This window comes from Phoenix dactylifera, chromosome 2 (genome assembly GCF_009389715.1).
Source record: "Phoenix dactylifera cultivar Barhee BC4 chromosome 2, palm_55x_up_171113_PBpolish2nd_filt_p, whole genome shotgun sequence".
Lineage (NCBI taxonomy): Eukaryota > Viridiplantae > Streptophyta > Magnoliopsida > Arecales > Arecaceae > Phoenix > Phoenix dactylifera.
The window spans coordinates 24,458,885-24,530,973 of record NC_052393.1 but is presented as its reverse complement, the minus strand read 5'-3'; the positions used below and the strand labels follow the sequence as shown (position 1 = coordinate 24,530,973).

Here is a 72,089-nt window from a genome sequence, read left to right as displayed (position 1 = left end):
GATTTTATACCCAACAGGTCAATCGGGTCAGATTGAGGTGAAATGTTCAGGTTCAATCATGACCAAGTCAAGTCCAGTTTGCAGTCTGAGACAAGTATCTAGTCATTCTTTTATAGCTAGAATATAATAATTAAATATAAGTCCATTAAAAAATTCAAGTAAAACTAAAAAGAGCCATCTGAAACATTTTTCATTCAAAAACTTTTAATTTCATCCAAATAATTGATCATTTTTAAATTTACAAAGTATAATTGTAATATATATATATATATTGATATACCTGAGAGCGTTATAAGAATCCACCAAAACAAACAATGAAACATGAATGTTTAATATAATCAAGTGAAAATAGATAAAAAGAGATGTAATTGTTCAAATGAAAAAGAGGAATCATTTTATATAGAGTTCACTTAATGAATTGGGAAAGATATTTAGAATGAAGGAGGAGGAGGTTTATATGTGTTGCAACAAGTAATAATCAGAGTGATGTGGTACATAAGGATTTATCCAGCGCACGACTCATGCTTATCTCTGTACGTCCTAGGTGAAAGGTTTTAGCATGTTATAATGCGCAGCGGAAGCTAGGGATTTTAAAAATTTCTTAATAAAGTCCCTATGCATGAAACCCTTTTAAGCCTAGATCACCTTAATGATTACAATCAAATGATATAAAATAAATGCAGAATTAGTAGAATACCTCAAACGCTAATCCAAAGTGTACAATCTCCACGAGGCGTCCAAGTGTCCGCCCTCCAATGGTGATCCACACGAAAACTTGATCAAGACTTTAGCTCCAAAGACTTTTGATCCTTAATGCAGAATTCTTCTAAAGAACTCTAATGGCTTGCTTTCCTTCCTTTCTATTTTCCTTTAGCCTTCTAAAATCACTTCTAATCCTTTTTGTCCTAAAGAAGACCACCTTGTATTGGCTTAGGACACACTAGAAGCAATGCTAGAAAGAAAAAAACTAATGTAAGAAAAAAAGAAGAGAGGAGTGGGGTGGAATTGGAATGATGAAACCCATGGAGTGCTAACCTATTTATAATAGGTGTAGGGATGCATCTCCAAGGGATGCATCCCATCCACACATCCTTTCATGAAAGGGCATCATCTAAAGGGCCATATCAAATAAGAGGTGCAGATCAAGTGAGGAGGTGTATCAAATGATATGTCCTTTCATGTGGTGCCATATTTTGACCAAGTCAACATCACATGCTAATCACATGTCCATCACGCCTCACCTCTTGATCTTTCATGATGATGATCCAAGGGCTCCAATGCAAGGCGCCATTCACTTGACCCATTATGTCTTCATCCAATGGTGGGATTAAGATCCAATGGTCAATTATGGTAGCCATCCTCTAACCCAATCCAATTGGGTTAAACCAACTCTCCATTATGTCTTCATCCAACGGTAGATCAAGATCTAACGGTCTAGATTGAATGATTTATTAAATCTAATCCAATTAGACTCAAACCAAGCCAATTAGGTGCCAACTCTTGGCTAACCCATATTAGAATATGATCGAATCAGATTCGAATCCAATTCGAATCAGATTCGAATCCAATTCGAATCAGGAGCTAAGGTTTGCAACACCTGCTAGGATGTTTATCTTGCAAACATGATCTAATCCAATTAGACCCTTGATAAGTTTTCTTGTGTGTGACCCATTGGGTTCCATACTTAGCCAGCAATAGGTGTGAGTGCGAGTTGACCCAACTTGATTAGAACTCTTCTAATCGATTTAAGTCCAAACTGCGCGAACCCGAACTTAACAATTAGAATCCTTTCTAATTGGTGATCGAATTAAACTCTTTAATTTGATCAAACCTATAAAACAAGATTGACGTCTAGCAACGTGTCATGTCTACCCGGAAAATATGGAATTTGGTGGAAATACCAAAAATACCCTTCAGTGGCAAGTTACCATGCAATTCAATCCTTTAATCAAACTGCATCCCAAATATGTATATGAGTATGAATATATGTCAAACTCAATTTCATATTCATATTTTTCTCAATCTTTTAATGATAATTCAAATAATGAAACATTAGAAACTCTTTCTAATTTTCATTCTGCTTTGATCAAAGGCTTCCTGAATTATCATATGATTAGAATAAATAGGATGCTATCTTCTCTTACTAGAAGTGATTAATTCCTTGTTGACCTACTCATAATCTTCGTACACAATTCACCATATCCAGAAGACCTCGTACATAACTTATTGTCATGAATGAGTGTAAACCAAAATATGGGTTCATGTGCACAAGATACCATGGTGATCTCAGGTCATAGGATCAGTTGCACAACTCCCACTAAGAGAATCATCTTTTGACATGTAAGTAAGACTTCATAAGATTTCTCTTTGTAGGTCAATTCAGTGAACTCATTCCTCTAATGAGCACCCACATCTTTGTATTAGTGTCTCCACACAAATGATTGTGAGATCAATCATCCTCTGCATCGAGCATACATAAGACATGCCAGTCTTTCCGGTAATCATTGATCCCCGACTCAATGTACCAATGACTGGAAATATTTAAGATTAGAATTTTAAGATTTTAAGTCTCACTAGTATGATCTCATCATAGTCTTAAAACCATTGCCCTAATCTAAGGAGTTTATCATAAATATAATCAACAGCATATGATAAAACATAACGCCTTTATTCATATTTAAATGTCATGTACATGATTTGGACAAATCAAAAGAAAAAACCTTTCGCAATACATATTGCGATTGGCTTATAGGGCATCTACTCTTTCAATCTCCCACTTGCACTAAAGCCAATCGCTCTTATATTTTATCCCCATACAATCGAGGTGGCGATCGAACTGCTGTTGTGGTAGAGCTTTAGTGAACGGGTCTGCTAAGTTGTTCTTTGTGTCTACTCGTTCAATGACTATGTCTTGTCTCTCGACGATCTCTCGAACGAGGTGGAAGCGTCTTAGAATGTGCTTGGATTTGTGATGAGATCTTGGTTCCTTTGCTTGAGCAACAGCTCCAGTGTTGTCACAATAAACTGAAACTGGTCCAGCAATCTCAGGAACTACTCCCAACTCAGCGATGAACTTCTTCATCCAGACAGCTTCCTTAGCGGCTTCACTTACAGCGATGTATTCTGCCTCAGTAGTTGAGTCAGCTACAGTTTGCTGCTTGGAACTCTTCCAGCTCACTGCACCACCATTTAGGGTAAAGACATACCCTGAAGTGGACTTGCTATCATCTGGATCTGATTGAAAACTAGAATCAGAAAATCCTTCTAGTTTCAACTCAGATCCTCCATAAACTAGAAAAATATCTTTAGTCCTTCTTAAGTACTTAAGAATATTTTTCACAGCTATCCAATGATTTTCTCCTGGATCAGCCTGGAATCTGCTTGTTATGCCTAAGGCATAAGCAACATCAGGCCTAGTACATAGCATAGCATACATAATTGATCCTACTGCCGAAGCATAGGGAATAGAATTCATTCTATTCCTCTCTTCAGATGTCTTAGGAGACATCTTCTTAGAGAGACGTATGCCATGACTCATAGGTAAGTAACCTCTTTTACTTCCTTCCATGCTGAATCTTTTCAGCACACGATCTATGTACTTAGACTGGGACAAGCCTAGCATCCTTTTAGATCTATCCCTATAGATCTTTATACCAAGTATATAGGATGCTTCTCCCAAGTCTTTCATGGAAAAGCTTTTTGATAGCCAAGTCTTGACCGATTGTAACATTGGAATATCATTTCCAATGATTAGTATGTCATCTACATACAATATTAAGAAGACAACGGCACTCCCACTAGTCTTCTTGTACACACATGGTTCATCCACATTTTTGATAAAACCAAACTCTTTGACTGTTGTATCAAAACGGATGTTCCAACTCCTCGATGCTTGCTTTAATCCATAAATGGATCTCTTAAGCTTGCATACTTGATTTGCTCTCCCACTTGAGACAAATCCTTCTGGCTGTGTCATGGAAACCTCTTCCTCAAGATAACCATTAAGGAAGGCGGTTTTGACATCCATCTGCCAAATTTCATAATCATAGTATGCAGCTATTGCAAGCAAAATCCGAATAGATTTAAGCATGGCAACTGGTGAAAAAGTTTCATCATAGTCAATTCCTTGCTTTTGCCTGAAACCTTTTGCCACCAATCTAGCCTTGTAGGTTTCTACTTGGCCATCTGCTCCAATCTTCTTCTTATAGACCCATTTGCAACTATAGGGTTTACACCTTCTGGTGCATCAACCAAAGTCCATACTTGGTTGGTATACATAGAGTCTATTTCAGATTTCATAGCTTCTAACCATTTGTTAGAGTCATTACTCATGATAGCTTCCGAATAGGTCAGAGGATCATCATTTTCGACGATGTGGGCTTCATCATTCTCAATGATAAACCCATACCTCTTAGGTGCATTTCGCACTCTGACCTTTGGAGAGGAGATGTGTGTTGTGGTTGTACTTCATCAATGGGTACATCTGGTTGAAGAATTTCTTGTGTTTCTATTTGTAGGTCTTGAACTTCATTAAGTTCAATTCTTCTTTCACTGCCCTTTTCTAAGATAAACTCTTTTTCTAAGAAAGTGGCATGCCTACTAACAAATATCTTTTGTTCAGTAGGGTGATAGAAGAGATATCCAATACTTTTTTTGGAATAACCTATAAATGTACATTTATCTGATCTAGCACTTAGCTTATGTCCAAAATTTCTTTTGACATATGCTTGGCAGCCCCATATTTTAAAATATTTAAGATTGGGCTTTCTACCTCTCCATATCTCATATGGAGTACTAGATACAGATTTTGAAGGTATCCTGTTTAGCACATATGTAGCAGTTTCTAAGGCATAACCCCAGAAGGAAATAGGAAGATCTGTAAAGCACATCATGGACCTTACCATATCTAATAGAGTACGATTCCTCCGTTCAGCTACACCATTTAGTTGTAGTGTATACGGAGGTGTCCATTCAGAGAGAATGCCCTTTTCTTTAAGATGATTTAAAAATTCACTAGAAAGGTATTCACCTCCTCGATCAGATCGAAGGATTTTAATACACTTTCCGGTTTGTTTTTCAACCATACTTTGATACTCTTTAAACTTATCAAAGGCTTCGTATTTATGTTTCATAAGATACACAAATCCGAACCTTGATAAATCATCAGTGAATGTGATGAAGTAAGAGTATCCACCTCTAGCTGGAGTTGTCATAGGACCACATACATCTGTATGTATAAGTCCTAATAACTCACTTGCCCTTTCTCCATGTCCAGTGAATGGAGACTTGGTCATTTTTCCCATAAGACAAGATTCACAAGTTCCTAATGATTCATAATCATAAGGATCAAAGAACTCTTCTTTGTATAACTTGTTGATTCTTGATTCACTTATGTGACCAAGTCGGCAATGCCAAAAGAGGGTATTATTCACTTCCTCTCTCTTTCTTTTATTGCTTTTATTAATATGAAAGACATTGTCATTAAGTAATAAAACTAGAAGACCATTTTCCATAATGCCATTGCAAAGATGCTTATTAGAAAAATAAATAGAGCAACCATTGCCCTTTCCATTAATTTCAAAACCTTTCTTTAACAACAAAGGAATGGAAATTACATTTCTAATAATTTTGGGCATATAATAACAATCTTCTAATTGTAGGAGCTTTTCTGAAGGCAATTCCAAGTTGTAGGTTCCAACAGCTTCAGCCTGGATGGACTCTCCTCCAGCGCCATACAGCTCGAAGTCACCTTTCTTCAAAATTTTAATTTTCTGTAGTCCATGCAAAGATTTGCAAATGTGAAAACCACAGCCGGTATCCAATACCCATGAATTTGAATTTGAAGAACTTAATGACAAGTTGGCATGTAACATAAACATACCTTTTGATGCAACTCTTGCATCGGTCTTCATACTTGCAAGAAAACTCTTGCAATTCCTTTTCCAGTGGCCAGCTTTGCCGCAATGAAAATAGGTACTTGATCCGGAGTTTTTCTTTCCTTTTTTCTTTTTGATGCTACTCTTGGGGTTCAATCGTTTCTTAGAACCCTTATTTTCCGATTTCCTCATAGAGGTGCTATTTATAAGAAGGAGTGGACCTTTATCCTTCTTAATATGCCCTTCAGCTGTTTTGAGCATATTTAACAGCTCGGGCAGGGAGGTGTTCAGCTTGTTCATGTGAAAGTTCACAACAAACTGAGAGAATGAATCAGGCAGTGATTGCAAGATCAAATCCTGACTGAGCTCACTATCCATAGCAAAACCTAATTGATTTAATCTGGTGATCAAGTCTATAACCATAAGAACATGGTTTTGCACTGGAGTTCCTTCATTCATTCTAGCACGGAACAACTGCTTAGATATCTCATACCTAGCAGTCCTGCTTTGTTCTCCATACAACTCTTTTAAATTGAGAAGTATGGATTGAGTGTCCATGCCTTCATGTTGCCTCTGTAATTCATTGTTCATAGAGGCAAGTATGATACATTTGACAGTCACACTGTCATTTTTCCACATCTTATGTGTGGCAACCTCCTCTTCTGTAGCATCATCCCCTAGATCTCCAAGATCAGGGGTTTCAAGTATATAGAAAATTTTCTCCTGAGTGAGTACTATCTTTAAATTCCTCAACCAGTCCACATAGTTTGGTCCGGTCAACTTGTTGGCATCTAAGATGCCTCTTAGTGAAAGTGAAGAAGCCATTTAATAATTCTACATATGCAAGAACAAAACTAATATAAGCAGACCAATCATGATGACATGTTTGCAACTAGATAAGGACTTTAATCTAATTTGTCTCCTACTATTTTTATCGAATATCATAGCCCTCTCCTATGATAAACGTGAAAATATAATTTTTCTTAGTAGGGTTGAGATCCTAATTCATCATAAAAAGCCTTGTGTTTACACAACAAACTCTTATGAGTTCAGAGGTAGGAAACTCTTTCCAATTGCATCTCATGCAATTCTCAACTTTATCTTGTCCTCTTAAAATACTTATTGTCTTGTGTTAGCACAACAAAAAATAATATTTTTGTTAAGTCAAACCCTTCATTTCCATATAGTCATATTCGAATAATATTGCCCTTGTGGTTGCACAACAAGGCAATCTATTAAAATATGCCATAAGCATCTTAATGCACCAAGACAGTATAACATTAGTCCCCATTGCAAGTCTTGTGTTAGCACAACAAACTAGCATGGATCTTGACATAATAATATCGAGGCATGAAGGAAGGCTATCAATAGTGTTATATCAATATTAAGCTTATCCATAATAGGCAATCAAACAATTGGCCAGGTAAGCAGGTGGGAGGCTCCCCTTACTTAGAGAGTAAGGTCCTAATTAAGTAACCACCTTTAGTGCTTTCCTTAGACACCAATTAGATTAATTGTTCTAGAATGGGTTAGCTCAAAGTTTTTCAACACTATGACTTAATATAATTTTTATTGAGGGCTTACTAGTCTCTAGCACATTCTTTAATTGTAACATACATTTAACATGTCTAAAATAAACTATTATGTATCATGGCTATCTCATAGCATGTATAAATCATAAGCAATTAATTAACATGCTTCAACATATTTTCATATGGAAAATTTCATATCATGATATTTTATTACATAACATATCATATATTAATCATACATTTCAGCATTTCTCTAAGCATATGACATTACTATCTCATAGTAAATTAATAATCATACATCATACATAATTATTTGATTGAACCAATTAAGGATGGCTCTGATACCACTGAAAGGTTTTAGCATGTTATAATGCGCAGCGGAAGCTAGGGATTTTAAAAATTTCTTAATAAAGTCCCTATGCATGAAACCCTTTTAAGCCTAGATCACCTTAATGATTACAATCAAATGATATAAAATAAATGCAGAATTAGTAGAATACCTCAAACGCTAATCCAAAGTGTACAATCTCCACGAGGCGTCCAAGTGTCCGCCCTCCAATGGTGATCCACACGAAAACTTGATCAAGACTTTAGCTCCAAAGACTTTTGATCCTTAATGCAGAATTCTTCTAAAGAACTCTAATGGCTTGCTTTCCTTCCTTTCTATTTTCCTTTAGCCTTCTAAAATCACTTCTAATCCTTTTTGTCCTAAAGAAGACCACCTTGTCTTGGCTTAGGACACACTAGAAGCAATGCTAGAAAGAAAGAAACTAATGTAAGAAAAAAAGAAGAGAGGAGTGGGGTGGAATTGGAATGATGAAACCCATGGAGTGCTAACCTATTTATAATAGGTGTAGGGATGCATCTCCAAGGGATGCATCCCATCCACACATCCTTTCATGAAAGGGCATCATCTAAAGGGCCATATCAAATAAGAGGTGCAGATCAAGTGAGGAGGTGTATCAAATGATATGTCCTTTCATGTGGTGCCATATTTTGACCAAGTCAACATCACATGCTAATCACATGTCCATCACGCCTCACCTCTTGATCTTTCATGATGATGATCCAAGGGCTCCAATGCAAGGCGCCATTCACTTGACCCATTATGTCTTCATCCAATGGTGGGATTAAGATCCAATGGTCAATTATGGTAGCCATCCTCTAACCCAATCCAATTGGGTTAAACCAACTCTCCATTATGTCTTCATCCAACGGTAGATCAAGATCTAACGGTCTAGATTGAATGATTTATTAAATCTAATCCAATTAGACTCAAACCAAGCCAATTAGGTGCCAACTCTTGGCTAACCCATATTAGAATATGATCGAATCAGATTCGAATCCAATTCGAATCAGATTCGAATCCAATTCGAATCAGGAGCTAAGGTTTGCAACACCTGCTAGGATGTTTATCTTGCAAACATGATCTAATCCAATTAGACCCTTGATAAATTTTCTTGTGTGTGACCCATTGGGTTCCATACTTAGCCAGCAATAGGTGTGAGTGCGAGTTGACCCAACTTGATTAGAACTCTTCTAATCGATTTAAGTCCAAACTGCGCGAACCCGAACTTAACAATTAGAATCCTTTCTAATTGGTGATCGAATTAAACTTTTTAATTTGATCAAACCTATAAAACAAGATTGACGTCTAGCAACGTGTCATGTCTACCCGGAAAATATGGAATTTGGTAGAAATACCAAAAATACCCTTCAGTGGCAAGTTACCATGCAATTCAATCCTTTAATCAAACTGCATCCCAAATATGTATATGAGTATAAATATATGTCAAACTCAATTTCATATTCATATTTTTCTCAATCTTTTAATGATAATTCAAATAATGAAACATTAGAAACTCTTTCTAATTTTCATTCTGCTTTGATCAAAGGCTTCCTGAATTATCATATGATTAGAATAAATAGGATGCTATCTTCTCTTACTAGAAGTGATTAATTCCTTGTTGACCTACTCATAATCTTCGTACACAATTCACCATATCCAGAAGACCTCGTACATAACTTATTGTCATGAATGAGTGTAAACCAAAATATGGGTTCATGTGCACAAGATACCATGGTGATCTCAGGTCATAGGATCAGTTGCACAACTCCCACTAAGAGAATCATCTTTTGACATGTAAGTAAGACTTCATAAGATTTCTCTTTGTAGGTCAATTCAGTGAACTCATTCCTCTAATGAGCACCCACATCTTTGTATTAGTGTCTCCACACAAATGATTGTGAGATCAATCATCCTCTGCATCGAGCATACATAAGACATGCCAGTCTTTCCGGTAATCATTGATCCCCGACTCAATGTACCAATGACTGGGAATATTTAAGATTAGGATTTTAGGATTTTAAGTCTCACTAGTATGATCTCATCATAGTCTTAAAACCATTGCCCTAATCTAAGGAGTTTATCATAAATATAATCAACAGCATATGATAAAACATAACGCCTTTATTCATATTTAAATGTCATGTACATGATTTGGACAAATCAAAAGAAAAAACCTTTCGCAATACATATTGCGATTGGCTTGTAGGGCATCTACTCTTTCACTAGGTTCCTCCGGGGCATCTCAACCCAGTCGCCTTAGTCGAGCGCGGGGGAGCAAGTCGAGCTGAGCAGAAGCATTCAACTCTCCCAGCTCGGCTCTGCAACCTTGACCGCTGACTCACCTTGAGCAGAGCTCCCCACAGGAGTAGCCCAACTTCCATCTTCCCAAGGGTGTGCATGGTCCCACCACTCGCCAGGTTGTTGCAACATGTCTGTAGGGTTACGCCACGTCAACAGTCCATTGCGGCACGACCTCAAGTTTGTTAGAATGCGATCTTGAAAAATTTAGACCCCAGCTAAAAATGACAAAATGGTTCTCCAAAAAAAGTAACAAACAAAATAAAAAATTTACTTGTCTAAGGGAGACTATCTCCCAGTTCTCTGTTTTTCCTTCTCCTTCATTTTTCATTTATAAAACCTTCATTGACTTACGCATCAGAGGGCCAGACCGAAGTCAATCCAGCAAGCTAAGGCAGTCCGCATAGACGTCCTAGGATCGATAGCAACAAATGAGCATTGTTTGTGGGAAACGTAGGTGGATAAGCCATGAGGCGTTGAAGAAACAATGGTTTAAGAGCCATCCAATAGGAGTCTAACAACTCTCGAACCAACGCCCCAAAGTCTCTGTCATTACAATCGGATGTGGAGGCTGCCGACGCATGCCAGCTTGGCCTGCTGACCCAGCAAGTGCAAACTCACTGTAATGGTGAAGGAGCTGCAACGGCGGGTCCTTCGCCTTTCAAAGGGACCACCAGATAGCCAGGATAAGCCTATCCAAGGCAGCAACCATTTCCACCATGAAGCTCATGACAGGATTCAGAAGCAGGGTCATTGTCGCCCTCCTTCGACCAGATTCAATTCTAGCAAACCCTCAAGCAAATTTGGATTGCAGAATCGAGGAGATAAGTGACTAAATCAGAGCCCTACAAAACGGATAGATTCAGTTCTAGAAACCCTTCAAGCAAATCTGGACCGCAAAATCGAGATAAGCGACCAAATCAAAGCTCTAGAGAACAAAAGGTCGAAGTCGGAGACGACTTTGAGGTGATGAGTGAGCCTCCCTTCACCAAAGAGATCATAGTTCTCCCCTGCCTAAGAAGTTCAAGGTACCTCGGTTTGAACTCTATGATGGTACCACTGATCCGATAGATCAAATCGAGAGCTTCAAAAATCTCATGCTGTTACAAGTAGCTTTAAAGACCGTGATGTGCCATGCCTTCCCAACCACACTAAAAAGGCCGCATGACTCTAGTACTCGAGCCTTCGACCAAGGCTCAATCTACTTCTTCGATCAGCTTGGGCGCCATTTTGCTGGCCACTTCGTCGATAGAAAAATGAAGAAAAATTTTGACCAACTTATTCACCATCAAGCAGAGGAAAGGTGAGTTCCTTCGAAGCTACATCAGTTGGTTCAACTCGAGCAAACAAATATATAATGTCGAAGAGGCTATCGTTGCTTGGAAAGAAGTGCTGAAAAAGATAAGCAACGAGCACAAAGACCACAAAAAGGAGTTGAGGAAAAAGCACAAATGAGAAAAGGGACAACCTCGGAGTCCGCTGCAGTCTGCAGAGGCCAGAGAGGTATACCCCTCTCAATGCGCCAAGGATTCAAGACCGAGGCTACCTACGTTGGCCTCAAAAGCTGCAAATTTCTACGAAGAAAAGGGTCCTAGGCAAGTACTGCCAATTCCATAAAGGTCGCAAAAAGATACAGAGGAGTGCCTCCAACTGAAAGATGAAATTGAAGCACTCGTTCAACAAGGATACCTCAGTCACTATGTAAATGACCACAATCCTAGTCGGGATAGGCAAAACTCCAAGAGACAGGAGGTTAACCATCCTCTCATTGGGGTAACAACCACCATCTTTTGAAGGTTCGGAGCGAGGATCTTAGACCCCCCCGAGCCGTAATTATTTCCAGAAGACCCTATGGTTCTTCAAGGATCCCTTCATGCATTATGTTTGATATCAAGGAAAAGCAATTATGGTTTCAAAGGGGACTCATCTTCTGATGAAGAAATGGAAATGTCTCAAAGAGCTGATGACTAAGCTTGAGGTGCATGAGGAATGCATCCACGCCTAACAACCGAGCCTGAGAAGTTTGAGCTTCGACGATGGGGCAAAAATGTTAAAGGTCGCACTGATCTAAGAGAACTACCGACCTTGAATGATTTTATATCTGAAAATCCTAGTGCAGCCTAGAAGGCATACTCGGATTGATCACTCGAAGTGTACGCCGACTCAAAGCTCGTTGGCCACTTAGGCTTGAGCAAGCCTGTTGACCCTTATACTTGCCCTCGTTGTATTCACAAGACCTGTTGGCCCCTGAGGCTCAAGCAACCCATTGACCCCTATACTCGTCCTCATGTATTCTTAAGACCCATTGGCCTCCGAGGCTCGAGCAAGACCATTGGCTGCTATACTCATCCTCATGTATTTTCACGGCCCGTTGCCCCCAGGCTCAAGCAGGCCTGTTGGCCCTTATACTTGCCTTCGTGTGTTCTCAAGGCTCGTTGGCCCCCGAGGCTCAAGCAGAGGCCTGTTGACCCTCGTAGCTCGAAAAAGCCCGCTGGCCCTTATACTCGTCCTCGTGTATTATCAAGGCCCATTAACCCCAAAGGTTCGAGAAAACCTCCTAGCCCTTATACTCGACCTCGGGAAGCAGCTCTTTTTTCTCTTTGAAACAATGTTCTTCTTCGACAAAGCAACCTGCAATTATCTCTTGCAAGGTATGCTGTCTCAGTACCAGACATCGTATCGGTGCTACCCTATTACTGTGTTAATACACCCAGTACAGAGGTCGGTTAGACGTACTGGATGTTGGTATACCTCTGTATTGGGTACCATAGCAAACTAGTACGATACCGTATGTCCCATACCGCCCGAGTCAATCCAATATAGCATACCTAGATCTCTTGAGTATATTATTAACTCTTCATTGGCTCCAATCACTATGTGAAATTTTTATTCTATCTTCTCAAAAGTTATGATGGATGATTCCCCTAGTTCATATTATTATAATCTCTCCACCATGGTCTCCTATTCATCTCGGCTCCTCAGGGACAATATGGTATGACGACTTCATCTCGCAACACTCATCCGATCTTGAACACTCACGGATTCATCTATGCATGATTTATCTCGGCCTTCTGATCTCTTTAATGCAATCTCGGGAACTTGCATCTCCGGCCTGACTTGATCTATCTCAACATTTTAAAGACCGCCACAAGCTAACACTTCAGGCAATAGGCAACGACAAAAAAAAGGTACACACAAAAAAGAACTATTTTGTTTCACTTAATATAACATATGATTACAGCAGGTCAAAGACCAAATCAAACAACAAAAAGAGGAAAGTGCTCAAGTCGGTCAGGACCTGGTTGACAACTCCGGCAAGGTCACCAGCTCGAGAGACCACCCTTCATCTCATCCCGCACCTCCACGGTGGCACGAAGAAGCAAAAAAGGAGGTCTACAGAAACCTATTGCTTGGAGCTCGACGGCTTCCTATCCTCCCCATCGCTGCTCCATAACTCCTCATCTTCGTCGTTGTCCCACACCTATGGTTCCTCGTCGCTGTCCATGGTTGCATCGAGACTGCTGAAATCTGCCCAAGGAAAGAGCCTCGACACGACTCCAACACTCGTCGAAACCTTCTACAAAGGCCTCTACCATATTCAGAGCGAGCCGCACACGGTAGCCCCCCGATGCCTTAGATTGTTCAATCGCGCAGCGAGCCTTCTTCTCAACCAAGGCAATCTGCCATTAAGATATGGGCATGATATGCAATAGATAGCCCATAGAACCTCTAGAAAAATATACCGGAGTTTTGGCCCCCGAGGGGGGGTGGCAGGTGGCCCAGAAATTCCAGCAAGCAAGAAGGTCCCCTCAAGGTGTTGGTAACCTTAGAATACGGTTTCTAAGGGCTTCATAGCATGATTAATAGAAGAGAGAATGACTTGGCTGCTGTAATGAAATTCTAGCACAAGCAGATGATGAAAACCTTGCAAGAATGGTAAAAAATATGTCTGGATGCGGGCGGGGGAGTCTGGGTGCTGCCCCGAAATACCAGCAAGCAATAAGGTCCCCTCAAGGTGTTGGTAACCTTAGAATACAATTTCTAAGGGCTTCATAGCATGATTAATAGAAGAGAGAATGACTTGGCTGCTGTAATGAAATTCCAGCACTAGCAGATGATGGAAACCTTGCAAGAATGGTAAAATATGTCTCCAATAGTATATATCCAGCAAATATCTTTAGGGATCGACAAATCTGAGATCTAATTGATTGATTAAGTAGAATGGAAAATACGGCACATGATTCCAGCAAATGAAAGATAATTAAACAAGTAGAGATGGGTAACAATAACAAGAAAAAAAGTGGATGAAAGGGAATCGTAGAGAGAAGAGGAAGGGAGAAAGGGGATTGACAAAATGGCAGATTCACTAGATTGTCTGATGCTCCCAGTTCAAAAGATGCAAAGTCAGGAACAGGAGCAAATGAAGTGCATAGCTTGATAACAATCTTGAAACCATAAATTAGTAAGACTGTTTGCAGATCACCAACTGTTTGAGACTTTAGAATCCAGGAGTGCATGGCACCCTAGAACTTACTTTCAGCATAGCACCCACTTCTTGTCATCATCAACTACAATATTGCATATTAATTATGAGAGTTCACTCCCAATCTAAGTAATAGACTAAATGATTAGTTAACTTTTAGCCAGACAAAATGCCCCTCGCTACTCCTGAAGTCACTTCTATTCAGTGTATTTTTCAAGGAACGCCGTACCGGCCGGTACCGGAAACAGATGAAAGCCGGTATTTCCCGATTTTTCTGTGCGAACCGGCCGGTACCGGAGCCCGTACCGGTCGGTACCGGTCGGTACCGGCCGGTACCGCTCGGTACCGGCCTCGTACCGGTACGGGTTTTTTTTTCCGAACCACAGCGCCTCGCGCTGTGGTTTTTGAAACCACGCGCCGCGCGTGGTCAAAAACCGGCGCGTGGTTTTAAGGAAGAAGTAGCCCACGAGCCACTTCTTTCAAACAAAACAAAAAAAAGCTGTGGCCTGGGGAAAAAAAAGCTCGGCCACAGCTTTTTTTTTTGATGGGAAAGGAAGTGGCCTCCGGCCACTCCTTCCCATCAAAAAACAAAGAAGTGGCCGAGAGGCCACTTCTGTTCTATCAAATCAAAAAAAGAAGTGGCCTCTCGGCACTCGTCCTGATTTTAGATATCCTAGAGTACTTTAAATGTATGTAAATGATTGTATTTTAATTTGAAGATATTTTATGTGCATCATTTTATCATTTGGAACGGGAGGAAAACATAACATGCATCATCTATATTTCAAATTTCAACCCTAAATTTAAATATAAAAATATCAAAAATCATGAAAAAAGCAATAAAAAAACATCAATCTTCACTTAATTTAAGATCCAACAGAGACAATATTTATATTAAAAAAAAAGTCTGGCTTGCGGTACCGTCCGGACCGGTACCGTACCGGTCCGGCCGGCCACCGGTACGGCGAACCTTACTATTTTTCCTAATTCTGCATACAATCGCATGTGCCTACCAGCAGTTCTAATAATAAGTATTCTAGCTATTATGATGATGATGATATCAGAAGATCCTTTATCACTGTAATCATGTGATAGCAGTGCATCACCTATAGAAATAATCATGTATATCAACTGAACCTCTGGAGTATCTTTTGGTAGCTCCTACACATCTAAGTGCTTTTTATCATCAAAGATCAAATCTTGTGCGTTCAAGTGATTTCTGAGATCAACAGAATATTACATAAAGTAATGTGAAGATCCATATATCAAGATCCTTTAATTTTGGTGCCTACCTCAACACATTAAACTGTAACTATAATATAATTTAGAATTCAACATTTGATAATGAAGGAACAAACATTGTGAACTAGGAGGATCATTTTTTAACAAAGCATTTAGATGAAAGTTCATATAAGACTTTGGACGTCCAAGAAGCAGATGATTAATAATCAAACATGATGTCACTTGTTAAACTGCAATTCCTTACAATCTTAACACATCATTAATATTTCAGAGAGTTCCATTATGTCATGTTCTTATAGAAATTGCATATAGAACAATTAAAACAGACACTGACATTCCAATACAATAACTGGAAAGTGAACCTAATTACCTAGATACTTGAGGAATACTATCCAACCTGAAGACCCATATGGAATGACTTTGGCAAGTTAGCTTGACTTTGGCAAGATGTTCTCAGCTTTAAATGTACACAAGGAACCTGGTTCCCCTGATACCTAAGAGGACTGAATAACCATGGTAGGAAAGCTGAGGCTCGAAATGTTTTGAATTCTTCTCTTCAGGATAGAGCTGAGAGCAACATCATGTAAGTGTAAGAGCTAATGCAAAATTAGATAATATTGTTCACAAATATTACATCACATTTGATCAAAAGGCAGAGAAAAAAATTGAGACAGCAGTATAACAGTATACTCCATCGAGGTGCTGCATGAAGTATTTTTCCTACAAATAATCATACTGAAAATAAACAAAAAGGCAAATTCATAAATAATAAATAAAGTAAATCTCATGCATTGCAAAATTTCTTAAATAAGAACATATCTGAATGATCCACTATGCATCCTCTCTTTTATGGAAAGAGAAATGATGATCTAGCATTATTCAAGAGTGAAATATATTTATTGCAAACTAATTGTTACAAGAAAAGAATTGGAAAAGTATGATAGCCCTGAAACAAGTCCTGATTCAATATTTGAAAGAACATACTTGAGGATAGGTGTTTTTCACCACATGTAATGGTGTTCTAACAATCAGGAGAACATACCAAAGGGTAGCAGAAATAGTGCTTTGAGAATCAAGCTCATAACAGATGATTAAACAAACAAGCTTGTAATGTAGTTGGTATGCAGAGTTCCAAAGATGCCAAAGAAATAAGTCCTGCTTAATAAAAGCACAATATCACAAAGCAAAAAAAAAAAGGCAAGAAATGCTTTTATGTTCCTTACAATTTTTGAGCATACTAATGGCGAGAGAGATGTGAAATAGCAAAGGTATCTGGAGGAAAAATGAAGGAAAGAGTGGTTGGACACAAATTAGGTACACCTTACAGTAATATTTACCTGGAGAGGGAGAGAGGACAAGAAGAAGCAAAGTATATGTTGTCATTGTGTTATGAAGGAAAGAACTACTAGAAAGAAAAAGAACCACCAGTCAATAGAAAGATGAGGAAGGAGTAGGAGAAAGAGGGAAATAGAAAAAGGAAACTGAAAATAGTCTCCTACCAGAAGAAAAGTCTAAGTCGAGAAAGACTCCTTTTTTCCTCAAAATAATTCAAAACAAAGCTTGGAAACTGACTGACAAACCCTCCTGTTAACATTCTTCCGATGAAGTCTTTAGAGGACTCTAAAATAAAATAATAAATAAAGCCCTTCTTAGGACACTACAGTAGCATAAACAGTGGATGCTATAAATGCAACTATATGTCTACTTCAAAAGAATGAGACTATCCCTCTTAGACAGGGATAACAATGGTGTGAAGCTGCTCACGAACAGTTCATGTTCAGTTTGGTTCTAGGCTTGAACAAGCTCGAATTAAATGTAAAAATCTGCAGATGATCTTAAATTTGTCTTGCAATTAATTTCATATGGAGCCTGAGCAGACCCAGATTGAGAGCTGGCCTCAATGAAGCTTTAATAGATAACCATAACCATCAAGTCTTTTCCCAGCTATTTATAAGCAAAAATAGGAAAGTCAATGATTAATTCCTTTGAAACAGGGCCAAAGGGAAATTACATCAAAGATGGTAATGAAGCTGGAAAAATATACCCAAAAGAAGGAAGAAGCATGCATCACAAAACAAACTATTTGTGTTTAACCATTGTAATCAGCGATTATAAGATCAACCAAGTCAATGTTATTTTTGCATGTACTAATTGCTAATTAAGGTAGCAAAACAACTCCTGGTTAACAATATATGACCAAAAAAAAGTCTCAAGCTCAAGCTTATCGTAATTTGACGAATTTCGAAAATTGATGAGTTCAGCATGAAAAGTAAATTAGCAAACTATATAAAGCATGAACTAGTACATGTCAATCATATCCAGCAATCAATGATTGGCAACAAGTACGTTAGAACGCACTCTAATATTTTGCCTCTCACACATGACTCTTGAGGACAGAATTTGCACCTTATAAAAATTTAAAATATCTAGTCCTAAACACAGAAAATGAAAGTACTTATGCTAATGTTTTTGGACGAAAAGCAAATGGTTGTTTATTAAGCTAAAAGATCCTCTACAGAACAATATCAGAATTTTTACTGATTTGAATGATTCTATGTCTGCTAATAATATAATCTAGACAAAAAAGAAAAAAGTCACCAGAGTGTTTAAATCCTTTTCCATAGCCTCCTTTAAACCTCAAAGCAAAAGAGCAACCCACGTATTATGTTTGATATGAAAATGATGATCCAGTAATCAAATGATCCAGTAGCATAAACAGAATGTAAGTTCCAATACAAAATATCAGAAGAGTTTTGTTAAACCTACTTGACCATAAAGAAGAAGCAAATAGAAAGCTTCTACATCAAAACACCCACCACACCTTACGAAATTTTGGCTGCTCTATTACAAAATTTAGGACTTGATGCCATCTGTGGTGGTAGAGCTCTCTTCTTTACCCAGAACAACCACTGCTTTCTTGAGAACGGCTTCAATTGGCAGGTGGGAATTCTCCACAGCCTTGGAGATTGCTTGCCATCTCTCACCATGCTTTGGTTCTGCAGAAATGCATCTTTTCAGGACATCCTTTTGCTGTTCCTCAGTACCATGTTGAAGTTCAAATTTGTAGTACAAAGCCCAGAAGTCTCCAATGTCAGGAGCAAGAGTAACTGCCCTGTTGAACCAGTTCCTTGCCTTATCCACCTTCCTATCATGCCAAAAGAGTTTCGCCACAGCTGCAATAACATGTGGATCATGATCACACCGTTTAAGAGCATCTGCACTTTTTGATTTGCGTTGAGGCCGTGGAACCATCTCAATGGAAGCAGCCCACAAGATCCCACTTGTTGGACATTCCTGCAATGCTTTCGCCATCAAGGAATCTGCTTCCTTCTTGTTCCCATGTCTGGATTCAGCACGGATAGCTGCAAGCCAAAGTTCTGGGCTCTGAGGATTCTTCTTTCTAGCCATAGTAAGAACAGCACGAGCTTTGCTCAGACCATTCATCCTTTCCTCTAGGTTAGCAAGCGAGAGCCAAAGAGAGATGCAATTGGGGCAGTGTTTCAGACCATTTTCATAATCTTCCTTCGCCCGTTCTCCTCGACCAAATCGTTCCTCCATCTGACCAAGCATCAGCCACAACTTGAAAAATGAAGGGAATAACTTCAATCCTTCCTCCAGCAGCCTCCTTTCCTCTGAGATGTTCCCTAATTCCCTCTCAACAATAGCAGACTTCATCCACACCCTCTCAGTTCCTCCTCTCTCCCGGGCTTTAGCTAGAAGCATTCTTGCTCTCTCTGGCTCATGGTTCTCAAACTCAAGCTTGAATGCAGCAAGCCAAATCTCCTCCGAATTGGGAATTGCAGCATATGCTTCCTGAAGAATTGCTCGAGCTGCAGGAACATCTCCTGCCAACCACTTCTCTTTTGCACCCATCAGCCAAAGTACCTCAGCCTGTGGCCTATAAGTGACTGCCCTCCTTAGGAGGGCATCAAGAGATTCCCTAGTCCCATGGCTCTTCTCAAGCTGGGCTGCCTTGAGCCAAATACTCTTCTTGGTTAGGAACACTGTAAGTGCATGTGCATAGATGGCCCGAGCCGTCTCAATTGAACCACGCTTCTTGCACTCCTCAGCATCCGCAACCCACGTCCTCTTCCTATCTTCTTCCTCCACCCCAATGCCAATTGTATTGTGAATGATAGCCTGACATGTTGCAACTGATCCAGCTCGTTCAGCAGCCTCTGCTTCCTTCATCCAAGCTTCTCTGTCAATCTCCAGACCTTCTCTCTGCAAAGACCTTATGCCTCTCTCGATTACCTTGCCAACTGATGCAATATTACCATTAGCTTCCTCAAGCTTTGCAGCAGTGATCCAAATTGCAGGCTCCTTAGAAAGCCTCTCCCTTGCCTTGTTGAGCACCTTCTTCGCCTGCTCATAGGTTTCCAGCCTCGCGAGTGCAAGCCACAGCTCAACATGAAGCGGACAGCACTCCACAGCCCTATGGAGCAAAACTCTTGCATCCTCCTCGTTTGCCAATTCCACAACAGCCTTCCACAACCTCACAGAATCAGGGATGTACTCCAACCCTTTCCTCAACACTCTGCTGCGGTTCACATCATTATGCTCCAATTTCGCAGCCTGTAACCATAGCTTCACTGAGTTCGGAATAGCCTTCACACCTTTCGCAATCACTGCCTTGGCTTCATCCGGGCTCGCCAGCCTACAAGCTTCCAACCAGACATCCTCGTTCTTTGGGCATTCTTCACACCCTTTCTGAATCAACTGCCTTGCTACCTGGATCTTCCCCGCAACCTCCTCCAGCCTGGCCGCCGCAATCCATCCTGGCGGATGCTTGGGGTTTGTCTGGATCACCGACTTAAGCAACAGTCTTGCCTTCTTGATATCAGAAATCTCAGCATCACTTGTGATCTTCATACTCTTGAGATCAGTTAGGTACCCCTTTGGATCCACAACAGTAAGCCCAGAAACAGAGTCAGACAACCGATCCAGCTTCAAAGAAAGCACTGTGCCCCTCCCTTCTCCAACGGCCGTGAGATCGGTTACCGGAGTCTGCGACCATGGAGTCTCCATTCCCCCAGCTGCTCGGCTCTTGGGGTCCAAGGCGGTGACGTGCTCCTGCTCCTGCCTTGCCTTCTCAAGGAGGGTATCTGGCACCGGCACGAAGCTCTCGAACCGCTTCTTCTTGTTCCTGAGCGAGTAATCCCCAATCTCAGGGATGCTTTCCCACTGCTCTGGGGTCAGATCAACTAGCTTCCTCTTGAGGTCAGCGAACTGCTCCGTGATCTTAGGGTTTGAAGCGCGGTATTTCTCGATCTCCTGCTTCAGCCTCGCCTCCCTCCGATCCTTCCTTCTCGAATCCATCCTCTTCTCGATGCTCTCCCACACCGCATCCGCCTCCTTGTCGTCCTCATCATACTCGGCGGAGGCAAAGAGCCCAACATCGTTCCCCTCGAACTCATCAAACTTCTGGTTCTCATCGTATCCCTTCTCGTCGGCCTCCTCCTCGTCCTCCTCATCCTCGCCGCCGGCTCCCTTGCCACGGCCACGGCCGACGCCAGGAGCAACGCCGCTGCCGACGGCGGCGGCGGAGCGGTCGGGGAGGTCGGGGGCGGCGCGGGCGGGACCGATATCGGACCGGGTGGTGAATCCGGTGGCGCCACGGCCGAGCCCGGCGACGTAGTTCGGAGGCGGCCTGGAGTTGAGGAATTCGTAGCGGGCGGGCCTCGCCGGGCCGGCGGCGGTCTGGGTGCCACCGAGGAGGGGGATGTGGAGGATCAAGGTGGAGTCTGGGCGGACGGCGAGGTCGGCGAGGGTGGTGGAGGAGTCGCCATCGCCGCCGACGGCGGCGGGGATGAGGCTGCGGGAGGAGAGAAAGAGGCGCTGGAGATGGACCGGGACGCCGGATCCGGCCTCGACAGCGAGCTTGAGGGCATGGAGGGAGGTGGAATTAATGTTTAGATCTAGCGCTAGGGTTTTGCGGTCTAGGGTTCGTACAAAGACCATCGTCGCAGGATTCGAACACCTTCGTGATAGGGGACGAGATGACCCAATGGACGGGAATGTAAGCATATGTATAGATATATATATATATATATATATATAGGTGATGCCTTCTGGAATTATCTGAGAAAAATCTAAAGTCGGTGGCGGTGGGTTCAGGCTCGACGCCCTGACCGGACAAAACTTGAAAGCTGGGCTCGGGTCGGTTCTGGCAAATGTCCATTTCATATTAGGTGATAACGTGTTCGGAGATCATTATATGTTAAAAGTTATTAACTAAAATGTAATTAAATCTACTTTTTGAAGACAAATGTATATGATTTTGAGAAAGTTGCAAAGGGGGATGGATGCGCGCAAAGACCTTTTGGAGATGGTTCCTATTTGGGGTAGTTTTACTCAGCTGGGACTTCACCTGTGGTCTCAAAGGATGATCAGTTGGATAGCGAGTACCATTGGGAAGCCGTTATATATTTATCCAAGCTACCAACAAATGAACTATACCATTTGATCCCTCGCTTAGTCAAAATTGTAATAAAATGCATCATGGAGGGAAGTCATCCGATAAAAGTTTGACTTTAAGGCAAATATAATCGGATCAAATTTCACCCACTTTAAAACTATACCTAAACCAAAAATATATTTATTACGCCAGAACGTAACCCAAACTCAATTAAATTTTTATATCTATTTATATTTGTTATACCCAAGCATAACCCCAAACTCCATTGAATCTCCATATCTATATTGCCATAACAGTACTAGATTATAAAAAAATCATGCATCGAGTCAGATTTCATGAAGAAATTGAGTAATTAACAAGTTATTTAATGACGTGGAGATGGAATCCTGCTTTACTAGAAAAAATTATCTAATAAATTCAACTATTATTTTTGTTATTTAAGCATCATGCAATCAAAAATATGAAGATCAAGCTTGAACCCTTTTCCCGCTACCAAACTCGACTATAAGAAGGCCAACGTCGCTCTTTTGATCACCTCTTCTCTCTTCGTAATCTCTTTCGGTTATACCTTTGATCTAGAAGGAGCATGAGCTCATAGCCGTATTAGCCCTTTTTCTTTTGAACCATCGAGGGACAAATGTACTAAAAAACTTATTCGCTGATGGAGAATAATAAGAGGCCTAGTAGCTAGATTGAGCAATCATATGGGCATGCCACTAGCATCGTGTTAGCCACAAAGAATAATGGTAGTAACATAACCCTAGGTATCTTGACTTTCAAAGATTTCGCTACCATCACAATTTGTTCAAAGGAGAAAATAAGAAGGTATAACTGAGGTTACGAGGTACTTTACTACTACTGTTACGGATACATTAGAATCCTACTAGAAAATTAAAGTATAAAATTCAAAAGAAAAAAGCAAGGATAACTTAAAAGATAAAGATAAACTGATTTGATTGATTGGCCAAAAAGTCTTTTGTCCCAACTACATTCCATTGTTTATACTAGAATACAAACGATACAGTAATCGACTATTTCCAATAGTAACAGCTCACATTTGCCCTTCGCCTCTTTTGATAGTTTTAATAACCAACGCCAACCATCCTCCAATATTTATGATGTCATCATGGCTAGATCTTGTATCATATGTCAGACCGATAGCCATACTCAATCAATCTCAAACATGTCACAGTTGGTCTTCACTTGATCTACCCATAATAGTTTCCCCTGTTGATAGTCCCTAGACTCTACCACAAGTGCATGGGTCATGACAAGTAGAATAGGGCAAAAAGAGTATCGTTTCCACAAGGAGGCGATTCAAGTACCAATTTATAAATTTCCTATATTATTTAGACAACCCCAAATTGATGTGACTGACTGCAATTTCTTGACCTGAAAAATCAAATGTGAAAGGTTCCTAGGGCTTGGATTTCATCAATTGAATTCCTTCAATGAATTTAAATCTGATTGTTAATATTCTGCTAATTACAATGACCGAATCCCTTTTTTTTATGTAATATCCTCTTTCAAGGTATAACACCTATACCTATATTAATCCTATGTCTATTTTCGTGATCATAGAAATTAATATAAATTCATTATGATCTGTGAAATTCTTGATTGTAGGTCACAAGGGTGTGCATTTATTTCTAAACTACACCACCAATGTTTGATAAATTCACCAACTAATATCGAACTTCAACTTTCGTTACTTCATTCAACATCTTAAGCATGCAATTCATGGCCAGTAAATTGCAAGAATGAAAACCGAAATCATCAAATTGCAATTAACAAAAGATATTCAATACAACCATACTCAATTCATATCAAAAATTCAATGACTACGTCCTAGCCCTAGGATAAGAAAACTAGCAAATCATAACTAATAAATCAATCCAATTATTTCTCAAACATAAATTCGCATTCAACATTCTTAATAATAATTCAGCAAATAAAAAATAAAAATATATATATATATAAGAGAAAGGAAAAGAACTCTGTATTTGCAAAAATCCTCCATTTCGTTCTTTCTCCCAGAATTCCAGCTTTTTCTTCCTCTCGGAATTTCTAGCTTTTCCTCCTCTCGGAATTTCAGATTCTCTGCTTCTTTTTTTTTTATCTGCTTCTCCTCCTCTTCGTATCTGCTAGCTCTCCTTCTCTTTTTCGGAATTTTCTTTTTTTGAATTTTAAAACAAATTTCCTCCCTATCTGCTAGCTCTCCTTCTCTTTTTCGGAATTTCCTTTTTTTGAATTTTAAAACAGATTTCCTCCCTATCTGCTAGCTGAAATCCCGAAATTCTAGGCTGATTTTTAGACTCGACTCCCAGCTGGATTTAGAGCACCAAAACGATATACTTTGGAGTTGGACCCTTCACGAAAGTTTTAGATATAGTTCTCAGTTTTCCAACGCATCTGGGTTTGCATTATTCTGACTTATATAACTCCAGATACAAGCTGAAAACCGAAATAGGGTATGGGCCGCAGTAAAATTCTGGACAGATTCGGACTTCTCCGTTTCGGCTAAGTTTTGGACTTTAAAACGGCAGAACTTGGTTTTATGATCTTCATAAAAGTTTTAGGTCTCCATCTTATCTTTCCAGCAAGCTAAACAACATCTGAAACGGAGGTCTGTAGCTCCGGTTAGAACCCAAAAACCAAACAGTATTCTGGGTTGACTAGACCAGCCCAATTTCAACCAATTCAATAATTAAACACCTGCAAAATACCAAAAATTTTCAAGAATTAAATAAATATAAAAGACACCTAAATTCTAGATAAATGAGCTAAGAACATACAAAACACTCTAAAATAAAATAATTAAGACTAAAAAAATGTGTGAAATAAATTTCCACATCACCTGTCCATCTCTTTCATTACTTGTTATATCCATATTAACCATGGAATACAATGCTCATTCGCTCGGTCTAGTACACATTATGTGTCAAGTAATGACTCTTTATTTAGGACGAACGATTAGGCTAATTCAATTTTAGCCACTTAGTTTGATGGTTTTTGCACTCATCTATTAGGCGCCATATCTCCGTCTTTGATGAGACCGGGTAATGCTAAAATCTTGGCTTAAGATTTTTTGAGTTTCTTTTTTGGATCCTTTGTCAGAGCTGCCATATGTACGGTGATCCTGAGCAGTAGAATATGGTATAAACAAACCAATACGTAGTCCATTGTCATCAAAGGTATGACAACAAAAAGGGTTGGAAGTATTGGCTTTAGAGCATTGAGGGGAAGGGCCCAAGCTAGTGCAGGAGGTATGGCTATGGCAGTGCAAGGCAAAAGGGTGGTGGTTGTGCCCGTAAACAGAAAAGTTGAGGAGGCGAGCAAAGAAGTAAGAGAAGCATAACATGTTATGGTCCACCTTGCTTTCCACTACAGTTTGAGCTAAAACTTAGATCTACTCAGCACAGGCACCTCACACGGCACCCACAACATGGCTGTAAAGTTCAAGATGGTGTAGGCTGTGCTAAATCGCACAAAAGATGGACCTAAGAGGCCATCATTCCAAGATTTGGTCCAATTTTGGAGCATAGGTCATGTATTTCTTTTGGAACGCCACAAGGTTGGCCCGGAAGAAGTACTTTTATTGGCTATATCCGTACACGTTATGTATGATACTTTTGTTTCAACAAAAGAAGAAGAAGAAGAAGAACCTCCAGGGCCTCCACACATCATGACTTAATAATTCCTTGAGCTATGCACAACCATTCCTTCCTTCTTTGAGATGGAGAAGACAAAAAAGAAGGCTTCACCTCCGGGGCATGAATAAGGAGAAAGTTTGACCTTTTAAAATATAAATTCGAGGGAAAGTTATGTGTTAATTTTGTTGATTCATCTCATGATCTTATAATCCCAACATTCTTCATATCACTTACATAGACTTGCACACCTTCTTTTCCAGCAAAAGGTCCATGACCCCCTAATCTACATCAAAATTTTAACTGAAACTTTCTTCTCTGGAGGATCGAATACTCCAAGAACCATCCACAAGCATGAGTTCACAAGAATTTTTTTTATTATTTTTATATTGGAAATTTCTTACAATCTGTTCCGCGAGGAATTAATTTGTGGTGTTTTAGCTATTCTTTTTTATGGAGAATTTTCTTGATATTTTCTTTATATCTCATGGTTCTAAGGTTGTATGTAGATTCTGCTAAGGTTAAAATGGAGGCAGTTTCGAAGAGCATGAGTATATCTAAGGCTAATTGTGATCTAGGAGGCAAGATGGAATTGGATCCCAAGAGCTTGAAACAGAAGCATGATGATGATGATGATGATGATGCAAGCAAGTGTTGCTGGAAATTGGGCCTGGGGGCGGCCGTCCGGCTGAGAAGAAGGAGCTCCAGTGCAGGAATGGCGGGTGGTGGTACATCGGCGGGCGGCGTCCTCCGGGGGATCTGCAAAAAGCCGGTGGCCGGGGTTTCTGGCGCCAGCCCTCCGATGCTTAAGTCAGAGGGGGGCTTAATTTTGGAGAAAGAGAGGGACTGTATATATAAGTCCGAAGCCCTCCCTTGAGAGGAAGAAGCCCTTTTTTAGAGGGAGAAGCTCCCCTTTTATAGGGGAAGTGCCAGGGTTACCTGTGATGTGACTGGGCGAATTAATGGGTTACCTCACGATTCGACGTGGGCGTGGAAGTAATGAGTTGCCGTGGATGGCCCGTTCCCATCATGAGAGGAGATGGCGTGCAGCCAGAGCTTGCTTGTGGCGCGCAGTGCAGTCCATTATTGGGAATGGTGAGGCGTTGACAGTCGTAGCAGGGTATGGTCCCTGGTTAATATGTCGTGGCGTGGCCGGCAAGTAAAGCATGGTGCGGTGAGGCTGCTGCAGGGCATGGCCGCAGCATGTGGACGACGAGGTCGGCCTTCTAAGGTCAGCTTGGCCTTCTGTGCTTGGCCTTCTGTGCTCGGCAGCCTTCTGAGCTCGGCCTACATGAGCTCGGTCTTCTGAGCTCGGCTCGGCCTACATAAGCTCGGTCTTCTGGGCTCGGCCTGCATGAGCTCGGCCTTCTACATGAGCTCGGTCTCCTGAGCTCGGCTCGGCCTGCATGAGCTCGGCTCGGCCTGCATGAGCTCGGTCTTCTGAGCTCGGCAGCCTTCTGAGCTCAGTCTTCTGGTCTCGGTCTTCGGAGCTCGGCAGCCTGCATGAGCTCGGCCTTGCTGTTGGATTTGGGTGCTTTAATTGTACTTGTGGGGTGGTCCATTTTTTCCCCCAACACTATCCCCCAACTTCCGAGTTCGAGCTGCTTTTTGGCTCGGGCGAAGGAAGTAGTCCAGTCGTCGATCATCCTATAATATAGCCAAATATCTATGGAGATGTACGTGCTAAGTAGGGTGTACCTCTCATGCAGTTGGAGTTAAGTGCTTCAGGTCGACTCAGCGACCTTCTTTGGGTTGTGGTCGACTTAGCAGGGTGCCCCCACTCATATTGGGGCGTGTTGTCGCAGAAGGCGTCGAATGTCGTTAAATATCGTCGAAATGTCGTCGAATGTCGTTGAATGCCTTGGGGTCCGCGTAGGTACTACCCCGTTGTCGTTGTCGGGCGCCACAGGGGGCCGCGTAAGTACTACCTCGTTGTCGTTGTCGGGCGCCACGGAGGGCCGCGTAGGTACTACCCCGTATGTCTTTCCGAGGCCGAGGGAGCTTGGGTTCACTGTCGACTCAACGGGGCATCTCGACCTTAGTCGAGGAATCGAGCATAAGGTCGAGGGAGCTTGGGCTCGCTGTCGACATGGCGGCACTTCCCGAGGTCGAGGGGTCTGGAAACGCACTGTCGACACACGGGGCATCCCGACCTTAATCGAGGGATCGTGCGCAAGGTCGAGGGGTCTGGGAATGCACGGTCGACCTGCGACGCTTCCCGAGGTCGAGGGGTCTGGGAACGCACTGTCGACACACGGGGCATCCCGACCTTAGTTGAGGGATCGAGCACAAGGTCGAGGGAGCTTGGGCTCACTGTCGACCTGGTGATGCTTCCCGAGGTCGAGGGTGCTTGGGCTCACTGTCGACTTAGCGGGACATCTCGACCTTAGTCGAGGGATCGTGCGCAAGGTCGAGGGGTCTGGGAACGCACTGTCGACCTGCGACGCTTCTTGAGGTCGAGGGAGCTTGGGCTCACTATCGAATAACGGGGCATTCCGAGTTTTGTCGGGGTCTTTGATGGAGATGGAGATGGAGACCGGAGATGGCCTTGTCTGTTGGCAATCGTGCGTTCCCACCTGGAGGGGGGCGACGTTGGAGATAGAGATACCCGTAGGTCGTCTTTTGCATTCTCCGACCTGAAAATAGGTAAAATATTAAAATTATTTAAAGCCAAAGTGGCATCTTGTACCTTTTGGAGACATTTTGATGGCTCCCGAACTTCGAAGTCCCTCAGGACTTGGCTTAGCACCAGCTTTCTTTGGCTCAATTTTCTGGGAGAGGTGTTTTGTGCTCGGGCTTCTGAGCTCGGCAGCCTTCTGTGCTCGGCAGCCTTCTAAGCTCGGCAGCCTTCTGAGCACGGCAGCCTTTTGAGCTCGGCATTCTGACCTCGGCAGCCTTCTGAACTTGGTAGCCTGCATGAGCTTGGCCTGGATGAGCTCACCAGCCTTCTGAGCTCGGCATGGATGAGACTACTGCAGGTCGTGGCTGCAGCATGTGGATGACGAGCTTGGCCTTCTGAGCTCGGCTCGGCCTGCACGAGCTCAGCCTTCATGAGACTGCTGCAAGTCGTGGCTGCAGCATGTGGATGACGAGCTCGGCCTTCTGAGCTCAGCCTGCATGAGCTCGGCGGGGGCTTCGGTGATGGCGATGCTCTGAAGGAGAGCAACATTGCGGGCGCCGTCCTGAGGACTTACACCCGTGAGGAGGGAGTACATGCTGGTTTCTTACTTGCTGTCGGAAGACAGAAGAGTTTGAAGGGCAACGGGATTTAATGGGGCTGTACCCTTTACCACAGAGGCTTACAATCCCATTTTAAAGCTCCATAACTCTCCTCCTCCTGACCTCAGCTTTTATTTTTCTTCCCCTCCAACTTGTTTGCGTGAGACTCGGGCTACTACTTCTTACTGGTTCCCCCCACGTCCCACGTCATTGCAGCGGGAGCCGTGCCTGATTTGAGATGGCTCGGGTGAAAGTTTCTTCCTCCGCTTGAGGTGAACCCGTGGAGGCGGCACAGGAGGGGCCTCCACTTGTTACAGGCTTTGGACTGCAATAGCTAGCACTTGGACTTGCTGCACCAGCGTGTCGAACTGCTCGGGTTGGACTTGTGGAACTTGATCTACCGGAGGTCTTGGTGGTGAATTCTGCACTGAGCGTCCGGGACTTGGAGCATGATGCCGAGAGGCATCAAAGACTCCTCTGTTCCTTAGTTTCATGGTCGCAACTCGGTCCTTTCCTCTAGCGCCAATTGTTGCTGAAAATTGGATCCGGGGGCGGCCGTCGGCTGAGAAGGAGGAGCTTCGGTGCGGGAATGACGGATGGCGGTACGTCGGCGGGCGGTGTCCTCTGGGGGACCTGCAAAAAGCCGGTGGCCGGGGTTTCCGGCGCTGGCCCTCCGATGCTTAAGTCAGAGGGGGGCTTAATTTTGGAGAAGGAGAGGGACTGTATATATAAGTCCGAAGCCCTCCTTTGGGAGGAAGAAGCCCCTTTTTTTTTAGAGGAAGAAGCTCCGCTTTTATAGGGGAAGTGCCAGGGTTACCTATGATGTGACTGGGCGAATTAATGGGTTACCGTCACGATTCGACGTGGGCGTGGAAGTAATGAGTTGCTGTGGATGGCTCGTTCCCATCATGGGAGGAGATGGCGTGCAGCCAGAGCTTGCTTGTGGCGCGCAGTGCAGTCCATTCTTGGGAATGATGAGGCGTTAACCGTCGTAGCAGGGTATGGTCCCTGGTTGATATGTCGTGGCATGGCCGGCAAGTAAAGCATGGTGCGGTGAGGCTGCTGCAGGGCATGGCCGCAGCATGTAGACGACGAGGTCGGCCTTCTGAGGTCAGCTCGGCCTTCTGTTCTCGGCAGTCTTCTGAGCTCAGCCTGCATGAGCTCGGCTTTCTGCATGAGCTCGGTCTTCTGAGCTCGGCTCGACCTGCATGAGCTCAGTCTTCTGGGCTCGGCCTGCATGAGCTCGGCCTTCTGGACTCGACCTGCAGGAGCTCGGCCTTCTGCATGAGCTCGGTCTTTTGAGCTCGGCTCGGCCTGCATGAGCTCGGTCTTCTGAGCTCGGCTCGGCCTGCATGAGCTCGGCACAGCCTGCATGAGCTCGGCTTGGCCTGCATGAGCTCGGCCTTCTGCATGAGCTCGGTCTTCTGGTCTCGGCCTTCTGAGCTCGGCAGCCTGCATGAGCTCGACAGCTTTCGGAGCTCAGCAGCCTGCATGAGCTCGGCCTTGCTGTCGGATTTGGGTGCTTTAATTGTACTTGTGGGGTAGTCCATTTTTTCCCCCAACAGCAAGAAATTCTCTTAAGGGGATAGCAACCAAACAACTAAAATGGCCAAGCGGCGGGCAAAGATAAGAAAGACACCAACCAACTTAACTAATTGATGGGTAGCATCACCAGCAAGGCTTGGCTCCACCTGGTAAAACCAAGGCTAAATTTTATCAAGTTTGAATTCAAAATTCATTCGGATCTTCAGTCAAGGTATTTAGATTATCGCATACATATTGAAATATTTAAATCATAAATTTTTGATGATGACATAATTTTTGTGAGCATGTGTGATTAGTATAATTGATCCAAAAATCTGAAATCAATGAAAAATTTTAGAGACTTAGTTTCTTTTGATAATACATACTATGATAAGCTGTGAAGCTTTATGAAATGGAAGTTTTACAAAGATGAAAAATTATATTTTAGAAATAACACAACAAGTCTCCAGTTGTACATGATAGAAAACTAAAGGAGAGTGCTTAACTATAACTGCTTGGATTTTGTAGGTTGAATAGGTTTTACTCAAGATAACACATTTTACTTGATTAATAATATTAAAATAGTTTGGGTCAAGACCAAAATTGGGTATTCTTAGAACATATTTTTTGATGCTGGCCATGAAGAAAAAGCCAATAAATCTACAAATATTCTAGAGAGAGGTTTTTGGCATACATGCCACTTTTAGCATACATGTCACCTTAGACGGGAGCAACGTAATAGAAGACCAAGGCCTCACCCCGGCCACCCACGTTGATCCAAAATTAGCAAGCCACGCGTCTCTCTCTTCTTTTTTTTTTTTATTTTTTTACATAAATATCCTTTTAAATATCAAATTTTACATAATTATTTTTTTAATTAATATTTACATATATATATCCTTATAAAATATTTATTTTTGCTATTTTTTATATCCTTATTTTTGCATATGTACTCATACCATCTAATATCGATAAAAAATTAATAGTTTTCAAATTAAAATAACTAGAATATCTTTGATGAGTAGACATGCAAAAAGAAATATTTACAAGACGATCGAGGTAATAGACAAAAAAGTAATTTAAAATTTTATTTTATTTTTAATTAAAATAAATATGATTTTTATTAATTATGTTAAAAGAACAGTTATAAAAAAATAGTATTTTATAAAAGTACAGAAATAAATATAAATTTTAAGAGGTTATTCACGTAAATTTGAATTTTAAGTTGGATGTACATGAAAAAAAAAAAAATGGTGGTTCGAGGCCTTGAGCTCGTTTCCCATAACAAGGGGAAAGTTCCAGTTTGGGAAACGAGTTTTGGTTCAAGGGCAGTGTCGTCATCCTCGTCGAAAACTTAGACAGTAATTATTGCGGCCAATTCAACAGCGTCCTTCCCAAAACAAAGCAAAGAGAGGAGAAGGAAGTCGAAACGAAGCCGCGAGAGATCTCAGAGAGGGAGGAGAGAAGACCGATCCCGATACCGAGATGTCGGCGTTCGATACTTTCAGCAACGACGGCGAGGACGGCGGCTACGTGGCCTACGACTCGCAGAGCTATGACTACTCCTCCACCTTCGTCGACGACGCTCCACCGCCGGCCGCCTTCCCCGGAGACATCGGAGGCTTCGGCGGCGGAGCCGGCGAGGACGACGTACCCGTACACAACGCCCACGGCGGCAGCATGCCCAACTCCCCCGAGGGCTACGGCTTCCACGGAGATCCGCAGCAGGGCTACGCCGCGGCGCCCTCTCCCTTCGGGATGCCGGACTCCAACGGGAAGGCGTACGGCGAGGAGGATGAGAACGGCGAGATCTTCGCCTCCGACGGGCCGGTCCTTCCGGACCCGGAGGACATGCGGGAGGAGGGGTTTGCTCTGCGGGAGTGGCGCCGGTGAGGGGTCTTTTCTTCTCGAGATCTGCTTCTCTGATGCGTTATTTCTCTTAGATTTCTCTTGAATTGTGTCGATGTCTCAATATTTTTGATTTGTGGGAGTTATAATGTCAAAAGATGAACGGATCTGGGTTTTTTCTTTTGATCTTTATCGCTGAGATAGCCAAAAAGCTGGCAACTGTGTTTGTTTGCGATCTGAATTTTTGACCAACATTTGAGAATTTTTTGGAAATGGTTTGAATTTTACATTTTGTTTGGTAATCTTGATGTGCAAAATGCACTCATTGCGTTTGGTAATCTGTTCTAGATTTTCAAGTTTCTGAGAGGTTTTCTGTCAAAGTGTATTCTTCTCTGGATTTGTTTTTTATTTTTAAAATTTGGTATTGGAGGTATATCTGAGTTCAACTGTTTTAACATTCTATTTACCTGGCTCTGATCTTTGCTTCTTGTTTACAAATAAGATCTGATAGATCATTATGAGCAGGAGAGATGTAAAGAGCTAAACTATCAAAGAAGATCTGATAGATCATTATGAGCAGGAGAGATGTAAAGAGCTAAACTATCACATTTTTCATAAACGGCTTTTGTTAATATATGAGCCTTGTGAAAGTATGCTTGGTGATCCTTCGCTATTGGCCTCTTTAGGTTCTTAGAAAGAGGAGATTCAAACCTCTATGAACAGGAACAAAGAACTCTTGTTTAGCGTGTGATATTAAAACATGACAAAAATCTTTACAGGATTCAGAATTTGAGATGTGCATGTTGAATGAGTATTTGACCCAAATTGTAGAATGAGATGATGATGATGATTATTGGGGAATGTGCCCTTTATTTTGACATCAATGTATGACTTTCCTTTAGGATCTGCGCAATTGACACTAAGGACTGTCTAAACAGAACTTCATCGTAAAACATGTCACTTCTAGGGACAAACTAAATAAATCACATTTAAAACATGTCACTTGAGAATGTCTGTTCAATGTTCGGAAATGTTATGGAATGAGAAAAAGTAGGAAATGTTCGAAATACTTTCAGAGGTAGCCCTAAATAGGAATGGTTGGTAAGGCTGCATAAAGCTGGCCCAAACAGTTGGGGCAAGGCTTTGATGGTAATGGCTTCTCAAGCAGCTGTTTGTTTACGGCACTGCTACAATGCTACTGGTATTGACTCGTCTACGTAACTCCACAACATATCTTCCAAGACTGCAATTCCTAAGGGAAGAATGGTACCATGAGATTGACAGCATGTATTTCTAGATTCTTAGATTTGGGTATAGAGAATCTAGGGCTTGGATCCTATAGGGAAATGGATTGCCAATCTGCAAACAAGTTTATGTCTGTTCAGAAGGTTGAAAGTTGAGAGAGGAGAATAAAGATTAAGTAGTTATTAATTACACTTTTATTACATTACCTATTTTGGCATGATTTGATGATGCACTTCATTTATCCTCTAGGTCTGTATATGGGCTCCTTGGTTCTTTCCCATGCTAATGTGATATTGCTTTTCATTCTTTTATTTTCTTTCTTCACCAATCTAAAAGATCTCATTTGGAACTTTTTTTTGTGCCCTTCCATTTGTATAAATTTGTCAGAACACCTAAGGACATTCCTTCTCCCAATGGCCAGAGCACTTTTACTTTTGCAGCTGTAGTAATGGATTTGAATAATTGAATACCATGTAGCATAGCTTAGGTTTTCTAGTTTTTTGTGCTCTTAATCTCTAACATATCTGAAGGTCTCATGCATACCATTGTGATGGGTTTGTAGTCAGAACTGAATAAGATCTGGACTTTGAAAACCAGACGAGCCTGATTGAATCTGGTACCTTGTTGTGCTGTTACAATTGCATTGGGTTAAATTTGTCTTGGTGTCTCTCTATCTTGCAATGTCTATTGGGATTAGAGGCCTTAGATGCTTTGCCTTTTTCCTGACCATCTTTTCCCTTTTCTTAACCTTCAATTGAACTCATATTTACCCTCCAGCAGGTAATTTGAATGGGAAGTGAAGACTAAGTTAATTTAATGAAATTACTTCTATGTATGTATGAATCTAAGTATTTATGCATGTTGGTACGTATATACACCTGCATGCATGCTTATCTCTATTGCATATAGATCATATGGCCGCTTATATCACGATAGCCTCAACAAGATTTAAAATGTTTAACTGATATAGATAAAGTTGTTTGTCCAATCCAGCATTTAGTTAGTGCATCTTAGATTTTCTGGATATCCACATGTAGCAAAGGAGATGCCAAGCAGTTTTCTGCAGGATCTTTCTCAATTCTTTCTGAGAGGGAAACTTGTCCATGCACTGTATTTTATCATATGCGCACCATGGTAGTAAACGTATTCCAAAGCAATTAGACATGAATTTACGTCATGTGCATTGATGATGAGGAAAAACTGAGGTTTTGTCTTGCAAGATGAAGTTTATATGTTTCTCTATCAACTTTGTGGTACAGTTAGAACTAGGATTAACTAATATTACTGTAGGATCCTTTGCTAAGTGATTTTGGCTGTTCATTAATATGACATATTTGTCAAACATTTACTGATTATCTTTTCATTTCATTGGTAGAATTTTCCAAAGATAGAAAAATAACATCATATGGAGATGAGAGATTATACGTGCATGTGATTTGGGTCTATGAGATGACCAAGTTGTTTTGGTTTTATATCCAATTCGGCGCCCTTTTTTTTTAATCTAACTTTGGCTGAGTATGACAATGGGTGAATTCTTAGGGGTACAATTATCTCAAACAGTTTTTCTTTTCACCTACCTTCATGTTCAGTTTGAAGGCCCCCCCCCTCTGATTCACAAGAGCAAGAAAGAAGCACTGGATTGCAGATGAGATAGTATCAAACTGACTGTTTTTTACTTCTTATCTTGCTTAAATCATGATTTAGTTGAAATTGTTCTTGTTGAATTCAAAATAGTGTAAAGACCATTATTTTTTGCAGTTTTTAAGACTTTCTCTCTCTGCTTCTTCAATGAATTTTATGTGTAGTTCTCCTTCAAAAAATGTTATGGTTTTGTTGCACACTTGCAGCCAAAATGCCATCCTTCTTGAGGAGAAAGAGAGAAAGGAAAAGGAGCGGAGGAATGAAATAATTGCTGAAGCTGATGAATACAAGAGGTCTTTCTATGAGAAAAGGAAATTGAACTGTGAAACAAACAAGACCCACAACAGGGAAAGAGAGAAGGTGGAAAGTCTGATGCTTCTAACTCATGCTATCTACTTGCTTGATAACTGTTTATAGTTCTGCTCGAGTATTTGCTCTAAATAGCATTTTCTTCTTTTTTTTTTGTCAGCTATTTCTGGCCAACCAGGAGAAGTTCCATGCTAATGCAGATAAACAGTACTGGAAAGCCATTGCAGAACTCATCCCTCATGAGTTACCAAGCTTTGAGAAGAGAAGAGGGAAGAAAGAACAGGAGAAGAAGCCTTCCATCACGGTAATTCAAGGACCAAAGCCTGGAAAGCCCACTGATCTTACAAGGATGCGTCAGATTTTGCTGAAGCTGAAGCATACTCCCCCACCCCACATGAAACCTCCACCACCACCTGCCCCAGCAGGAGCCAAGGATGCCAAAGATGCCAAAGATGCTAAAGATGGTGCTCTAGCCACTGGAAAGAAACCAGCATCACCTGCCAAAGAAGCCACAGCTAATGGTACCACTGCCTCACCCAAGGGAGAGGCCCCTTCTGCAGCAGAAGGGGAAGAAGCTAAGGTGCCGGAGCCACCTACCACTGCTTGATTGCTGAGAATTGCATTGGTGAACCCCTACTTATTAGTAACATTACGCTCCATTTGTTATTAAGAATAAAAGCTTTGCATCAGCCTGACAGCAGAACAGAGCATTTGTTTGAGTTGTTTGCTTTCCTTGACTGGATTTGTGGAGATTGGTTATTAGGATAGAGAGCTATTCTTTTTGAGATTTTTTTCCCTGTAGAAGATTGGATGCTATACTTTTTTGTCTATCAGAAAATCTTGGCCTGAGGAACCACATTTAGGTGCGCGCACGCATGCGTGCATGCTAGAGCTGTGTCTTGTGTTTCAAATCGGACAGTTTCAGCAGAGTTTGAGCTTTTATTTACTTTGTTGAATTTTGTCGAAGTGATTATCCTGTAGAAGATATGAGTTTCTGAGGTAGAGCTCTTAGCAGTTAAGAAGGTTTTGCAGGTTGTTTGGAAGCAGATTATTGGTGCCATTTAATGCAGTCAGGTTGTTAAGTGGAATTTGTGTTAGCCTGGTAGGCTGGAGCCCTTAACTGATGGCTTTTGTTGGCTTTTCTCTATTATCCCAGGCGGAAAGGATACCGGCAGGAACTGAATAGTTGCTGAATGTAGATGTACCAATGGAGGAATTGTATGGCCTGACTGCACATGCCTCAAAATTGAACATTAAAATAGCCAATCTTGGGATACCAGATTTACCTTGAGAATGGGAGAATGATCAAACAGCAATGGATGAAATGAAACTAGAAATTTCTTTGCCATAAGATGAAACCTGGATTCCCCCTCAGCCTAGAATTATTTTCTTACATAAAAATTTACACCACATTGATAGCTGGGGATTTCAGAACCACCATCCACTTGGATCATCAACTCTAACTAGCCAATTTCTAGGAACAGCCATAAATATAATTATGGATTTCCTAACTCTGTCATATCAATTCACAGCATCCAAAGACTCCCAAGAAACCTACATTTTTTATACAGCACAACTTTTTTTAGACGACAAGATTACTCTCTTGAAGTGGAATGTTACACAGTGCTGCAGGTTGTTAGAAGTCACAGGGGCAGAATAGAAACAAAGAAAACAGGACTTATTCTTAAAACAAGAAGCAGTGTTAAGTCTACATACAAGGATCCCTTGGAATGCGCCCCTCTTGTATGTGATGCAGGAGCCACTTAAAGAGAGGTTTTTTTCTTGGTTCATGCCACTTGCAGGTGAACTCTGCATGCATATAAAGTAGGCCTAAACAGAAAATCATATCGTCGGCAAACCGATCACAAAGTCATCAAAGCATATGGCTGGGTGAGGTAAAGGAATGAAATCCTACATTCTGCTCCTGTTGATGCATGTAATGCAGTTACTTCAATTCATGCAAGTGATGGAAAGACAACTCTTCCTGGTAAGCTTCCTGTCTAGCATGTCTGTTTTAAGTTAACTTTACTGCATGACTGCTTTCATCTAGGAACCAGTTCAGAATAGGTTACAGTAGCAGAGCTGGGTGGAGGAACATTGGTAGACTCTCCTGCTTTCCAGCCTCCACTGGTATGTCTCAAGTCTTGGACGAGACGTGGGGGCGTCAGTTCCTTCTCATTCAGCCTTACTTGCTTGGACAACATCTCAACGACCTGAGGCATGGTAGGTCTTTGCTTGGTTGCTGCCTGCGTGCAGAAAAGGGCAACTTTGATGTATCTTAGTACTTCTTCCTCCAGATATTCTTTAAGATTTGGATCCACGAGCTCTATCAGATTCCCTTCTTCATAAAGCTGCCATGCCTGTAGCGCAGCATCTTTAAGTTAGAAGGATATCAACAAATTTACGAGTCATAAGTTTCAAGATCATGAAAACAAAAGATGCTACTAAATCAATAGCTTCAATTAATGGAACTTTAAAACAAAACCAGTCAATGAAGTTCCTCCAAGGGGAGTAATAAGAGTAGAGAACAGATTAGTGAAGCCAAGTGTTAAATGCCGTTTCATGAACATCACCACAACTCTTTTTTCAAACAAAAAAGAAAAACAGAAAAACACTACTCCTGCAGGCTAAATTCAAAAGTGGGTCTGGCCTATCTCATTAAATAGATAAGCACTTGGCAATTCAGCATAGTCCCCAAACTTGTATAGTTCATACATTATGGTTATTCTACTGGCCGATCTCCTTAAGCAGTCTTCCCTTCTACCTCACTTTGTTCCTGCATTCAAGCGGTAGAGAATGGTTGCAAAAGGGGCTGTTGTGATCATCTCCAGTGGTACAAGGCAGTAGCTCGGTTCGACGGCAGTTCAGACTTGGTTTTAGATGCAGCTTGGGGGGTATTTACCATAGATACCTCTTGCACCACCAAGGGGTCAATACAGTATGTATCTATGGGGATATAATATCGGCTGGTATTTTCCAAACTCAAGTTGAAACTAATTCAGACCATCTTCCCTCCTTTTATAGCAAGAAACAACAAAAATCTACTAAAAAAAGACCCCTTAGTTAACTAGAACACCTAGACTTCTTCCCTAAAATAGGTAAACTTGTAACTGAATACAATCTATATAAGGGATTGGTACAACCCCAGACTCATACCACCCTGCACATTTAGTACAATTGCGCACCAATCCTGTATCGACCTCCCTAAGCATTCTACACACCCTCATTTATTTATTTATTTATTTGTTCATTTGAACTAGCCTTATATGGTACATGGTATATCATGTACCATACCGACTAGATATTAGGTCCCAGTCCTTGATATTTAAAAGCTTGCTGGCAGCTGGATATTCCATAACAGCAATTAGATGTTTGATGGCATCTTGGTGTGATAGCTAAGTCAAAACACTGAGGAGGTGTTGGAGATTCATTATTGAATCTGATACACACATCAAAGGTGGTGAGCTGATGGCGGAGTTGTCTACTCAGTGGAGGAGTCATCAGCATGGACTAGGCAACTAGAGGGATTTTTTGACGGTTATTGCACATCTTAGTTTTGTTAGGAACTTCATTTACCTCTTTTTATCTAGTCAGATAATAGGTCAATGGTGAAGTTACTGATAGGTTGAGTGGCTTTAGGAGTCCTCGCAAATGTGGTCTTCTATTTGGATTGAAACATAGGATGGAGTCCAAGCTAGATTTAGCTGTAAACTACTTTCAGACTAATTGCCTAAGACAGAAAAGAGTTGTAGTATACATAAATTGAAGAATCTAGTAGCTTGCTGGTTGCTATGTAAGAGGCAAATGCCTAAGGTACAAAGTTGGAGGGAAGAGGAAAGTACGGTTGTCGTCCTTGTATGAGTTTAGTCTGAGCTGAGAACGATGGTTCGTTAATAGACCAAAATGCTTTAGCTGTTAGAATTTAACAACTACTTATATGTGGTGCTTGAGTCTTACAGTGCTCTTGTTAGTGACTGGATCCCCTTTTATGGCATGTGCCCTCTGATAATGGTAAGTCCAATCTTGTGAAGTTTGTGTCCTATTGAGAGAATAATTTCTGAGTTCTGAATTTTTATCATTAAACTATTTTCACAAATTTTATTTCTTCTCACAATTCTTTCATGACTGTTACATGATCATGGGCATTGGCCAATCCTCCTAAGAAGTGATCATGCCATTTCACATAGTTTACATGGATTATTCTACTTCACCTCCTTATAGAGATATCTTGCCGGCTTCCTTAGGTGGGGAGCTATAACCAAATCCAGCATCCTTGAATGCGACTTTGTTAGACTTTGCAATCTTCTCCACGGGGTTATTTTATAAAGCAGCAAAACATGATACAAGCATATATTGATTCTAATTATCATGTGTGCTCCATATGGTCATGTTGTAGTGAAAAATAGTATAGTAGTGTCAGACTGGTCCTTTTTCCAGGCACATACTAGTACATCAAACAGAATCAGATATAGTTCTTGTTAATATAAAATAAAAGTTGAAACCCATAAACTAGCAAACAACATGTAAGTAAATGAAGATCTGCAAGGGAGGAGTTAAATAAAGAACCGACCCATTCCAAAAGAAATTTCTCCTGTTCTGACCAATTTGCCTTTGAAATACTCCTGCCGCTAACTATTTCCAGTGCAAGCATCCCAAAACTATAAACATCAGCCTTTTTAGTTAAGTGACCATGTATCGCATACTCCGGTGCCATATAACCGCTGCATGTGATTGTTCCAAAATTGAAGTATGAAAAATGGATTCTACAATGTTAGCATGAGGGATAGGCTAGCGAAACCCTGACAGTAAAATTTGCAAGTTGTAACCTGTGATGCCGTTACAAATTTACCATCATAAAGCCTAGATGAAAGAGGAAAACAAGAACAATGTTTTTTATCGCTATGAATTATTTTACCAAACTGCACTAACATGAACTGATGCCTAATTCACACAAGCATTAAGAAAACCGACATGTATGGTTGCTTAATTCCAGCACCTAGACCAACACTATAATGCGCAAAACTTTATGTTGTTAAATGATCGGTGCATGCTCACCTTGGTGAAATTTAAGATTACCAGCTTCCTCATGTTGTGAAAAAATTTTGACAGACTGCTCGATTATTCATAAACCGAAATTGGTTGAAGGACAGAGCTGATTTTAATGGTCATGTAGATACAATTGGACATAAACCATCTATATTTTGAGCTCGACTGAACTTACATTGTTGGAGAGAGCCTTTGATCATTGGGAAACTATGCATTCCAATGAGTCTTTTTCCACTACCATTACTTTATCTTAAAGTCATTAAGAAGCAACGCACAGGACAAAATCTAAAATTTAAGAGGATGAAGGACCTAAAATTACACATTTCCGGTAATGATCAGAAAATGAAGATGATTGCAAAATCTTTATGATGCAATTGTAAAATTCAAACAGAAACCACCTACCATGCACCTTGAATACTTATATGCTTTTTTCACTTAAGTTAGCTAAGAACATAAGGCTTCCAAATCTTGCCTAAGACTTAGTCATGGAATAGGATAAAGGAAAGGAGCCTTTTTTGATATGGCTAACAGATTGGAGTGTTAACCATAATAGAAAGCTTGCTAAGCAAATGCGGTGAAGAAACACTTTTGTTTCTCCTCAGCTTACTAAGTCTACTTATGTGTAGCATATTCAATGTTGCAAATATCATATATTGATTAGAAATTAACAAATAAAAAAATTCTTATCATAATATCATGTTAGTTCATAGTGTTGTTCTTTTCTTTTTGTGTGCGAGTGGAGAATAATGGCCGTGTTTCCAAGTTTCTAAGTGCATTCTGTAAGAAAAGAAGTGCCAATAGGTGGACTCAAGGAACGTTGACATCTCAGCTAGTGTCTCAGACTGTATAATTTAGTAATTTGATTTAATAACAAATAAAATTAAATATTGTAAAACTTTTAAGTTTTTATATTATGTTACTAGGTCATGAATTAAACAGTTAAGTGGACAATTAGCTTAATAGACAAGATGGCCACTTATAGATAAAACAAATAGCACTTGAGCAGTTTAACAATGCACAGCAACTTAAGTATTTAACTAGACATTTCTCACGACTGTTATTCAAGTATATACTACTCTACAATCTTTTTCCAAAACTAGAAAAAACCATCTTAGCCAAGTTTTCTGTGACACAACAGCAATGTAACAGGTTGATTTATTCCCTAATCTGTGTCATCTTGTAGGACCTCTCATGGGGTAGTAGGCCATTCCCAGGTGTTCCTCTATCATTAACTAGGATTGCACTTGGCATCATTGCTGTCTTCTAATTTGCAGAAATAGAAAACAAGCTAGTTTCTTTCTGTTTTGTTTCCCATTTTCTAGGAGCAGGAAATGTGTTTGGTAATAACAATTATTTTGCATATCAAATGACACAGAAAAGAAACATATCTGGTGGTGAAAGTGATGGTAATGGAATGGTGACTATGGCAGCAGCAATGCTAGCAACAATAGGAGTGGTGAGTGGGCAGTGGCAGTCATGGTGGCTGCAGTGGTTCTGGCATTGGAGGTGTCAGTGGCAGTGACTTGCTGTAGCTGTAGCGGCGGAAGCAGGGGGATGGTGGCAATGGTGATGAGGGTAGGAATGATGACTCCAGTGGTGAAGAATTTAGTTGGTGATTAAGTGGTAGCAATGATGATATCTGCAATAGCAGGGGTGGATGTGGTGATGTTGTGGCAATTTTGCAAATGGTAAACAGAAAAGAAAATTTTGGATGCAGAACTTGTTTACTGCTGAAAAATTTGAAACTGTCACTTAAAAATGAAAAGACCAAGTTCATGTTTCATGTTATTAATTTTATGTTTCTAGAAACAGGGAAAAAATATTCAAGATAAAACTACATGAACAAATTGCTTAGGCGATTTTCAAATATGTATATCTATGGATGTTATCACGAGAATTATGGATTTAGTAGATGAGTAGACTCAACAGAGGTGCGATCAAGGTCTGCCGTACCGACTGTACTGATGTACCGGTGAGCACCAGTATCGGTACGGTTTCTGTTTGTACTAGCTTAAATCGGTACCGAACCGGTACTTTTTCTGCTAAATGCGAGCAGATGTGCGCACCCCCACGTTAAATGCCATAGAGTGGCATTAAATGTCCTGTGCGCACACTGCCCCACGTGAGCGAGGTGCCCCGCGCACCCGCGTAGGCACGCTGCCCCCCGCGCGCGGGCCGGGGGAACCACGTGCGAGCATGATTTCCAGCTTGCGGGCACTATTCCCTATGCGGGGAACCGCGCGGGCGTTTTCCCCACGCTGCCTCGCGCACCGGGCACGTGGGGAAGCCGCGCTTGGGCCAATGCGAACCGGCCCAGTTCGCACCGGTAAAGAGCGGAAATTGGCCGCCGGAACCGTTTTTCACAACCGAATCGACCGGTTGGGCTGGTATTGGTACAGTACGCGCTGAACCGGCTGGTTTGGGCCGGTTCAGCAAACCATGGGTGCGATGATGGTGACATCTATGCAAGCAGGCCAATGTTTATTAAGAGAATCTGGATAGGAGTAACTCATCATCATACAAATCCAGGTACGTCATCTCGGTATCGGCCCCATATTAGTGCCACCCTGTTACTATGTCGGTACGTCCGTTATGGAGGCCGGTTCGGCATACCGAGTGTCGGTAACCTCTGTACCATATATTGGTACCGGTACGGTATGCCCCGTACCGACTAATTTGGGACGGTATGGTGTACCTTGATACAAAAAGGATAACTAAAAGGTTGATTAGATAAAAATGCCTACAGGCATGGTCCAGTTTTTAAACAAAACCTTATCCATCATTATCAATGATCATTTGAACCTGAAAAATGGTGCAGTCATAAAGTAAGCCTCCATAAAGAGGTTGAGAAAGCAAGACTTGGACAAAGTTAACTAATGACAATGTCAAATAACAGCAGTGGTCTACCTAGTGAAGCTGACATGTAGATAGCTATATAAAGTGAGGCATTGAGAGTGAATCTCAAGCACCAGTTGATGAAGATAAACATTTACCAACAAACATCACTGCAAAGAGATGGAAACAAGAAACTGGTTCAAAAGCAACCAAGAGATAAGATGCTGATGCATGTTTCGTAGAAGTGACAGGTCACAAACTCCATAAATCTTAAGCAATGTGATATAGATAGTTATCTGCTTATATAAGCATGACATGTGAACTGTCTAAAATCTTAAGCCCCAAAGTATCTATTAGATGTTTGAGCACGGTTTTAAAATTTATATTGAAGAAATATATCAGGTGAGATTTTTCAGAATTTTATGTATCTACAAGGAAAAAGGGTTCCAAAATATGTATTTAGTCAATACACCCTCGTTTCATTAATTTCACATAAAATGACAGATTCTATTACACTAGACTCTTTTACAAGGGGTGACTTCTGTTTGTTTATTTCACATCCCAGTGCCTGTTACTATAATTTAGTTGGCAATAATCAGACAAGCAATAAAAATAAGAAAAAGTGAAAAGGCTATCAGGATAAAAAAAAAGAAGTGGATGTCAATAGGTTTGCACAACAGTAATTTGTCTAAAACACATGTATGACACTGAACAGGAGCATAGGTATCTCACTTGTGCCCAACTGCATATGGATTGATGCTGAATGTCCAAGAGCGTTTGTCAAATTAATTCCTTTCTTCACATAAATGGTGGCCCAATGCACAAAGCTCCCACCATTGTGGGGTCTAGGGAGGGTTAGATGTATGAAGCCTTAACTCTGCATGCGCAGAGGCTGTTTCTGTGTTTCGAATCCAAGATCTCCAAATCATAATGGTGCAACCATACAATTGCGGTAAGGCTCATCCTCATCCTTTTCTTCCCATAAGTTATAAATATATCCACATGATCAATTTTCTCTGCAATAGGGTAGTAATTGACCTAAGTGTTTTTGAGTTGACCTAAGTGTTCTCTTTGTTCACTGCATAGGAAGCTGATTATATGCCTTGCTGTCTAGTCATCAAATAATGTCTTCCCATAACAAAAATATCAATACTAGTACATAATATGTCTTTGGTCAATGACAATGACATTGATTTCTTGCACAAATGTCTTTGATAACTTCATGTCGCACATCTTGCAATCCATAACTTTGTATTTGATTTTGCATTCAAGCTAGGAACTGCAGTTTGACTGTGGACCACCTAGTAGTCAATCTCATCAATACTAGTTCATAATATGTCTTTGGTCAATGATAATGAAATTGATTCCTTGCATAAATGTCTTTGATAACTTCATCTCACACACTTGCGATCCATAACTTTGTAATTGATTTTGCATTCAAGCTAGAAACTGCAGTTTGACTGTGTACCACCCAGTAGTCAATCTCTCATCCATAGGACAACTTCCCAAGACTGTATGCACATTCTTTTTGCAGGTAATATTTGATAACTCAACGATGGGCACCTTTGAGTTACCTCTAGAAGCGAAATCACTTAATTATAATTCAAAGCTCTAGGAACCTGGTAACCCAATCATAACAACTATAAGAACAAATTCAAGCTTGGTCTCAGAAACAAAAAAGAAAAGTTCACTTACCAATGCAGTGCAAACTTTGAAATCATAAAGCAAAGCCGTTAAATTTGCAATTACTTCCATTTGAGGATACTTAGTGTGTCTGTATTGGCTTTCCACAAGCACTCATCTTTCTATGTTAAAGTCATTGCAATAACTTCCTCATAAGAAACTAAATTCCATATTTTGACTGAGGACTCTAACTCTTCTCTGGTGCCAAAACTTTGCTCAATGTTTTCCTTCATTTTTTCCCTTACTCTGTCCATTGTAGACAAGAATATCATCTTTACCATAACAATCATTCCAAAGATACCTGTTTTGCTGGATAATGATTTACTTGACCTCTATTGGCATGCATGCAACAAGCATTTTGCTGAACCTATCAAAATTAGACTGAGAAATATGTTTCAATCCATAAATTACCTTCTACTTTCTACATAATTTATCTGGACTTGAAACTTGAGCATTTAATATAGGTTATGCACCTATTCTTGTAATATCATGAAAAAAGGTGTTTTTCACAAGGATCATCCTTTATTTAAAATAACGGAAATGATTACCTATTGAATGTTCAGCTCTGCAACGGGGAGCAAGGTATCAAAGTAGCTCACCAAATTTCTCAGTATGACATTGTGCCTTAGTATATAAGCTGTTCCATCCGGTACACTATCCATGGAATAGGCTCAATGTCAGCTAACAACCTCCTAGCAAGGCAACATAGTTAATGTGCCATGTAATAGCACCTTAACATGATAGTGGAAATTGGAAAGGGGTAACTGATGACTCAATCCTATATGATTCTAAAATTATATTTTCAATAAATTAACTCCTAAGTGGCACACATACAGTAACATGATTATGCACCATCGTCATATAATTTCGAGATACTATATTCTTTAGGTAGTGCAGTTAACGACATCTATAGTTTCCTGTTTCTCAATTTTATATTCTCTTGCAATTTCTCGAGTATAAAATGTTTATAGATAATCTTTAAATCCAACAGTCAAACATTTTGTAGTTTCTCAAGCAACCTATGCTTCTCCTTTCTGTCATTAGCAAAACTATTTCAAGATGATAGACTATATAACTTGCCACTCCACCCCAAACTTGCACTCTGACCAAATCTTCTAAGTGAGCAACTCTAATTAGACTCCACAAGCAGCACTTTATGTGGTATTGAATGGGGAATTATAAAGAATTACAATTAACAGTAGTTGTAGAGAGCATACAAACTAGCAAAATAAAGGTCTAAGCAATCAATCGGGCATTAACAATTATGAGCAACAAGAAATCAGTCCGGCATCAACATTCATGAACATTTCTTACAAAAACTATTGCCACAAATCATATGCTTCCAATGCTAAAGAAAGCCAAGCATTAATTACTAAAATGAGTAACTAAGTAGAAAGATTCATACCGCAATTCTTGGAACCTTGTAGAAAACAGTTTAGGCTGGTAAAATATAACCGAAATAAGACTATAAGTGTTTGGTTTAAATTCAATATCAGTATACTTTTCCTTCTAAATTTCCAAGTAAAACAAGGGACTTAACTAGTTAACTAGCCAAGAAAAAACATGACAGCAGATGTTGCAGCCACAAGTCCATAAGATCACTTACGTTGTTCCAGCTACACATGTGCTGATGTGAGTAGTATCATCAGGAAATAGCCTGGCCAAACCAAAATCTCCAATTTTCGGAGTGAAGTTTCTATCCAGAAGAATATTACTAGCTTTAATGTCTCTATGCACAATTTGTGGCTCAAGTTCTTCATGAAGAAATGCAAGACCCCTGGCAGTGCCCATACAAATTGAAGATCTCATGCTCCAATTTAGCTTACCTATTTCACCATCAGACCCTACCAGATTAAAGAAACATTAATGCATTAATATGTGGAACAAGTGCCTCATTTGCCCTAATTAATCTTCAGAATTTGTTAAATTTACCTCGTAATGCACGATCAAGACTATTGTTCTCCAGATATTCATAGACCAATATTCTCGTACTTCCTTGAATGCAGCATCCAATTAGCTCAACAAGGTTTGGATGCTTAACATTTGTTAAAATTTTGATCTCGGTCAGAAACTCATGAACCCCTTGCTTGGATTCTGCAGAGAGAACCTTTGTTGCAACAGGAGCTCCATTCTTAAGAGTTCCCTATTGTAGATAAAGAAGGAACAGAAATTGATATCAAAGTGTACCAACAATAATCTTAACTCTTAAGTGCCCATATTCTATAATATATCTAGGAAACTATTAAGTCTCACAGAAACATGAGAGATTACATGCTTATAAGTTATAACCATATAGAGAGAGCAAATAAACCAATTAAGCAAACATTTAAAAGAATTTCAGAAATAAGTAATAGCAAATCTGACATCAAGGAGACTAAACTTTTTATTCTCAAATTGGTTTTAATCTTCTAGACACGGCTATCCTGGAACGAAAACTTTATTCAATCTTATCTCCATTCAGCAGAAGCAAACGATTAATAAATTATCCACTCAGTAAATGTAAATCAAATATATTTCAGATCAGAAATTTTGAAAATCTCCTCAAGAAGCATGCCTATTTGGAGGGAGTTTAAATGCGTTCCTTTACCACTATAATTGAACTCAGGGGAAAGTTTAATCATCACTGAAAACAGTCAAACTTAATTCAACAAGGAATCAGAAGCCTTTCATCTTTTCTTAATTTCTAAAATCTAAACTAACTCCAGTAGTTTCTCAAACAATTTTTTTAATGTGTCAAGGAAATTACTATAAGTTTGTAAATTAATTGTTGCTGGTTAACTGATCAATGACATTGAAAATCCTTAAAAAATGGCTATTTTGGTACTAGATTCTACACTTGTGATCCTCTACTGGAATTAGCAGTTGCAGAACATAATGATAATTATAAAATACAACTTCCTCCGGCATCTGGAACTACCAAAATTTAATGATGTCTTGGTTCCAAGGTCCGCCGTACCGGTACCGGTCGGCGTACCGGTGGCCGGCCGGACCGGTACGTACCGGCCGGTACCGGTACGGTACGCGGTGGTTTCAAAAACCACAGCGCGCAGCGCTGTGGTTCTAAAAAAAAAAAATTATACCGGTGCGAACCGGCCGGTACGGGCTCCGAACCGGCCGGTACGGGCTCCGAACCGGCCGGTACGGGCTCCGAACCGGCCGGTACGGGCTCCGAACCGGCCGGTACGGGCTCCGAACCGGCCGGTACGGGCTCCGAACCGGCCGGTACGGGCACCGAACCGGCCGGTACGGGACCGAACCGGCCGGTACGGGACCGAACCGGCTGGTTCGGATAAAAAATCGAAAAATACCGATTTTTTTGCCGTTCCGGTACCGGTCTAGGACCGGACCGGTACGTATCGGCCCGTACCGGCCGGTACGGCATTCCATGCTTGGTTCCTTATCTTGATCCATCCATCCTTCCTTCCAAGGATGTTATTAACGTCATACAAACTTCGAAATTATGCTTGATAACAACCTTAATAATTGCATGGAGAAAAGTCAAAACTGAAAAACAACATTGCAATTTCAAGCACGCAAGGTGATCATAATAATGGTGAGTATTTAAAAGGGAATATGTTGATTTCCATTAATGTGTATGTTAATGGAAATCAACAAGCCACAACAATTGATGATCTGGTTAGAAAGAACATACTATTTTTTCATTTGCAACAAAAGGAAAAGATTGGCCTTGATACAGAAGTTAAGACTACATGGAGGATTGGAGCCGAGTAAGGCGAGGGCGGCAGAATCCTGAATACAATTTTTAAAATGGATCTAAGAAACTGCTTCTAGATTCAAAATGTGAATCCTGATTGAAAAGAATGTATCAACAGAAAATGTGACTCTTCTTCACTTTGTTCCAAGATTCTACGAGTGCACCTTAAAACTTTCACCCTCAAGGAGATAGATCTGCTTCTCCTCTTGTCCAAACATATCTGTTATCATAAACTGCCCATGTTTCTACGGTTTGCGGATGCAGTCTTTTCTTTCATTGAAATAAGTATTGAAAGTTTTCTTCTTTTGTTCCAAACTTGTTTTTCTGGTTACAAGTTTCAGAAATCTGGCACGATCTCCACTACAAAACAATTAACCTGTTTCGCATGTTTCATTTTTTAGAAACAGGAAAAGTGGCTATTCAATCTAATGAAGCACGCACGCACATATGTATTTTCTCTGTCAAAATTCTGAAATTCAATAATTATGTCTCTTGAAGGTTTTGTATCAAGGATTTGGCCTGCCAAATGTTTCCTTCTGAGAGATTGTCACCTGAGGATCATGTTCCAGGTATTGTCTTCCTATAGTTATGTTAAAAATTTGGTAACTTGCATGTAGATGCTAAAAGGGATTACAGGTCAAAATTTTGAAGCTCAAAATTTATTGTCATCAAGACTCTGAAGTCTGAACCATTAGAGAAAAGTAGCAGTTTAGATATTCATTTTCATGTTCTCAGTATATTTTCTTGGATATAATCTCAGAACCTAAATTCCTCGCCCTATGGTCATGATGAAATGTATTATCTCTTAATAGTTTCACAAAGCCTAGAAAATAGATAGAGTGATAAAAGTAGGAGGATAGGTTTTAGAGAGATACATTTTAGGAAGCAGTGAGGCACAATTCAAGATAGACTTTCAAATTGTTCGAGGAATTTAGAGATATTAAGCTATGGTTGGAATGTCTTTTTTTCCCAAATTGAGAAAATATATTTTTGATAGAAGCAACACTGGATTTTCCAATGAAAAAATACTTGATACAGATGGGCCTTTTTCTACTACAATATATCTCGTTTGAGCATCTCAAGAAGGGGAGATCCCTGATGAGTTCAAATGCATCATTATTTTTAGTACTGTTGGTAAATGAATTTGGCATGAATGGGCATATGACAGGTAGCCCAGCATAAAGAAGTTGTTCAGGTGAAGTATAGAAGATCGGTCCAAACTTTAGATTATACAGGATGTTTTTGGTGTACTTAAACAATCTAAGATTTTTTTCTCAATTAAGAATTAAATACCTTCAAAGTTAACACAATAAATGAAAAAATGCCTAAGTGTTTTCCCTTCCAAATTCTTGATACATATTGGCATCATACAGAGGCAAATGCAAGGTACTTAAAGGCGATTTTAGACTCTGCTGCATATATGAAATGAACATTTACCAAAATCTAGTAAATCAAACATCAAAATTCTTCAACGACAATCAGCTTGGTCCTATCTAATCGAAGAAAGGAATGAGAAAATGTGCAATATATGTGAGGCCCAATAGTCCCACATCGGAAAGACTCATTCCAGAGCCTGGGCATATGAGGCGGGTGTCTCCTAATCCTGCAGACGCGTTTTGGGTGGAAAACAAAACCAAGAGGGGTGAAGGACGCTTGCGTGAAGCCCCAGAACCGGACAATATCTGGCAGGAAAGCCCCGTGTTCCCCCCTCATGTGGCCCCCACGTGGGCACTAGGTGCCTCACGTGCATCGCAGAGGCGGGGGCGTGACATTTGGTATCAGAGCCGAGGACGACTCTTGTCTGATGGTGGGAAGGGTGTGAGGCCCAATAGTCCCACATCGGAAAGACTCGTTCTAGAGCCTGGACATATGAGGCGGGTGTCTCCTAATCCTGCAGACGCGTTTTGGGTGGAAAACAAAACCAGGAAGGGGTGAAGGACGCTTGCGTGAAGCCCCGGAACCGGACAATATCTGGCAGGGGAGCCCCGTATTCCCCCCTCATGTGGCCCCCACGTGGGCACTGGGTGCCTCACGTGCCCCGCGCAGGCGGGGGCGTGACAATATATAATTGCGCAATGGAGAATAACTACTCACAATTGATTAACAAAGGTGCATTGCAAGTAGATGACACTTTGAATGCACTAGGGAGACCTTACCCACTAACAATTAGTGTTAAGCATTCATCTTGCATGTTATATGCTGTTGTTCCTAGGGTGTCAGCTATCATTTATCTATCTAATGTGACAAACTAGGCAGAAGGCACTTTATACACACACTCAGGATTTCTTTTCCTTTTTCCTGGTAGTTTTATAAAATCACGAACTATGTTAGCATGATAATCAGAATAAGGTTTGCTATCTTGGTACCAGACCCGGTATTGGTACCATGCTGGTACAGTGTCAGTATATCCGATACGGGGGTTGATTCGGTGTATTGAGACTTGGTACACGCCCGTACCAAGTCTCGGTTCGATGCCGGTAATGCTACAATATGCTGGAACGAGATGGGACATACGGCATGCCATAATCAAAATATGTCAGATTCAGTCATAAGTTAATAAGGTAGATGAATCCAAGCATAAGAACTAAGACATTTAACAGCCATAATTATAGTGTGATTAAAGTGAACAAAGGCAACATATTAAAACATTATGAATACCTTGTAGACTGTTCCAAAACCACCTTGTCCTAATTTATTACATGGATGAAAATTATTTGTTGCTGCTCTCAACTCACCGTAGGAGAAAACCGTGATGTTCTCACTGGATGACAACCCTGTCCAGAAAAAGAGAAACAAAATCAAACAATTACATATGGTTTACTAGAACATGCGAGTAGTCCTTTCACATGACTTGACAGTCAAGTCTAATAATAGCAATATTGATCTTGATCTGACATCAGCCAATCAAATGTGTTGCCTCAAAGTCAACACTGTAGATAACAAAAGTAATCTGCACATCTTCTCTGCTTGCCTTTCCCCCGTAGTGTCTGTATAAATCTCCAATGAACTTCAACACAAATTATACTGCTGGCCCTTAACACAAATATCTGCTCTTCAACATGGTTCACAAAACTTTTGGGAGACAAAACATGAATATTTCTAGCGGTGATGGAGTTCTTATAATTGAAACAAACAGCAGAAAGAAAATTGAGAAGCATTTCAATGCAATGACTCCAGAAGTCTTCAACAGATTTCATAAGTAGATACATAGCTGGCCTGACTGTGGACTTAACCAGCACTTCTGCCAAGACAAAGTAGAAACGGAAACATCATTTTGTCACGCCCGAAAACCGGGACAAGACACGGCCGTGCTAGCGAGGGGTACAACCCATGATAATACGAAGCCAAACATTTCATTTAAGTTCCAAATTCATTTCAGATAAAATATCATAAATAAAATTCCAATTTCATTATCCATTAAATGAAACCAATACGAGTTCAGAGCGTCTAAATCTAAACATAAATACTAAACCCATAATCCTCAATATTCAGAAAATCATTAACTACAAATTCATAGTCAATTTAAAATACTAAAGTTTTTCTACAAAGTCGTCAAGCTTGCTAATGCGAACTCCAAGCGTGGATCATCCTTCATTTCTAAGACCCTATTCGTCTAGAGAGAGAAAAATAAAAATAAAGATATATAAGCGACATAGCTCAATAACTAAATCTTACTCTACCTTACCGGATCAAGTATAAGTTTTTACATGATTCAATGCATTATTTGGAAAGTAAATTTATATTGTAAAATAAATATTTCATAAATATAATAACAAACTATGTCATAGCAAACCAATCATTATACACAAATCATGAAAGTTCATAAAGCTAAAAGTATAATTTGAAATATTCATATTCAACAAATATTTGCCATTTATCCATACTTTCATTTAAAACAGTGCTCATAGATTTGCACTATAATCACTATAATCTATGACAAGGCCATCTTCGTAATCGACAAGATATCATAGTTTGTATTCGTTACCAACTCTAACCCGTTGGCAGAGAGGGCTGTTTTCATTGGATGCTAGCTCCAGGATGTCGATTGACCCATATTTCTACGGGCAATCATAGCAATCTAAGAGCCTTTAGAAAATATATATCTTTTTCTTAAAATATGCACATAAATAGATGAAAAATACTAAATGACATAATCAGATTCATATTTCATAACAAAGCTATTTTCATCAAAACATTCATGAAACTATTTTTCATAGTAAAGCATGATTTTTATAATACATATGTTGATCCATAATTTTAAAAAAAACATGATTTCTTTATTGGCAATATCATTAGCATCAAGGATTGCCGAACCGGACGGTGCCGCCCACTTCGGGCCAAACCGAGCCGACCTGATCTCTGACCGGGTCAGTTCGTGCATGAAAAACGATTCTGGCCCCGTAGGAACCAATCAGTACAAGAGCGAACCGGACGGAACCGGATCCGTCCCGCTCGGCCAGGACTCGATGCGAACTGGTCGGTTCGCACGGAGTCTGATTAATTTTGCCACAGAAAACATCAAAAAACATCATCTAGCTTGAACCGGAATCATAGAAACATCAGAAAACATCAAAAAAATAATTAAAAAAATCAAATTAGACATAAATTTATAGAATAAATTCGAAAAGAGAGAGAGCTCTCCAAAAAATAAAAAATACGGTGTGCGGATGTGCGAACCAGGCCAAAGATTGCTGAACCGAGCCAACTGGTTTGATACCGGTTCGGTTCTGTCGGAACCGGTACTGAACCGGATTGGGCGCCGACTGGTACGACACCCGGTATCAGTTCAGCAATCCTTGATATGCATGAAAAACATGATAATTTAAAAAATCATGAGTGTAAGATCTACTTACTTCTTTCGCCTTACACCGCCAAACTTTACTAGTGAAATCACTTAACCCTCTTAAAAATATTAAAAGCAAAATTAATTTTTGTTCAATGATTTCAATAGAATTAAAATAATAAGAAAAGGAGACAGTTGGTTGGGTGACGATGTTCGGCGGCTCCGGGCAGGTCAAGTCTAAGCAATTCGATCAATAAATCATTGGGTATGGACTCGATCAAGGCCAAAGTCGTTCGACATGGCTCATCATTAGGGGGTTCCAGGATGCTTAATAAGGCCGAGGTGACTGATCTAGTAGGCAACCTGGGCACTAGGGCAGTTTAGGGCCTCTTTTTAGGAATCAACTCGGATTCGTAGATCAGATCGATGAGATCCTATACTGGGATCCATAGGGTTATTTAGAGATAGAAACAAAAAGACAAGAGAGAAAGAGGGAGAAGATAGAGAGAGAAGAAACAAGAGAGAAATCGGTTCTCTTTCTTCTTTTTCTTCTTTTCTTTTCTAACTTTTCTTCTTCTTTTTTTTCTTTTTCTCTTCTCTATCGCACTCCCCTCTTTTCTTCGCAGAATAGAGGAGGGGGTGTGAGCTCGCCCCATCGAGAAATAGGGGATCCTCCAGCCTGATGGCAGCTGTGGCCGGAGGACCGGCGACTGCAGCCGAGAACCGGTGGCACAACGGCGAGAGAACGGCCACCGACAGTGACCAACACAAGAGAGAGAAACAGAAATTTTCTGATGATCTTTCGCCAGATTTCGGCCATTGTCGGGTCGATCGGGAAAAGGAAGAACAAGGAAGAAGACGGGGACCTTACCTTGGCTCTGAGGAGGTATCAGTGATCCCGATTTCTGACGAGCACAGAAACAGGCAGCCGTGAACTTCAAAGGAAAAAAGAGAGAGAAAGGAGATCGATGATCATCGGTGGAGGAGAAAGAGAGGTGGGGAGGTGCTTATATAGACGAGACCTAGGGCTCCGATGGCCCTAGGTCTCTGACTCCTAGCGGTATCATTGGGGGAGAAGGGAGGAAGGAAGACGCCCGATAGGAATCTTCCGCCCATCACGTGCAAAGCACATGCAAGGCTAACCTGGGCCAAGCCTAGTCGGGCCGGTCAAGTGGACCAGGCCCGGGCAGGCCTTCACACATTTAGCGTAGAATCTTCTCCTTTTGGACTAATTATTTTTGCCTTCATTATGAAATTTTTTTTCCTTCAATTGTTTTATAAGAGGTTGTGGCTAGCTATTAACATAATCAAAACACTTAAACAAAATATTTTTAATGCATTCACCCCAAAAATATTAAAATGCCCTGAAATCCAGGCCCATGAAATAAATAGTTAATATTTGCCTGCTTCTGTTAATGTGGTCGTCTTACGCTTAGTTGCTAGGCCCATGAAGTCTGTATGTCTTGGTGTGCATAAATGGCAGCAAAATCATCATGTTGGTCAGCTTAGACTTTCCTATTAATGGCTCCGTCAATTAGTACTATATAGTACAATTAGTGAACACAATTCCCAAAAGGCAGAAAATACTGCGCACTAACATCTTAGGATTGGACCCCAAAAGGTTAACACATGCACAACTAGAACCACATGAACTAGAAGTAGCAAAAACATGTATCAAATCCAGAAAAGTTTAGTAACAATATTTTCAAGGATCATAAGATTAAAAAATTAAATTAGAATTCTAAGAAACACTTTATGGCCACATAGCAAGTCATGCGATGATAACAATACAAAACTCATGGCATCTCAGGAGAAAAGGACAATAGTGCTACATTAAGACTTAACTACTTTGATACAACTACAATAGTTGCTATAATGCTTATTTTTATCATTAATAATATGCCTCCTCACATGTTCTCAGTGCCGTCAGCAAAACGTGCCATATATATAAAGCAACCCAAGGTCCGCCGAACCGATACCAAGAGCCGTACCGGTCGGCGGCTGGTGGTGTGCCAATTCCGAACCAGCATGCCAATTTTTTAATATTTTTAAGTTTGAACTAATGGTAATTATTTTTTTAATTTTTTCAAAAAAAAATCAATTTTTTTTATAATTTGATTTTTTTGATATTGTTTGATTTGTATATGATCCTGATACATCCTAAATGATGCCTCTTGATGTTTTAGAGTGATGCAAAATATAAATAACTTTAAGTGTAATTTCTGTTTCTAGAATGCTTTGCATGCTAGAAGAAACAATATGAAATATCCTAAAATCAATTAGTGAGATACAAAATATAAAACGATATAATCAATTAAAATATATTTAGAGTACAACATACATACCAATATCTAAAATTTCGTTGAGTGGTGATGTCTCTCATAGATATCCGGACCATTAGCATAATCAGGAGACACATCAACCAATGCCTCTAACCAAGCAGCGTTGTAATCCTATATACTCATCTCATAAGGAACGCGCTCTGGTTATAACCAGTTTTGGATCTCTCATTGAAGCTCTGGCTTTGAGAAGTATTCTCTAGTTGATAATATGACTGTGGAGAAGCCCATCTGAATATACCGACAGAAAAATCCGACTCGTAAAATCAAGGTTTGCCAAACCGAGTCAAACCGCTCGGTTCATGCAGTATCGAACCGACTCGATTGGTTACAAAAAACGGTTCCGGCCCCTTCGGGCCAGAATCGCAATAGGATCGGCCAAATTCGATCCTTTTCATGCCAGTCGGTTCTGACTAGTTTGATGATGACTCGGTGCGAACCAGTCGATTCGCACCAAGTCAAGTAGCACTTTGGCATTATTGCCACAGTGTAATGCCACAGTATTTTGGCATTATTGCCACAGCAGCACTGTGGCAATAATGCCATAGTAGCCTGCTAGGGGCTTTAAAAGCTTGGGCCTTCCCAAATCCCAAAAGTAAGTTGCCTTTTCTTGCTAGAGATTCTTCTATCCAAAAAATCCACAAACAACACCGATTCAGGCTATCAGAAGGAAGAGCTTAGACTAAATAAGATGTTCTTCCTCTCTCCTATCTCCTTCATTTTTTTGGAGGGGGCTTAAAAACATAGCTCAAATATTGCAAAATAAGAGGAGATCATGCCACTGCAATAATGAAGGCTATCAAACCATTATATAAAGTACTTCGGGCTGTAGATAGCGAGAGGTTCCTCCCGATGGGCTTTCTGTATCACATAATGGAGAGAGCACAAGCTCAAATCATGGAGGTAGACCCAGCCCATGCCTAAGAGTACATCGACATCATTGAGCGACAGTGGGACTACCAAATAGGTTGAGACTTGCATCTAGCAGGTAAGCAAGAACATTAAAAATTAGACTGCTCCTGTACTTGTACAATTTTACTAAAATGGTCTCCTCTATGTGCAGCATACTACATAAATCCTCGATTCTAGTACAACATAGCTGGAATTGGTAAGGATGACGAACTTCTGATAGCTTTGTGTAATGTCATTTACAAGATGGAGTCTGATCCAAAAGTTGCGTAGAAGAGGTAACTTAAGTGGCATATGTAAGTTTACCGGTATCTTCTATTATTAACGTAGTACAATACGATTCTTTTTTATAGACCAAATTATTTAGAGAGGGCAGCTACAACTTTGGACAGCAAGCACTTGTCGTAAGTAAGACAAGTATGAATCTAAGTATGTTACACATCAGGACATTCACCTAGCATTAGATGGTTACTAATATGGTACTATCTTATATTTATTTTTTTATAATATTTTTGTAGCTAAATGGTGGATTCATTTTGGGCTGTCCGCAAAAAATCTTAAGCAGGTAACTATCTGGATCCTCTTCCAGACGGTCTTCTCGAGTGGCTGTGAGCGCAACTGATCTATCTTTGCCCTCATCCACAGCAAATTGAGAAACTGTTTGACACAAAAGCGCATCAACGACCTTGTATATGTCAACTACAATCCGAAGATGAGGCTAAAGTACATTGAGGAAGTGGAGCTCAAGTATATAGATCCAATCTATAGTGCTTTCGCTGATGATGAGGATGATCCTATGATCGGATGGCTTGTGGACCAACAGTAAAAGCCGAGGCTTGACGAGCCAGGATTGCCTCCACGACCGACCATCTTCGTAGTCGGCAAGGCTAGGGTCGATGCAGGGCAATGGGCTGAGCGTAATATTCCATGCATTCCTACAGCTAATCAACTATAGCCACAAAAGAGCCAGTCGCCATATGACTCCTTGTCTGAGACATCCTCTCAGAGATATGATTGAGAAATGATTAGATAAGGCCACTACGCTACCTAGTCGACTCTATCAGGATGGCCACAAAGCCAAACAGAGAGAGGCACGAAGGGTAAAAAGACAGCTGCCCAATAGATCAAAAAAGAAAAACAAAAAGCACCTGCAGTCCCAATAGAGAGTGTCGAAGAGTCCTGGAGCAGCAGCGATGACGGTTCTGGTGGTCATGGATCTGTTGGCCATGAAGAAAGTGAAGGACAGGAGACTATTGTTCATGAGACAGCTACAGGATAGTTTTTGATACACAAGCGAGTCCTAATTCTTTTTCTTTGATGGCTCAATTCTTGCAAATTTATCAAGCACGTCGGTTTATTAATTATTTAAAAATAATAAAATTTTGTTATGATGAAAAATATGTTTCTACTTCAGAAAATACTTCTGATGTAGTTAATCCATAGTACTAATTTTTCATATTTTTTAGATTATTTATATATTTTTTAATAATTTTTAAATTTAAAAATATATTTAAATATCATAAAGTTAGAAAAATATTTTTTCTACTTCAAAAAATACTTCTAAATCATGTAATACGTAGTACATTTTTTATTTTTTGTTAATTACATATTTTTAATAATTGTTTAAATTAAAAATATTTTTTAAATATAAATATTTTAGAAAATTAATTTGATCTTAGAACCATGTACAATCCTTCCATGGATGCTATATATTTTTTTTTAAGTCGTGTTCATGTATCAAACGCTACTTATTTCTTAATATTTTTAAAATTTAAATATAGGCCACTATACGATGATAACTTAAAAAAATAGACACCAAATTTAACTCAAGAGTAGCTTGTATGCCCCTAAATAAGCTTCAAATTTTATAGTTATTTTATGTATTTTATTTTTTAAAAATTTAATTCAAAAATATATTTTTCAATTTAAAAATTATTATTTAATAAAATTGAAAGATTTTAGTAGGATTGTGTAGATCATCCATAAATCTACAACATATCACGAAATCATGCCAAAATCAAAACTTTTGGCATGACCTCTTATTTTGAAAATTTCTCGGCATTTTCGGTATTGAAAAAGAAAAGAAGAAATGAGATAGGAGAGGGAAAACACACCTTATTTTGAGTTGGAACCTTCTTGAATTATCGAAACCAGCACGTTTTTTGGCTGGAAAGGGGATTTGAGAAAACCGTGAAGGAAGGCCTAATAAGAAGGCTTGAGAATCTTTCTCAAGACGGCGAGAAGTGAAAACCGGTTCGAACTGGTGCAAACTGCTTCACACCGGTTTCACTCCGAACCGCCTAGTTCGAAGTGGTTCAGGGGTGGGTTCCAAATTTCACAACAAAACCAATTCAGTTCTGCACCAGCGGGCGGTTCAGCAGACCATGAAGCAACGAATATATTCTCCACTAGATGCTCCTCACATATTGTTATTGTAACAGTAAGTGCGAAAGAAGTTGAGATATAAAAGCATTTCTTACTGCGTAAGTCTTGTTGAGAATTAGGACGATCCTTTTCTGTCACTGACGGGGCATCAAAACAACACCAACGCATATCCACTCATGTAATGGACCTTCAGTCTTCTAAACGGCTACATATGCAGCCTTCGGTCTACAATAAGGATGCAACCTGTAATCATATACATCATTTTCTCATGAGAAGCTCCATAAAAATGAAAACACTATGAATGTTTAGCATAATAATATTAAATGAAGAAACAAGACATTTACGTACATAAGATGCAAAAATACAAATATTGCAACCACAGCAGCAAGCTTGAAAAACCAGTATTGTCAGTCATCAATCATGCTCAAACATGCAAATGCTAATTTCAAGCTTAATGTACATACAGAAAACGAATGGTGAGGTGTATGGAGAATTGGGAATAACTAGTGCCTTAGATATTTCTAGAAAAACTACCAAGGATCATAAAATATAATAAGAATTCTTGAGATAAAAGGACTGAAATTGTCCTAGCACTCTTCTTCCTGGCCAAACCACATCCACCAAGAACTTCTCTTCAGGGAAGAATTACTCAGCGGATTAAGCCAATACATATCTAAAATATCCAATTTTTAGCTTACAAATTATCTGGAATTGGTGCCTTTATACACATTACACTTTATAATTTATCCATCAACTGGTACTCTTCCACAATACATATATTATAATTATCTTTACATTTTTGGCCTGCACCTTATTGAGGCATATATTGCAGTTATATGCATTGTCACAAGCATCATTTTTATCATAGCCTGGTTTTTCCATGCATAGAGTCCATGTTAAATACATTATTTCTTGATCATGTTTTATTCTCACTATGCGGCAACTACACCTCCTATGTACATAATATTTTTTGGGCTTGTGCCCTAAGGCCCCTAAAAAGACATACTTTGGATTTTCAAAACTCAAAAGGCTCCAAATACTTCTGATTTTCAACACCCTTGCAGAGGTACTTTGAAGGCCCAGATAATCGAGCTTCCACATGAAAGCTTGAGGAGAGCATTGTCTATAATTGACAAAGAATCTTCATCTGATATTGTTGGACTAAACTATAAGCCAGAGATTTTCCATCCGCATGTCCTCCTAGAATGCTCTCATGGAAGCATCCTCAAATCTGATGAACTTAGCGTTAGATATATGCCCTCAGAAACCAATTTGTAAAACAATTTTAATAATTATTGAATTATTTATGTCTCCTTTTCACACATATGTTTATTTGTTTATTGGGTATTTTATTGTGACATGAGATGTTCACATGGTATATATGTTAAGTAACATTGTAGAGGGACCACACCGATGATTAATGAATTATAGGCGCGGAGTGGTGGTTTTTCGATTCTTTGTTAACTCATGTTGTTCTAAGCCGAGTTACATATTTTAGGCCTACACTCATTGTGCCGCTATATAAATAGAATGATAGGCTCTGTCATTGAGGTAGAGACCTTAAGCAGACAAGTAGGTGCACTGTAAGAGTACATGCACTGAACGAGATCCAAATATGAGTACCTTCTGAAAGTGATCACTGATGTTGAGAAGAGTATCCAGCATAATTAGTTTATATGCCCTTTGACCTAAGAAGTCTATGCAGATATATTTGGTGTGTTCTTGTGCTTTGACTGAGTCAATTGTTGATGGTCTTCTCAAGATCAAATATACAAACAAAGTTGGATCTTGAGTGCACCAGATAGATTTGTATAGATGCTCAATAAGGAATCCACCAGCCTCAATTTGAGGTAGAATATTCAGTATGCCTGTATGAGGTTGGACCAAAAGAAAAACTGGCCAGTAAGATTTATAAAAATTGTTTTCATTATATTTTATTATTACTATAAATAACATGTTTATTTGTGACATTGTTTTAGAACAATTTTTGGGTCCAACTGAATTACAAAATAAGAATTAAGAATTATATGAACCAGGAATTTAATCAATGATATTTTTTCGATCCTATTGGCTTATGTGGAATATGGTGTGGTGGAAGGATAAATAAACAAAATTGTAAGCAAAAAGAAATTTCACTAAATTAATCTCCTTTTCTCGAAAGTCAATTGCAAAGTATTGATGGACATTTTTGCAATTTGTAGACGCCCAAAATTCGGAATTAAAAGAATATAAGGAGTTTTGTGAAAAATTATTTTTCAGTGATCCTATGACCGAGAATAGAGATCCCTAAGGATTCCACGCATATCATTGCCTAGGATTTTATGTGGTGGCCGTAAATAGCCAAGGTTGGCCATCAGAACTAAGAAATCACGCAAAAGTTGCAAGAGCCACAAAAATTCAGGGAGAGGCAGTGAGCGTGGATCTCTTGGGAGGCAACACGCTTGGGTTGCTAGTGGTGAGATCTGTGTTTCTAACACTCTGTTCGTTGTTTTGCAGGATTTTCCCTTGATTTTCTTCCGTTACAGGGAAATGATCCTGGATTTTCAGAAAAATCATCCTTCACTTAGCATGTAAGGCAAAACCTTAGAGTTGTATGCATTCTTCAAGGACAAGTTGGGATATTTATTAACCTTTGGAAAATTCCTTATTTGAAAGGTTTACCGTCTCTCCAGCTTCTGGTACTAAAAAATTCTTATTGTTTGCAGCGTCCTCCATAGTCTCGCAAACTTGTGGGCTCGGATAAGGTTTATTTGTTCAAATTTGTCATGCCCTTCCTTTCCTTATCTTTCTCACCATGTTTTTCTTCTTGCTAGCTTTCAAAAAACATCTCATCCCCGTAGTTTGTGTGCACTAACTGACCCAAACTGGTCCAACTTTGACCAGTGTTGCTCTAATACATTCTAGGTGGATCCCTTCATTTTTCTCTAGTTTCTCTTCAAGCTCTCCCATAATTCATTCCCTTCCCTCCATTTCTCCCCTTTTGTCTCCATTCTTCACTTCCATTTCAGGTTGGCAGTGCATAGCCAGCAAAAGCTATAGACAACTGCATTTGCTTATCCTATCCATCTTTCTTTTTGTTTCCTTTGCACTCCTTCTTTACTTCAAAAAAACCTTCATTTCTCTCCCTTTTTTCATTCTTATTCCTTTTATAGGTTTTTCCATCTCTTGTTCATCCTTTTTCTCTCATATATTTTTCCTACTCCCAAGACCTAGTTTCCCCTTAGCATATTTTCAGTTTCTTTCTGCTCATCTTGTTACAAAAATTCATTAGAGCCTCTACGAATTTCTTAGCAGTGTTTATGTGAAGCTTGATAGGACCAATTAATAGGAGATGCTTGGGGCTGTATTGATGCAACTCTTTGTTTTAGATAGTGATGGAGATGATGCAAAGGCTTTGACCAAGAGATAACATTTCACAAAAGTCCTTCCAACGTTGTTTTCAACCAAACACTTATTCTTTGTATGTACCGTTATCTTGCTAGCCTTCTTTCGATGGAAGTCCTATGAGATCATTTTCATAGCATGCTCACCCAACCGGGTCATGACTTTGAGTATTAGCTAATAGGATAGTCTGCCAAATCGCAGAATTACCCAGTTCACCCCTATACCAAGCTAAACCGGGCCAGAATCGGAACAATTCGGCCCTATTTTTCGAGAACACCCCCGCAACACTCTGAACTAGACGGTTCAAAGCGGAACCAGTGCAAATCAGTCAATTCACCAGTTTAAACCAATTCAGGTGTGCCCCCCTTTTTCAATAATAGAGAAGCCTAAGAAGGCCTCCCAAGCTTTTGAGGTCATTCTACTATTTTGTTTTCAAACCCCCCCTATTTCGCCAAAAACTCCATAATTTCGAGGATTAAAGAACCTAAAACAAGGTAAGGTGGCTCTCCCCTATCTCATTCTTTTTCTTTTTTTTCAACGTCGAAAAATACCAAAAAAATTCAAAATAAGAGGAGATCACGCCAAAATTTTTGACTTTGGCATGATTTCATAATATATTGTAGATCTATGGATGATTTACAAAGTGAGACTAAAATCTTTAATTTTTATTAATTCTATATTTTTATTAAAAAATATTTTTTAACTTAAAAAATAAAATAAAATCTAAAAAGTTTCTTTAGGGCATGTAAGCAACTTTTGACCTAAATTTGGTATTCATTTATTCAAATTTGGGTGTGATCATGCACACAGTGATATGATATGGGCCTAAATTTGAATAAAATTATGAAATAAGTAGCCTTTAATGCATGCCCACGAGCTTAGAAAAATATATATAGCATCCATAGTAGGGTTGTATATAAATCTAAACTCAAATTAATTTTCTAAAATTTTTATGATTAAAAATTATTTTTAATTTAAAAATATTAAAAAATATAATCCGTACAAAAAATAAAAAATTAGTGCTACATATTGCATAATTCAAAAATATTTTCTAAAGTAAAAAATATATTTTCTGAATTATAATATTTTAAAGTATTTTTAAATTTAAAAATTATTAATATATATAAATAATAAAAAAATAAAAAATTATTATGTATTAGATAAATTAGAAGATTTTCTAAAATAGAAAATATATTTATTAATCATAATAAATTTTACTATTTTTAAATAATTAATAAACTGGCGTGCTTGATAAACCTAGAGGAATGGATCCATACAGAAAAAAAGATCCAAAGTATGATATTAGTTGGGATCATAGATAAATGCTCTCGGAACGATACAAATGACGGTGTACTAGTGCAACATAGAGTTAAAAGAAAGAGTGGTAACCAAGTTAAAGCAGCACCTGACTGTTAGTTATCCCAATATATTTATATGATGGAAATACTGACAAAAAGTCCGATAGTTAATGAACAAGCTCTTCGCTGATTTCAGAGCAGCTAAGGAGAGGGTTGTCAAAGAGAAGGTGGAGGTGGACAGCCAAGCGACGGAGCCACCTTCACTCCAGGGAGTCAGAGGAGGCGCCTGCTCCAAATGATAATGAGACATAAATCCAGGCTCGCATGAAAGTTATCGTTCAGGCAAGTCTGGGTGACACTGGCAGCAGGATGAGATAGCCCGATATAGAGCTTAATTTGGGCCCTCACACTACGAGTCGGGCTCTAGTTCTGCGACCATTGGAGCGATCCAAAGTCCAAAAAGACCTCATTAGTTAGGGTGACTGCCAATAAAGGCGGTGGCTATATTACATCTACTCTGCGGGCTTTTGGCAGTAGAAATATGTCCTCCAATAAAATTCCACCATAAGCCACAGTCCATGATTTAGATCTACATGTCTTTCCCAGCATTGATTGAAGTAGCAGAGGGTTCGCACGATGCTAAATAAGGATATATGACGAGCTATTAGATCCTAGTTCTACTTCAGTCACATCTATTAGATATGCATGTATATCCTTATAAATAATTTTCTTTTATATGATACTATCAAATTTTACTATTTATGTATAAACCCGCATAAATTATTTCTTTTTGCACATCTTCCTTATCGAGTCAGGGATGCATATGTAAATATATATATATATATATATATATATAAGGATATGCACATAAATAGAAAATCTACAACGGTATATCCACAATTTTAAATACTTATTAAGCTACACATATATATAAAAAAAATCAAACTTATAAGTCCCTACATAATGCTTGTGAAGCATTGCAAAGTTGCAAATCACCTGCTGCACAAGATGAAGAAGATGGAAATTTGATGCTAGACGTGAAACGACAACTACTTAGCCCTCCTAGTTTCTTCTTTATGCTTGCAGCCCAGATGCATACAGACCCACCAACATGTTCTAGCTCAAATAGAAACCAGAAGGAATACTTCCAGACAAGAAGACAAGCAAGAGTGGGGGGGATGTAAGAGGGAGAGAGACCGCACCTACGAAAGAAACACTATGCGGAGCGTTTTCACCGACGAAAGACGGCAACGCCCCTGCCCTCTTCTTCGTATTTGCCTCTTGCTGATGACCTTCGAAGGAAGAGAAACTGGGAGGAGTCACGGCGGCTGCGTGCTTGTCTTCGCCGGTTTCTTGAACTTGACGGTGGGCAGGTGATGGGGACAAAGGACTACTGATGGTTTATGTTGCAATCAATGCAGGGAGTGAGCCGGGGAATCCGTACGGCGAATATCTGCCGTCGATTTTGATGCAAGTCCGGTCCGGAAGCCGCTCGATCTGCTGCAGGGGTGGTTGGAATCGGCATTTAAGGCTTTTTATTTCTGGTAACATGGCAAGCCACCAAAGCTGACCGCAGCCCAAACTTGCGGTCATGGACATTTTCTTTTTTAGCAATCAATGCTATGTTAGTGGAGGAATATATCCTAGAATAACCAAGGAGTCAAATACTAATTAAGCACTCAACTAGTTTCTAAAATATTTTTGTAAAAAATTAATAAATAATTTTTGCACATTTGTTTAGCTTAAAAAATAGCATATTTCAAAATAAGTTACTTTCTGTTTTATTTTTAAAAAAATTATATAAAATAATTATTGCGCTCTCAATAAAGACTTTACCGGATCTTATCTAAAAATTAAAAGATATTTTGGGGAAAAAACCTCCAATTTTCAATATAATTGAAACTTTTCATATAGTACATCGATTTTTTATTTATTATCATAAAATATAGAAATTTTATTCTCATAGAAAAATTATTTTTCCATCTCTTTGATAACTATAACGAGAGGTATATCTTTATTTTTTTAGTGGCACTACTTTTTCTTTTTTTTGTCTCTGCGAACCAACCAGAGTTAAAGAGTATGGAGGTAAAAAAATTTGGAAAAAGATGTTTAGATGTAGATTTTACTACCTAATGTATTTATGTCTTTTGGTCAGCCTATCGTGCATGCTTCTTTCTTACGAATATTAGTCATGTGTGCCAAAATTACTAGGCATGGATGACAACACTGTTGGTTTTATGCATCAACTTTACCAAACCATGTCACCATTGCTAGTCAAGTATCAAGGTTATGAACCCTTTGTCCTAATTTTAGTAGTCTAGGATGTCAACTTACCAATCCCCTGCCCAAAGATTACTAGTCTAATGTGCTGACCGCTGAGTTTATTGATCTGTTGTCCTACAAATACTCATCTTAAAAGCAATTATCATGGATCATGTGCACTAAATATGGTAATCTTGGGTATAAAGAAGAGTATTAGACTACTTCCGGCTCAACTATATGTATACTTTGGTTGCTCAAGCTTGACTGCAAGCGTTCAAGCTTGACTAATAAAATTTTTTTACCGATCTTTTGTCGAGCCGAGCTAGGACAAGCTTCCCTGCAATGTTACAAAGTTTAGAAACTTATTGAGCCATCTCGAAAGTTGGCCAAATCAGCTCAACTACGCAAATTTTAGAGATGGATGGTAAGAGACTGGAATTTGTTTAAAACCCATATGTTGTGTTAGTCTTGACTTGCCTAGCTTGTTGAGTTAGTTAAAACCCGATCAAAGTTGTTTGACTTAACGGACTCTTAGATACTAATTGTAGTCCATTTTGATTTTTTTTCTGATTTTCACTCGAAGCAAATTATTGTAGGTGTCTTTTAGTATATTTCGCATGACAATTATGCATAAATAGAATCTAAAGACTTGGTGATTCCATTTCTCATCCTTTTTACCCATCTACCTATATTGCCAAAGACAGAACCAGCTTTTTTAATAGCCACAAATATGCCTTTCTTGAAATAGATCAAATAGATGCATATCAGCTAATTAACAATATGAACTAAGACATGTTTAACTGCATGTGAATTTATTATCAATGCAAAGTTTCTAATGCTACTACATGATTATTTCTCTTAAAAATTTTGTATTAAATGGCAATATAATGATCTATTTCTGATCCACAACATTGGCTAGGCCACAAATGAGCCCAAATTTTGGATAAATATGATAATTCAATTCAAAATTTGCAAAGAAATAATATTAGTAGCATCACATTTATATTAAGAACACTTACAAATAATTCATCACAAATGTGATAAATATTAAAAATGGTGATTGATTTATCCCTTTTCTATTCCATAAGTTTAGATTACACCCCGAGTGGAAGCATACTTAAAATAAATTAACCACCACTTATTCGAATGGATAAATCATAAATAGCTAAAATAGTCGACAAATCAACTATATAATTTGATGCAAAGATACATGTGAGCTAATTAGTAGATAATGACCTTACATTTGGGTGGTGGATAAGCATATGCCTTGGGAGTGTTGGGATATAGGAGGTTGATAGGGATAGATTTCGCTCTTAAATAATGCCAAGAGACATGATTTAGGGTTTGATACAGGTGTTTGGTGCCAAAAATTTGTAGGAAGGTTAATTTAGGATGATTTGATGGGAGAAGGCGATGGTTTGGTGGGAGAAACTATTATGAGAGAGTGGATAAGATGACCTCAGATAATGGAAAAGGGATTTAGAAGAGCGGCTTGGAGAGTAGAGATGTGGGAATATGTGAGCCAAGAGCTCGTGATCGTCTAGGGGATCAAGTGGAAGGGCTTTATATGAGGGTTGGCACCCATTAAAATTTTTCAAAATTTCTTATCCCAACAAAGTGGAACAAATAACAACTGCTATTTGCATTATAATAGACTATATAATGGGTAACAATGGAAAACTAGCAATATACCCATGCTACGTAGTGGTTTTTAATACATTTCAAGAGAACTAAAGAGAAACATTTAGCTCTCAGGTAATATAAAAATCTATAAGTATGTCTAAAACTAGTAGAAGATAGGGTTGAATATGACGTTGCACAACAGTGCTTCATGATTATAATTCAGTTACCCCACCTTCATGCAAAGGAATATATAATCATCATATATTCTAAGATAGTCATCTATCACTTATTCATTTTTTGCAGGATGGTCTGGAAAATGAAAAAAAAGGAATATTTAGGAATTGAGGGGAACATAAGTTAATGATATATATCTATGTATAATAGGTTACATGGTATGCATCCTTTTTCTAAAGAAGATTAAGTAAATTCCAATATTTTTTTAAAAAAATAAGAGAGAAATAAAAGTTTAAAAAGTTGAAAGTGATGAAACATTGATTAGTCATAAAGATACAATACTCGCCCAACGGATTTTTCTTAGGACTTTCATCTTCAAAGAGTTCGGCATGAATACGCTTTTCTAGAGTGGAAACAATAGCTTCGTGTTAGATGTATGCCCTAGAAGCCAATTTGGCTGACACATTGTTGATTCTAGGGACATAATTTTGTACTTGACTGTTTATTATTGAATAAATAAAAGGCATCTTTTCATTCATATTATTTATGTGTCTATGAATCGTCCAAGGAATTAATAAGATGATGATACATATTCTCAAGAGTTGAGAATTTGAGCCATGTATCATTGGTGATTAATTTCTAAATGCTCCTGATCAATGGATCATCACGAGGACGGTGATCGATCCGATCAGTGCACAGATCACTCTCCTTCTGGATGGACGAGGCTGGAGTCCACAGTGTAGGGACACTGAAGTGATAGTGCAGGTGCTTGTTAGAGAACAAGGGTACTGAGCGTGACCAAGACAAGAAGTCACTTGGATGTCTATCCACTCGTCAGTGACTTGCTTGATGTTGCAGTAGTGTGACTGGTCCTTTGACCTGCGGTGCTTCGGCTACTCACAGTGAGGTTATTGTAGTTTGACTGCACACATACATGGTCTCTAGCCATATGGGTCCATGCAGTGTAGATTGGCTGCAGTAGGTTCACTGTAGGAGTAGGGTATGCACCTATAAGGAATCTATCGACCTTGATAGGAGAGGAGTGATCCTATGTGATTTGTTAGACTGAGTTCTAAGACCTTGGCCAGGGCAGTGATATAAAGTGGAAAAGAGTTTTCCACTATCGAACTCAAGTCGAATAAATCTTGACATATGACAGACGATGGGGTTTGACGAGTTGTCCATGACCTCCGTCCTGTAGGGATCCACGATAGTAGGATTGTATCACACGTTAACTGCACCTAGAGGTTCATCATTCCATTCTGCTGGGTAGCCACTACATGCTGCTAGGTGTCACTGGTGGATGGTGGGACTCATAGGGATTATCTCGATGATCGATAAATCCTAATGAGTTGAGTTGGAACCGTTCCAACCCATTGAAAGGAGTTTTCAATGATATAGTGATAGAGATCACAATATATCTCACTACCAGTCAGAATAGAACCTATGGGGTCACACACACTAGAAGTATTGACCGATCCGATGGTTGAAATCGTGATTAGGAATCACGAGTAATCAATTTGATTGATAAGAAGTTGAAGAAGGAACAAAGGGAATTAATTAATTGGACTTAAAACAAGAGTCCTACTTCGGGTAGGATTCCTAGAGTCCTAATTGTATTAGGACTGGGAATCCTAGTTGGAGTAGGACTGGAATTCCTATTTGGAATAGGATTCCTACAATCCTAATGAGATTAGGAATTTTGAATTAAAATTGGATTCCTACTTGGAGTAGGATTCCTAGAAATCCTAATTGGATTAGGACTTCGGATTCAAATAGAGTCCTAATTGGATTAGGACTAAAATTAAAATACATCCTAATTGGATTAGGATTCCTTAAGTCTAAATTAATTATTAATCTAATGAATCAACATGACTCCTAATTGGATTAGGATTGAAGAGTTCAATTGAGTCATGATTCATTCAAGTCCTAATTGGATTAGGACTAGCATAGATTGAACCCAATTTGGTTAAGCCTAATTGGATTAGGACTTAACCACATTAGGGCATCCAAATCCTTACCTAATGAGGATTAGGGCAACCATGAAGGAGGGGCACACGCCCCTCCTCCTTTCATATTGCTTGGTGCGGCAACAAGAGGGGCCGGCGCCCCTCTTGGAATTATTTCAAGGGAGCTCCTAAAAGTTAGGAGCTCCACTTGTTATTTAAAGAAGGCTTCATGGGGGCTGACCTAATAGAAGAGAAGGCTTCTTCCTTGCTGCCGTACGCCCCCCTCTTGCTCCTCCTTTGGTTCAGCCGCCATTAGCAAAGGGAAAAGAAGAGGAGGCCTCTCCCTCCTCTTGGTCTTCTTCCTTGGCTTCAACGCGTGTGAAGAGAAGAAGGCTGCGAAGGGATTTGATCTTCTTCCTCTTCTTCATCCTTCTTCTTCCTCCTCTCAAGTGCAATCAAGAGTTGATTGAAAGAGAGGACATCAGCCATCAAAGCTATCTCTGCAAGGGAGCTAGTACCCCGGTGAGATAGAGAGCTTGGATCGGATCCTGCTTCGTGTGGATACCCGTAGAGGCCGGACGTTTGAACGGCTTCAAGCGAACCCTCTTCCAAAACCACGAATTCAGATTTGCGGTGATCATCTACCCGCGCAAGGTGAAGATTTGATCTTCCTAATAGTTTTAAAAGTTTTAATTCTTACCTAATTACGAAAGGTCTCGAAACAACGTTCATGCGATGAACGTCGAACCCGTGCATGCCGATTCCGCTGCCATCTGATTTAATTTTTGAAATATCAGCGGCATGGGCGGGTTCCCAACAGTGGTATCAGAGCCTAGGCTTCGTAGATTAAGGTAAGAATTAAATATCTAAAAGCTTATTAGATCTGAAAATTGATTGATCATGCATGCTGAAAAATTCTGCATGCAGATTTTTCAGGGGTGCTGATTTTTTACATGCTGATTTTTATGTGATAAAAAGATGATTCTAATTGCATTGTTAATGGGATTACAAAGTTTAGAATCATGATTAGCATGATCAGCGACCTATGTCATGATATAATCAGTTAGTTTTCAGATCTGAAAATTATAATTGTTGCATACGGTGATGATCATAGGATTCAACCCCTTTTGGTATCAAATGTAATGACCTGCGATGTGATCTGCGATGTCATGTAATTTTTCAGATGCTTGCATGCATCTTATTTGATATTTTGAGAGGCCTGCGTGCCTCCTAAAAGGAGATGTAATTTATTTTTATTTTTATTTTACATCTGGTTGTATTTCTGTGATGTGATGTACATCAACGGTCAAGTTGAAGCAAAGGCATGAGATGAAAGGTGATCTAAGCGGTTGATGGCGATGGGATCAAGAGTTGATCAAGGATCGAATCAAGGAGGCTTGGAACCAATTCAAGAGTTGAAGACCACTTGATCGATTGATGTGCATGTGCTTGTAATACGACCTAATTAGAATCCATGATCATCACCTATTTAAAGTTTAGCTTTAATTTGATGCTGCGATTATAACTGCCTGTGATGAGCCGTTTGCATGTGATGTGAATGCGAGTCGGGTAGATAGGCTTACATGTGATGTAGCAAACCCAATTGAGACCTAAATCAAAACCTCCTCAATCAAGTCGAGAGTGAACCGACATGAGCAAGTCATATTAGATTAATTGATCTAATTGGTGTCTAGGAAAGCATGAAAGGTGGTTACTTAATTAGGACCTTACTCTCTGAGTAAGGGGAGCCTCCCACCTGCTTACCTGGCCAATTATTCGATTACCTCTTATGAAGGGCTCAAGTTGCAAATACTAAGACCTGATTAACCAATATTAAGTCAATAGGTCTTCCACTGTAGTAGAGCTGCTAAGGCCTTTCTGATGTTGATTTGTCTCGGCTGGACACAGTGGTCAAGTTGCATCGGGGGGCTGGACCTCTCTATAGACATGAGATGTTGTAGGGTAAAGGTGGGGTTGGGCACCAATAACTGTTAGGTGAGGACCCAATGACGACTTTATTCCTACGGTTATACGGTGGGTCTGACTTAACTAAGAAATGGGACCAATAAC

General features: G+C 39.8%; 3 protein-coding genes across 5 annotated transcripts; 1 reads left to right on the top strand and 2 right to left on the bottom strand.

Annotated features, from left to right (window-relative positions):
* Positions 1 to 15,955: 15,955 nt before the first annotated feature.
* Positions 15,956 to 21,775, bottom strand: LOC120109931 (protein STABILIZED1-like). 2 transcript variants are annotated; one of them, XR_005510739.1, is made up of 2 exons: positions 18,547 to 21,775; positions 15,956 to 16,347 (listed from the first exon to the last, which is right to left on the bottom strand). XR_005510739.1 is itself a non-coding variant. In XM_039123731.1 (2 exons), exon 1 carries the CDS (start codon positions 21,739 to 21,741, stop codon positions 18,634 to 18,636), a length of 3,108 nt encoding a protein of 1,035 aa, XP_038979659.1. In that variant the 5' UTR covers positions 21,742 to 21,775; the 3' UTR covers positions 15,956 to 16,347; positions 18,602 to 18,633. The 2 variants fall into 2 exon arrangements, 1 of the variants encoding a protein (XP_038979659.1); XM_039123731.1 differs by having other exon boundaries at positions 18,602 to 21,775.
* A 10,193-nt stretch (positions 21,776 to 31,968) lies between these two features.
* Positions 31,969 to 36,580, top strand: LOC120109930 (clathrin light chain 2-like). Its single transcript, XM_039123730.1, has 3 exons — positions 31,969 to 32,480; positions 35,532 to 35,685; positions 35,795 to 36,580. The coding sequence occupies exons 1-3, from the start codon at positions 32,077 to 32,079 to the stop codon at positions 36,239 to 36,241; spliced, it is 1,005 nt and encodes a 334-aa protein (XP_038979658.1). The 5' UTR covers positions 31,969 to 32,076; the 3' UTR covers positions 36,242 to 36,580.
* Positions 36,581 to 37,133: 553 nt separating this feature from the next.
* LOC103721119 (cold-responsive protein kinase 1-like) lies at positions 37,134 to 65,489 on the bottom strand. 2 transcript variants are annotated; one of them, XM_008811182.4, is made up of 7 exons: positions 65,214 to 65,489; positions 59,425 to 59,572; positions 51,572 to 51,687; positions 47,131 to 47,341; positions 46,805 to 47,042; positions 40,205 to 40,292; positions 37,134 to 37,994 (listed from the first exon to the last, which is right to left on the bottom strand). In XM_008811182.4, exons 2-7 carry the CDS (start codon positions 59,495 to 59,497, stop codon positions 37,677 to 37,679), a joined length of 1,044 nt encoding a protein of 347 aa, XP_008809404.1. In that variant the 5' UTR covers positions 59,498 to 59,572; positions 65,214 to 65,489; the 3' UTR covers positions 37,134 to 37,676. The 2 variants fall into 2 exon arrangements, with proteins under 2 accessions (XP_008809404.1, XP_008809403.1); XM_008811181.4 differs by having other exon boundaries at positions 40,205 to 40,355; positions 65,214 to 65,486.
* Positions 65,490 to 72,089: the final 6,600 nt, after the last annotated feature.

Bases quoted from the DNA above. Each gene is read 5' to 3' on its own strand.
- LOC120109931 (XM_039123731.1), bottom strand. From the start codon at position 21,741: ATGGTCTTTGTACGAACCCTAGACCGCAAAACCCTAGCGCTAGATCTA.
- LOC120109930 (XM_039123730.1), top strand. From the start codon at position 32,077: ATGTCGGCGTTCGATACTTTCAGCAACGACGGCGAGGACGGCGGCTAC. The intron at 32,481-35,531 runs GTGAGGGGTCTT...GCACACTTGCAG, and splicing joins GCTCTGCGGGAGTGGCGCCG to CCAAAATGCCATCCTTCTTG. The intron at 35,686-35,794 runs GTGGAAAGTCTG...TTTTTTTGTCAG, and splicing joins ACAACAGGGAAAGAGAGAAG to CTATTTCTGGCCAACCAGGA.
- LOC103721119 (XM_008811181.4), bottom strand. From the start codon at position 59,497: ATGCGTTGGTGTTGTTTTGATGCCCCGTCAGTGACAGAAAAGGATCGT. The intron at 47,342-51,571 runs GTATTCATAATG...TATCTACAATAG, and splicing joins GTTTTGGAACAGTCTACAAG to GGAACTCTTAAGAATGGAGC. The intron at 37,995-40,204 runs GTCGGTTCTTTA...GCTGCGCTACAG, and splicing joins AGAAATTTCTTTTGGAATGG to GCATGGCAGCTTTATGAAGA.